This window comes from Nicotiana tabacum, chromosome 18 (genome assembly GCF_000715075.1).
Source record: "Nicotiana tabacum cultivar K326 chromosome 18, ASM71507v2, whole genome shotgun sequence".
NCBI classification, from domain to species: Eukaryota; Viridiplantae; Streptophyta; class Magnoliopsida; order Solanales; family Solanaceae; genus Nicotiana; species Nicotiana tabacum.
In genome coordinates, this window is record NC_134097.1 from 66,395,548 (window position 1) to 66,467,636 (window position 72,089).

Genomic DNA, 72,089 nt, shown 5'->3' on the forward strand with positions numbered 1-72,089 from the left:
TTGAGAGAAGAACACAAGTTTTGGAGCTAGGTTCTTGCACACACACTTTGGTCTTGAAGGTTTGAAGCTTTTGGTTGAGAATTTCTTACTCATTTATGCTCAGTTCTTCATTTCCTTGCTTTGTATTATATATGTAAGTGTGTAGTATTTATTCCAACACTTGAATCTTGTTTATGGAAATATTCATGTTTAAAGTGTGGATGAAATATCTTGTTGTGCTTATGTATTGAATGACTTTTTTTTTTATCTTTTATAAAGTGAGTTATTGTTTATTTAATCATTCTTGTTCATTAATGTTTCCAAAGGGATTAGCTAACCCTAGGACTCGCCCATTAACTTCGAATTAATTTTGGGAAAGATTAATTAACAAGAACTTAAGGCTTTAACACTCATTTTATAGATTCTACCTATGGATAGGATTGAACTACTTGTAGCCATATTCGGGTGTGCTTAATATCTTAATTGTCTTAGGGATAATTCAATTAGGAAGTCTTGTTAATCTTTGGAAGAAGCTAATATAGAATTATTACCCGAGGGAAATTAACATGAACTCACTCATATTTGTTAAATCGTGAAATACATAGAATCGTTACTTGAGTGTAATTCCCCGTGTATCCATACATGTAGCCATTGATCATTGTACTTGTTTTCTAGGTTAGTTTACATTTCCGCTTTTAGGTATAAATATTCTATCAAAACTATTCTAAGTGTTTGGCATTGCATAACAAGTGATAATTTTCTTACATTTCTAATCGGCTACATGTTGTTATCAGTCGGATTCGACCCCAACTCATAGTTGGGTAAATTATATTGCATGCGACCGTGTCCATTTACTTTTTAGTAGTGGATTTGGACGTCATCAACAGTGAAAGCAGTCGCTAATGCTTGCATTAGATTGGGCTTTCTACATCACGCCACTTGGGATGGGGGCCTTTCCCGGATTATACGTGAATCCATGATGCTTTATGCACTAGACTGCCCTTTAGTTCCCGTCGAACAATTTTTTTGTTTCTTTTTTATTGGTGGCTGGCTTGGTTAAAAACTCCTCGACTTTGCCACGAAGCAAGATTTCCCAATTACGATTGGTGCGGAAGTGTAATGACCCAATCCTCCCTCCATGAGATGTCGCGACGGCACCTAGTCTCTACGACTAGGTAAGCCTAACATTTGCGGAATTACAAAAATGAAAGCAAAACTTTAACAACTAACTGCAATAGATAATTAAATAACTGATAAAAATGCCACTCAGCATGTACAATAATGAACACTCAAGTATACACAGTATTCCCAAAACCCGGAACATCATAAGTCATAAGCTACAAAAGAAAAACTAGTATCTTTATACACCAGAGTCTAAGAAAAAGTATAGAAAGGTATATGACATAGGAGGGGATAGAAGGGGACTCCGAGGTATGCGGACGCGGTAGATATACCTTGAAGTCTCCAAATAGTCACTGCTTACTGATGATGTGACTAATAAGAAGTACTTGGATCTACACATAAATATGTGCAGAAGAGTAGCATGAGTACACCACAACGGTACCCAGGAAATGCCAAGCCTAACCTCGGTCGAGTAGTGACGAGGTCAGGTCAGGGCTCTACTGGTATATATATAATAAATAATGCAGGAAAATATTGCAGTGGATTAACAGACTAGAATTTAACAAAGAGGAAACCACAAAAATAACAGTACGGTACATAGGAATAAAACAACAGGAGATCTTCCAAGATACTATCTCGTAGTCTCAAAGTAAATATGCAGGGGGGAGGGGGGATTTCCCGAGATACCATCTCATAGTCCCAAAGTAAATACGCAGTTCAAAAAAAATTGAAATAACAATTGCAGTAAGAAATCCTACAGTTTAGACTAAGCACACGTCAAGGAAAAGGCAGGATATCCCCTAAGCATGATGCACATAGTTCAGATAAGCATTTAAGACATGTAGATATGCGATACTAGGCGAAACAGGATAACTACACATGCTGGTATATCTCAAGTAAGATGAAACATGTTATTACTCAGCAAAGATTAGATTATACAACAAATAGCCCATGTACGCACACGTCACCTCATGTACACGGTGCTCACATATCACAACAGTACCAAATCCCAAGGAGATTTCCCCCATAAGGTTAGTCAAGCCACTTACCTCGAACCAAGCTCAACCAATCAGTAATAATGCCTTTTCCACGATTTTCCGACTCTGAATGGCCCAAATCTAACCAAAAGAAATTACATACCATAAATATAACTACAAGAAACTAATCTAATTAATGAAATCAAGGCTTAAGCAAGAAATTAGAAAATCATCCCAAAAGTCGACTCGGGCCCACATATCGGAATCGGGGTAAAACTCACGAGTTCACTCGTACCAAAATTATCCAAATTCGATATCAAAATCCGAATCAAAACTCGAAAACTTAGTTGAAGAACTTCTCCATTTTTTCCCAAATGTTTCAACCCAAGTCCGAAATTAAAGGATGGAATCAACTATAGATTAATGGAATAAAATCATAAACGAGTCAAGAATCATTATCCAATGTCTTTATCTGAAAATCTCCCAAAATGTCATCAAAATCCGAGCTCCCTATCTCATGTTATTTTAAAATGGATTAACCCTCGATTTTGAAATGTTATATTTTGCCTAGCCATTCCTTCTTCACGAACGCAGAAGCACCCTCGCCTTCGTGAAGCACAAACTTACTTCATCCCTGAATGCTTCATCGCGAATGCGATGGCCTTATCGCTAATGCGAAGGTTACTTAGATCGATCTTACGTGAGCTTAGGACCAGCATCGTGAACGTGTAGGCTAAATGTCTTGTGAGACTCAGTTGACCAACTTCCTCACGCGAACACGGGAACCTCATCCGAACGCTTAGATCAATTTCCTCAGAGCTTCGCGAACGCGAGACCTCCATCGCGAGCGCGAAGCACAAAATCACTCATGCCTCCAGGTCTTCTTTGCGAACGCGGATCTTCCCTCACGAACGCGAAGAAGGAAACCAGAACTCCAAACACCAGAAAATCTGCAATTTTTCACAAGTCCAAAATGAGTCGTTAACCATCTGAAATCAACCCGAGGCACTCGGGACCTCAATCAAACATACCTATATGTCCTAAAACACCATACGAACATAGTCGATCCCTCAAAACACATCAAAGAACAACAAAAATATGAATCGCCCTCCAATCCAAACTTAATGTAGTTTGGCACTTCAAACTTCTACAACCGATGTCAAAACCTATCAGACCACGTCCGATTCACCTCAAATTTTGCACAGAAGTCATATTCGACATTACGAATCTACTCCAACTTCCAAAATTGAAAACCGACCCCGATATAAAAACGTCCACTTTCGGTCAAACTTCCCAAAAATTCAACTTTTTCCATTTCAAGCCTAATTCAGCTACAGACCTCCAAAACACAATTCGGATGTGCTCCTAAGTTCGAAATTGCCCAACGGAGCTAACTGAACTAATGAAACTCCATTCCGGAGTCGTCTTCACATAGTTCCAACTACGGTCCTAGAACTTAAGCTTTAGTTTTAGGGACTAAGTGTCCCAAAACACTCCGAAACCAAAAACAGGACATCCTGGCAAGTCATATAAGTAGAAGAAGATATGGGGAAAGAGTAAATAGGGGATCGGGGCTAATACACTTAAAATGACCGGCCATGTCATTACATCATCCCCCCCTTAAAATAATCGTTCATCCTTGAACGAGCATAGAAACATACCTGAAGTGGTGAAAAGATGAGTATAAAGGTTATGCATATCATGCTCGGTCTCCCAAGTTGCCTACTCGACCGGCTGACCCCTTCACTTAACCTTCACTGAAGCAATGTAGTTTAACCTCACCTTTCAAACCTGCATGTCCAAAATAACCACCAGCTCCTCAACATAAGATAAATCCTTGTCCAACTAGAATGAGCTAAAATCCAACACATGAGACGGATCACAGTGATACTTCCGGAGCATAAAAACATGGAATACTCTATGAACTCCTGCTAGACTGGAAGGCAAGGCAAGCTCGTAAGCAACCTCATGGGCCAATAAACCTTGGGCTTAGCTTGACCTTCTTTCCGAACATCATGAAACCCTTCATGGGCGAAACCTAGAGCAAGTCCCGATCACCAACCATGAATGCAACATGGTGAACCTTTTGATTCACATAACTCTTCTATTTTGACTGCGTTGTAGGAAGCCGATCCTGAATCACTTTGGCCTTCTCCAAAGCATCCCGAACCAATTCTGTATCCAAAAGCCTAGCCTCGCCCTGCTTGAACCAACCCACTGGAGACCGACATCCCTACCATACAAATCCTCATACGGTGCAATCTGAATGCTTGGTTGATAACTATTATTGTAGGCAAACTCCGCAAGTGGCAAAAACTGATCCTATGAACCTCCAAACTCTATCACACATGCACAGAGCATATCCTCTAGTATTTGAATAATGCGCTAAGACTGTCTGTCTATCTAAGGGTGAAATGATGTGCTCAACTCAACCCGAGTACCTAACCCATGTTGTATGGCCCTCCAGAACCGTGATGTAAATTGCGTATCCCGGTCAGAGATAATAGATACCGGCATACCATGAAGCCTGACAATCTCGCAGATATACACTCGAGCTAGCTGCTTGGATGAATGAGTAGTCATCAGAAGAATGGAATTAGCTGACTTGGTCAACCTATCCATAATCACCCAAATTGCATTAAACTTCTGCTGAGTACGCGGAAGCCCAACACAAAAACCATAGTGATTCGTTCACATTTCCACTCCGGAATCTCTAACATCTGAAGCAACTCACGTGGTCGTTGATGCTCATACTTCACATGTTGACAATTTAGACACCGAGCTATATATTCCACTATGTCCTTCTTCATTCTCCTCCACCAATAGTGCTGCCTTCTGTCCTGATACATCTTTGCAGCACCCGGATAAATGGTGTACCGCAAACTTTGAGCCTCCTGAAGAATAAACTCACACAATCTGTCTACATTGGGAACACATAGCCTAACCTGCATCCTCAATGAACCATTATCACCAATAGTGACCTCCTTAGCATCATCGTGCTGAACTGTGTCGTTAAGGACAAGCAGATAGGGAACATCATACTGACGCTCCCTAATACAATCATAAAGAGAAGACTGGGAGACTTGACAAGCCAAAACTTGACTCGACTCAAAAATACCTAATCTACCAAATTGGTTAGCCATGGCTTGAATATCCAATGTCAATGGCCTCTCTGCTGCAGGTAAATATGCTAAGCTCCCCAAACTCTTCGCCCTGCAACTCAAGGCTTCAGCCATATTATTGGCCTTCTTGGGATGGTATAGAATAGTGATATCATAATCCTTAAGCAGCTCTAACCACCTCCGCTGATGCACGTTAAGATCCTTCTTCTTGAATAGATGCTACAACTTCGGTTATCAGTGTAGATCTCACAAGGAACACCGTACAAATAGTGCCGCCAAATCTTCAAGTCATGAACAATAGCTACTAACTCAAGGTCGTGGACATGATAGTTCTTTTCATACACCTTCAGATATCTAGACACGTAGGCAATCACCCTACGGTCCTGCATCAACACCCCACCGAGACCAATCTGCGACGCATCACAATAAATAGTATAAGACCCCAAACATGTATGCAATACCAATACTGGGGCTGTAGTCAAAGCTGTCTTGAGCTTTTGAAAGCTCTCCTCACACTCCTCTATCCACCTGAATAGAGCACCCTTTTGGGTCAGCCTGTTCATTGGTACTACAATAGATGAGAAAACCTCTACAAATCGATGGTAATACCCCGCCAAACCAAGGAAAATCCAGATCTCTATAGCTGAGCACAGTCTAGACCAACTCTACACGCTTCCACCTTCTTAGGATCCACCTTGATCCTCTCACCCGACGCTACGTGACCCAATAATACCACTGCATCTAGCCAGAACTCACACTTGAGAACTTTGCATATAATTTCTTTTCTCTCAAGGTCTGAAGCATAGTCCTCAGGGCTGCTCATGATCCACCCAAATCCAGGAGTACGCCAAAATGTCGTCAATAAAAACAATGATGAAAGAGTCAAGATGGGGTCGGAATACGATGTACATCTAATGTATAAATATTGTTGGGCGTTAGTCAGACCAAATGACGTCACAAAAGAGCTCATAGTGACCATATTGGGATATCTGGTTCCTGAATCTTCAACTTATGATAGCCTGAATGCAAGTCAATCTTGGAGAACACTCTGGCACCCTGCAACTAATAAAATTGGTCATCAATATGAGGCAATGGATACCTGTTCTTCACCGTAACTTTGTTCAATGGGCGATAATCAATGCACATACGCATAGAACCTTTTCTTCACAAACAAGACCGGAGCACCCCAAGGTAACACACTGGGCCGAATGAAGCCCATTTCAAGTAATTCCTGTTACTGTTCCTTCAACTCAGGAAGAGCCATATGATATGGAGGAATAGAGATGGGCTGAGTGCCCGAAAACTAATCAATACCAAAATTGATATCTCGGTCAGCTGACATGCCCAGAAGATCAAGTAGAAATACATCGGGGTAATCCCTTACTACTAGAACTTACTAAACAGTAGGGGTATCGATACGAACATCTCTCACATAGGCCAGATACGCGCCACACCTCTTCTCAACCATTTGTTGAGCTTTAAGAAATGCAATAACTCTGCTGGGAGTAAAATTTAAGGTACGTCTTTACTCTAACCGTCTTAAGCCTGGCATGGCCACCGTCATGGTCTTGGAATGATAGTAAAGAATAGCATAATGGGGTGATTACCAGTCCATACCTAAGATAATATGAAAATCTACCATACTGAGCAATAATAAATCGGCTTTGGTAGCAAAACCACTAAGAACAACAAAACCAAACTGATACACACAGTCAACAGCAATAGAATCTCCCACAGGTATAGACATGTAAATAGAATAAATCATAGAATCATAGGATACGCCCAAATATGGAGCAATATAATATGACGCATAGGAATAAGTGGATCCTAGATCAAATAAAATGACACATCTCTATGATAGACCGGAACAATACCTGTAATGACAGAGTCAGGAGCAATTACCTCTATATGAGCAGGAAGAGCATAATATCTGGCATGGCCTCCCCCTATAGGGTGACCTCTACCTCCCCGACCTCCACCTCGAGCTTGCTGAGCAGGTGGAGTGGTAGATGGTGCTGTAATCTTTAAGTGAGGACCTGGTGGAGCATAAGGTGCCTAGGAATTCTGTGGAGGTGTACCCCTCCTAACTCTAGGGCAATCACTTACTACATGACAAGTGTCACCACACTCAAAACAAGCTCTCGGAGGCATGGCTGTTGTGTCTGGCTTGGGCCAGATCTGCTGGACTGAAAGCACCATATGTAAAAGGTACACTAGATACTGGAAGTGCATAATAAGGCTCTTAGGGCCTAGGAGTAGCCGTAATACTACTGGCGACTAGAAATGCTGAATGAACATGGTGACTCACATAGCCCCTACCATGTAGAATTGCAGCTAGGGCAGGAGTATTAGTATAAGAGCCAGACTCACGAGACCTCTAGGGCTCCCTCTCCTCTCTCTTTTCCGAGCAAGCATGCCCTTCACTCTCCTAGCAATACTCACAACTTGCTGGTATGCAATATCTATCTCCAACTCTCGGGCCATGCTTAGTTTGATACTGGGGTTGAGCCCCTCAATAAATCAACAGACCCTCTCTTGAATTGTAGCAACCAAGGCTGGTGCATGCTTAGCGAAATCACTGAACCGAACTGCATACTCTGACACAGTCATAAAACCCTGTGCAACTGCTCAAACTTTGTGCATAAAGCATCCTTTAGGCTTTAGGGAACATACTCTCCTAAAAACATATCCGAAAATTGAGTCCATATAAGTGAAGCTGCCTAAGCCGGACTATCCAACTCATAAGCTCTCCGCCACTAATATGCTTCTCCTCTAAGCTAGAACATATTGAAAGTAACCCCACTCGACTCTACTATGTCAATAGTATGAAAGATACGATGGCACTCTTTAAGAAAACCCTGAGCATCCTTTGATGCCAAGCCACTGAAACTAGGAGGGATGTACTTCTTTTACATATCGAGCCTATGTTGCTCCTCCTTGAAAACTACTTCCCTACCCTCGGGCTGAACTAGAACTACCGGTTGTACTAGTATAACCTCTAAGATTTGATAAACCTGAACCCGCTATTCTGAGTTGTGGGAAGCGGGAGTCCATGCTTCTCCCCCGGCCTGAGATGTGGCAGGAGCAAGGGGAATTACACCTGCCTGAGCTAGAGTACAAAATATGGTCAAGAACTCTGCAAGGGTCTCCTGATGAGCTGGTGCAGTAATAGGCATCTCAGGTGCCTGCGCTCCGACTGGAGCTACTGGTGGGTGTGTCGTGTCTAGTAGAGTCTTGTTTATAGGGTGTGTCGTGCACCACACTTATAAGCAGGAGGCTACAGGCATTTAGGATTGTCACTCTTTCCTCTTACTCTATATCGTGTGATAGAGCTCACTTATAAGCATTCAAATTCCGAAATTCTATTTTATTTGTAATAAGATGATACCTACATCCGGAAAGAAGGTTGGAAAGAGAGATAGCTGTGGAAGATCTAAGTCAGAGGAATTCGAATTTTGTATAATGCCAACGATAAGTAAATGTGAGGTCTTTAGCAGATCATGGGTGTATTGAAAGGTGTAAGTTTCCTGGTAAGAAGCCTTAAGGTAAGAATGTCTATCCACCTTTATGGTGAAAGACAATGAGAGATTAAGAAGATAAATACAAGTTTCAATAAGCAAAAGAAGCAAGATGAAGAAGGGTACGAGGCGCCCGATTAATAAAAGTTAACAGTGTTTATAATTCAGGCAGAGGAACATAAGCTTTTTGAGTTATATTCAACAGTAACAAAAGGTATGTACAATTTGTCACACCCATTTCAATTATGCCCTGTGGTGGGCTAACAGTTATAGTTAAGAGAAGGACGAGATATCAAGATCCGGCTGGGGTTAGGGTAACCTAAATTGGTAAATCGACTACCTGTATTGGTTGATATTTTTGAAGGATATTGCAAATGTGCTAATAGATCTCCTTGTGAAACACCCAGATGGCACACTCTAAAATAATACAACAAGATATGAGTACTATAAAGGTAGGAACTGGAAACCTTAAAGAGGTAAATATTACCTTAGTACGGCTCTCGTCCCTAGTGGAGGGAGAATGTTAGGAAGCCCGAAAAACCAGTAGATGGAACAAAGGAAGCTAAAAAGTGAAAGAATATCTTGTTGAAGCTGTCAAAATAAAAGGATAGGCAAAAATATTAGTAGGAAAATAAGAATAGAGAGGTAAGAAAGCATTCTGAGTAAGATGTGATGCATGAATGCTAAACGGTAGATCAAAAGATGACAATATTACAGGATCTACAGTCAAGTGAAGAAAGAAGTGAGAGGTGATAGGCCTTGAGACAACAAGAGAATATAGTCCATAAAGTCATATTCTCACTTTAAGAAATAAGTTCACAACTCTAACGCGATTACCAAAAGGAAAAGTTAGACCCTAGAATAATAGAAGCCAGTATGGATTGGTGAACAAGATAAACTAAACATGAATTAGGGACTGAGTGATTTGATAATAGTCAGCATCATGAAAATTTTAGATTTCATTTCGGCGATAGTAGAATGGACAACACAAGAAGATTCAAGAGAAATTCAGAGAATGTTCATTCAAGAAGACGCTTCCCAAAAGCAAGAAATATGAGCAAAGTTAAGCTCAAGGGACTGTATGTTTTAGCTACACTAAGTGTCACCATCGTAAGTAAGGAATTTCGTTATCCTCATTATAGAAGTATTACCGCAAGGTGAGTAACAGTCATCGATAGTATGAAAGGACACCGAAGATGAAGAGAAAAAACATCTATAGGTAGGTTGTCGTAGCTCCAACTCTCAGTACTCCCCTAAAGGGGGGAATATGGAGTGATGTAGCATTAAGTCAAAATTAAGTGGCTCTAGTAACTATGGAATGGTAAAGGAAGAATGTGATATAAATGAGAAAGGGATGAGATTGCACTTATCCCAAATCCTATGGATATGCAGCAATTCTAGAATATTATGCAAACACAACGTCAAGGAAAGGAAGTAAGCGTCCCTGCCGAGATGTTGTTGATAGATAAAGAGCCAGTGCGACATCTAAGTTAAGATAAAGGAAATAACCCAAGAATGATTACAAGAAACATTGATTTAAGAATGGGCCAATGAGTAATTCGTAATTGGTTCGGGAAGAGCTTAGTTACGGCTAAACAGGAGGTTAAAGACGAGTCAGTAGATCGTGCAAGATAAATGTAGTAGACCCCAACATGGAGAATTCAGCCTCGTTTTCATGTCATTATAATACTTGAGATATATTCAAATAGGAGTTGGGGTAGTTAAAGGTACCGTATGAGTGTTACGGAGATAAAAGAAAGTGCCACTGGGAAAGCAGTCAAATATCAGCTCAGAATCAACCTTACAAGTGCAAAGGTGAGGAGGTAAGTAACTATAGATAATTGTAGGCGAGGAAGGACATCAACAATTTTATTGGGTATACGATGTAATAAGCTCACAGCTTTACAAGAGTCAGAGGGTCCTCCCTAAGTACTAAAATGAAAGACTAGCTGAGGAAATGAGAAATAAGGTTCAACCTAAGCACAATGACCTAAGAGAAAATGGTCTTATAGCAACAGTTTCATAACAATATTGTACATCCTCCATAAGAAAAAGGAACCTACCATGGCTAGTGAACGGGAAGTAAAATCAAAAGCAATATTCGAAGAACATGTTAGCTGTACAAAAATTCTGGCATGTGTGAGAGCTAAGATAAGTTATGTATGCACACAACAATGAGGAATAAAGACTAGGAAAGGTAATGGTTTACGTTTAAAGAAAACTGAGAAGGAATGAAAGAATCATTCGATCAATGATCCAGAGTTGGTTACGTTATGAACGCACTTGAGAGTTTGGAAACATATATGTTAACAATCATACAGTCGTAGAAGATTCAAGTATAAGTTAAAAGAAAGAATTGAGCCATGTTATAAATGAAGGAATGAATTATTAGAAGATTGTATCATGGATATTTTATAGCGTCCATGGAGGGCTAAAGTAATAACTAATACCATGAGCTACATATTGGAAGATAACTTAAGCCAACATAAAGGCCGATCAGAAGAAGGAGGAAACTAAAGAGTTACATCAACAAAGTAAATTAGGAATCTGATTATTGGATCCAGAAGTTATAGGAATCATGATTGAGAACATAGTAGAATCACTCTTAATATTGGAGGTGCAAGAGAGATAGTACAACAACTATGTTCTATAAGGGCTCTATGATAAATCTAGTTAGAAGGGTACCACTCTCATAAGAAGCTAGTATGAAACTCCCACAGGATTGTGTATGCACCAGAGGTGCTAATAGAGCTTCAAGTTATGGACATGAATTACACCTAGGTGGAAGGAAGGTCATGAGAGAGATAGAAGATACGATGCAAGATTTTAAGGTAAGTAAGGTAAAGGTGAACAATGTACGAGATACTCAAAGGCAGAAGATCGTCAATAGTCCATACATCGGATAAAAGGTCCAGAAGCACGAGGATTCATTATCTAAGAATAATAGAGGCATCGTCAGTAGCATACCTTCCAGCCTATGGTGAAGGTATCGAAAATCTTGACTAAGAGAGTAAAGAAGAGTTAGAGACGATGTGATGTTTCACTTGATGATCTAAAATAACTGAAGGAAATTTAAGCAAGTTGAAGGAAGATTACGAGTAGTATAAATAGATATGTATAGGTCGCAAGCTAAAGTATGGTAAAGCAACAAGGTTTTAGGAACACAGGAACACGAATAAGAAAGGGCAATGAGGAGGTGACGAGAATGGATTAGTCCTCAGGATTAGGCCCATAAAAACAAGGGAGCTAATGGCTTCTCTATGTTATAATAAGCTCAGTATAGCCTGAATGGACTCAAAGGAGTTACTCTTAATAAGTAGCATCTAGAAGAAATGGAATGCTGCCCTAAAAGTAGAATAAGGGTATAATTTTAATAGATAAAGGATGATGTTTGGGCCTTCGATTGAGTAATAATCTGACGAAGAAAAGAAATGGGTCTCATGAATTGGACAGGATTAAAATACCCACGCAAGGTGAATCACATTGGGATGCGATGAGATATGGTTATGAAATTATGGTATCACCCCAAGTGTATCAATCTAATCATTTCAGATGTTCCCTGATAAAACGTAAATCCTAGCGGCAATATTACATAAAAGGTTAAGTTATCAAGGGTGGGTTATGGATAAAAATTGAGGCAAATCATCAATGGATAGATAAAATTTATAAAATATGAGAGGATATTAGGTCGTCATTCTTAAGATGAACAGTAATATAGAAGCATTAGAGGACATAGATTTATACATATGGGATAAGCAATGAAAATAAACTAGAATTTGGTAGCAGGCCTCGATAACGAGAAATTGAGGTAAGAGTTATGGTATAGTACGACCTACGTAGATGTAGTAAAATCAAATGAATGGATAACTGGGTCTATAAAACAAGATGTAGCAATAAATGTATGTTCAAAAAAGTACCGAGGGAAGAACTTCAAACATATCTATAGACACCCAGAGGGACAGTTTGTCATAATTCTATATATGTTGAAAGTGAAGCCTAGAGATTGGTTAAAAGCTAGAGGAAAAAGTAGACAAGAGTCGCATAGGCTCACATACAAGGAAAAAGTCATACAAGCTGCATGACAAAAGGTAGCAACAATTGCGAGATTGTAAGAATTTCTACCACGAGTCGTGGTGTGAAAAAGGAGCCTAATGGGGGAATGCCCTGGCCTTTGGGCTTATTTGCAGAACAGTTGCCTAGATGGCAAGAGGAGTACTAAAGTATTCGCAAGAGCTATGGGATATGAGAATGATAAGCATATCAGTCAACATTTGAGGACGAATGTTCCAAAGGGGGAATGATGTTACACCCTGCAATATTACGATGATGTTACATCCTGCAATATTATATTACGACTATGTTTCACCTTACAGTATTACATTACGGTGATGTTATGCTTCGCAGTATTAAGTTACGACGATATTGCACCCTGTTGTATTGTACGTTGAATTTGTCGTAAGGTAATTGACATCAATCCAAGTAAAAGATTATTTGGAGATTATAAGGATTATGATATTTCACAAGTGATGAGTAAATTCGTAAAGATGAGAGGGGAAGCAACTCAAAAAAAATGAATTTTCGTCCAAGTTTTGCATTTTGGGATAATATACGGGTCAAGCGTTAATATCCGATATTTATAGATTGATGTCATTCAAGATACCACGTGACCATAATAGTAAGGTATCCATGGTGTGTTAAAAGTGACTAGTATTTTTAGTAATTTGAAATAATTCCTAATTATGTGGATAATTGGGTTATTATGAATTTTTAGTGGGAGATTAATTAAGTAATCAAGCTCATTGAGTAATTTAATCATAAAATAGATAAGACAACTGCCCTTAACGTGGTAGCCCAATATTGTCTTGATCAATCCAAGAAATGACTCATAAGTCATGTAAAAAGGTGGCATTTTAAGAAGAGTTTAATGGCTTAGTCATCTCCCAAGTGGGGCCCACACCCACTAGGATAAAAGAGCCCTCTAAATCACATAAGGGAGGTGCTTATATGGTAAGAGAGATTTGGCAAGGTTATTGAATTTCAACAGCAGCGTAGTGTTTTAAAACATTACATACGAAGACCATTTTATACTTTATAGTGTGAGATTTTGCAATATAAGGAGTACGGTGCAATCCTTTTCAAGAATATCATACGGATTTTCCCCTACTTCGATCCGCCGTTACGTATTTTATCACAAAAGAAATGTGTTAGAAGGATTATCAAGAGAATCGGCTCAGGTATGTTAAGGCTATCCCTTCTTTCTTTTGGCATGATCTATACGATACGAACGAAACGTGCAAATGCACAAATTCCATAAATGACTCTATTTATAGAAGTATTAGAGATATATATGTTCTTGAATTTTCATGTGTCATTATATAGTTCATAGGCCTCAGAAAAATACGAAAGTTGAAAAGAGTTTATTTTATGATATTATTACTCAAAGTCAAAATGGTCTTATGACAATTCGAACGATTTTATTAACGTACTTCTCATACATTGTATTCATGTACATTGACTCGTGACCAGATGGAGTTATATACGTGTATATATGTATGTATATATATGTATATGGGATATGAGAAAGGTTATGTCGTTATATACGCACCACCACCTGATCAACTGGTATACGTTGATGATTTTGCCCACAGTGGTTGATATGATATGATGGGATGCCTTCAGAGGCTGATGATGTTATGAAACATGTACCTATGCATGACATGACATTCATATGCATATGCAGGGTACTATAATTATTTCAAGATTTAAAAAATTATTTAGGCTTACAGGTGGTGTCATTTACTCTATATTTCCTCTATGTCTGTTATGTACTTATTTATGTTCCTTACATACTCAGTACATTATTCGTATTGACATCCCTTTTTGCCTGGGGACGCTGCGTTTCATGCCCGCAGGTCCCGTCAGACAGGTCAAGAGCCCTCCAAGTAGGCTATCAGCTCAGCGGAAGATGTTGGTGCGCTCCATTTGCTTTGGAGTTGCTTGTCTGGTTAGTATGAGTTAGATGTGTATTATTTGGTATGGCGGGACTCCATCCCGACCTTTATGATATTACGTATTCTTAGAGGCTTGTAGATATATATCATGTATACAAATACTTGTATGGCCTTGTCGGCCTATGTTTTGAGTATATAAAGGATCATGTCGGTCTTATAGGCACGCACGTCATATGTATAAGTTTGGATTACATGTTTGATCGTCCAATGACGAGTATTTCTCCATGTTTTATTGTACTTATCTCATGACAGCCTCTTTGGCTCATTTACTTATGATAGTATGATACGAAAGATACATTACGTAGTTACTCGGTTGAGTAAGGTACCGGGTGCCCATAGCGGCCCATCAGTTTGGGTCGTGACGAAAAAACACCCACCCCAAGTTACCCTTTGCGATCATGGGAGTAGCTTCACGATCGCGAAGAACAAAATACTAGACATCAACAATAGTGAAAACCCAACAATCCTTCTAAGTCTGAAATGGTCTGCAGCCTATCCAAAGCTCACCCGAGACCCTCGGCTCCAAACCAACCATGCAAACAAGTGTAATAATATCATAAGAACTCGCTCGTGTGATTAAAATACCAAAATAACACCAAGAACCACGAATTGGATATCAAAATATAAAAAAGTTTAAAAGAAACTTAAGAACATTCAAATTTGCAATCATACGTCCGAATCACGTCAAATCAACTCCGTTTTGTACCAAATTTTGTAGATAAGTCATTTATAGTGAAATGAACCTATTCCAAATTCCGGAAACAAAATTCAAATATGGTAGAAACAAAGTTAACCTATGGTCAACCATAAGAATTATTTAAACCTTCAACTTACTAGTTTTCAGTAAATCACGTTAAATCAAGTTAGGGACTTCCGAATTAAATTTCGGGCATACGCCCAAGTCCAAACTCACGATACAGAGCCACTGAGACCATCAAAACACTTATCTGGGTCCATTTACATAAAATATTGACCATAGTCAACTCAAATCATTTTAAGGCTAAATCCACATTTTCTTCAACATTTCTCATACAAATTTTTCAAAAAAGACATGGACTGCACATGAAAATCGAGGAATGCTAAACAGAGTTAATCTAGATCCCGGAACACAGAAATGAAGGCTAAAACTCAAAATGACCTATCAGGTCATCACATTCTCCACCTACAAAATAAACGTTCGTCCTCGAATGGACATATAAAGGTACTTGGACTTGTGAAAAGGTGTGGGTATCCACTCTGCATGTCGGACTCGGACTCGTACGTGGCTTCCTCAATCGACTAACCTCTCCACTGTACTATAACTGAAGGATAACTCTTAAACCTCAACTTTCGGACCTACCGGGCTAGAATGGCCACTGACTCCTCCTCATAAGTCAAAACATTGTCCCATATAATGACTCATAGGGAGCCATCTAATACTCGATTTGCAATTGTTGTTGTAGGTAAACTCCGCAAGCGGCAAGAACTGATCCCAAGAACCACCTGAAATCTATAACACAGGCGCGAAGTATAACCTCCAATATCTGTAAGGTGCACTCGGATTGACCATCGATCTAGAGGTGGAGTGATGTACTCTACTCAACCCGTGTGCCTTACTCTCACTGTACGGCCATCAAAAAGTGCAATGTGAATTGAGTAGACCGATAAAAAATAATAAACACCGTCACACCGTAAAGACAAACGATATTGCGAATATAAAACTCAGACAACCGCTCTGGAGAATAGGTAAGTACTACTAGAATGAAATGTGCCAACTTAGTCCACAATTCCCCATACTGTGTCGAAATTCTTCGAAGTCCGTGCGAGCCCAACAACAAAATCCATGATAATATGCTCCCATTTCCACTCCGGAATCTCAAGCTTCTGAAGTAAACCTCCCAGGCCTCTGATGTTCGTACTTTACTTGTTGACAATTCAAGTATCGAGCCATATAAACAACTATATGCTTCTTTATTCTTATCCACCAATAATGATGCCTTATGTCTAGATACATCTTGGCAGCACCCAGATGAATAGAATATTGCGAACTGTGGGCATCATCAAGAATCAAATCACAAAGCCCATCCACATTAGGGACACAAATCGGACCCTACATCCGCAACACTCCATCATCTCCGATAGTAACTTTCTTGGAACCATCATGTCCTTAAGGACAAGAAAATGGGGGTCGTCATATTGACGCTCTCTGATGCACTCATGCAAGGAAGATCGAGAGACCGTGCAAGCTAGAACAAGACTCGGCTACGAAACATCTTAACTCACGAACTGATTGGCCAAGGCCTGAACATCTAATGATTGATGTCTCTCACCAACCAGAATATACGCAAGGGTACCCATACTCATAGCCTTTCTACTCAAGGCATCGATCACCATATTGGCCTTCCTAGGATGATACAAAATGGTGATATCATAGTCTTTCAACAGCTCCAACCACCCCCTTTACCTCAAGTTTATATCTTTTTGCTTAAAAAAATACCGTAGACATTGATGATCTGTGAACACCTCACACGACACGCCATAGAGGTAATGCCTCCAAGTCTTCAGAGCATGAACAATGATGATAAATTCTAGGTCATGTACAGGGTAATTTGTCTCGTGAACCTTCAACTGTCACGGTGCATAAGTAATCACCTTGTCATCCTACATCAATACTGCACCAAGCCTAATACGCGATGCATCACAATACACCATGTAGGATCCTGCACCTTTGAGCAACACCAACATTGGTGTCGTGGTCAAAGTAGTATTGAGATTTTGAAAGCTTAACTCACACTCATCAAACCACCTAAATGGAGTACCCTTCTAGGGCAATCTAGTTAATGTGGCTGCTATGGATGAAAACCACTACATGAACCTGCAATAATAACCTACCAAACACAGAAAACGCCGAATCTCTGTAGCCGAAGTAGGTCTAGGATAGTTGCGAACCGCCTCAATCTTCTTAGGATCCCTTTTAACTCCCTCGACCGATACAACATGCCTCAAAAAGGCAACTGAATATAATCAAAAGTCACACTTCGAAAATATTGCATATAACTAACTATCTCTCAAGGTCTGAAGTACAATCCAAAGATGCTGATCATGCTCATCTCGACTATGGGAGTAGATCAAGATATCATCAATGAATATGATCATAAAACAATCCAAATATGGCTTAAATACCTAGTTCATCAAATCCATAAATGTTGCTAGGGGATTTTTCAATCCAAATGACATCACTAGGAAATCATAATGCCCATATCGAGTCTGAAAAGCTGTCTCAGGGACATCTAAAGCCCTAATCTTCAACTGATAGTAGCCAGACCTCAAATCGATCTTCAAAAACACTTTGGCACCTTGAAACTAATCAAATAAGTCATCATTCCTCGGTAATGGGTACTTTTTCTTTATGTGGTTTTCTTCAACTGTCGATAGTCTATACACATCCTTATCGAACTATCCTTCTTCTTCATGAACAACACAGGCAAACCTAAAGGAGAGACACTAGGTCTAACAAATCACTAATCAAGCAAATCTTGCAACTACTCCTTCAATTACTTCAACTCAGGTAGGGCATATGGTATGGTAGAATAAAAATGGACTAAGTACTTGGAGCAAAGTGAATACAGAAGTCAATATCTCTGTCAAATGGCATCCTCAGTAGATCTATAGGAAACACCTCTGGAAACTCACGCACAACTGGTACCGAATACATGCAAGGAACCTCCGAACTAAAATTGTGAATATAGGCCAAATAAGCTAACCATCCCGTTTCGACCATAAATCGAGCCCTCGCATAAGAAATAACCCTACTAGTAGAGTGCTAGAAGTCCATCTCCACTCTAATCGATGTAACCCCAGAATGGATAAGGTCATCGTCTTTGTGTGACAGTCTAATATAGCATGATACGGTGACAGCCAATCCATGCCCAAAATAACATCAAAGTCCACCATATCAAGAAGTAGGAAATCTACACTAGTTTCAAGACTCCCGATAGTAATCAAACACAAGCAATAGACACGATCTACAATAATTGAATCTCCCACAGGCATGGACACATACATAGTAGCACTCAAAGCAACCCCGAGGCACAACCAGATATGAAGCAAAAAAGGATGACACATAGGAATAAGTAGAGCCAGGATCAAATAGAACTAAAGCATCTCCAAGGCAAACTAGAATATAACTGTGATGATGGCATCAGATGACTCAGCCTCATGTCTAGCCGGGAATGCAAAAAAATGGGGCGGGGCCCCACCATTTTGACCTCTGCCCCTCAGACAGCCTCTAGCTGGCTGGCCTCCACCTCTAATAGCCCGACCTCCACCTTCTAGCAGCCTGACCCCCGCCACTAGCAAGCTAAGTAGGCGGTGAAGCAACCACTTCTAGAATTATGGCATGATAACCCTACGAGTGCATGTCGCCCTATGATATGAGGCACAATCTAGAAAGGTGCCTTGGATCTCCACAATTATAACAAGCCCTCGGCTATTGTTACTGCTAACCCTGGAACTAGCCCTGTCGGCTAGCTGCTCAGGATGAGATACATAAGGACCATGATTACCCAAAGCATCGTGGGATGCCTGAGGCGTTAACTAGGACGGCCTGGGAGGATGGACTCTACCAAAATACCCCTGTTTCCAGATGAGACACCACTGAAACCACCAAAATAACGAGGCATCTTACCAGATACCGGCTCCCTCTCTGGACCATGAACCATCTCAATCCGTCTAGCAATCTATATGGTCCTCTAAAAATAAGTGTCATCTCCGGTCTCCTTGGCGATCTGTAGCCTGATAGTGAAAGTGAGCCCATCAAGGAATCTCCTCACTCTCTCCCTCTCAGTAGGGAGCAAGATAATAGCGTGGCGAGCTAGGTCCATAAATCAAGTCTCATACGGGGTAACAACCATTCCACCCTGCTGAAGGTGATCAAACTGCCTGCGCTATTACTCTCTCAAAGTGAAAGGAATGAACTTCTTTAGAAATAGCTATGAAAAGTGATCCCAGGTAAATGAATCTTAACCATCTGGTCTAGTCAACGCATAATCTCTCCACCATCTCGTGACAGAACTAGTCATCTAGAACACTGCAAAGTCGACCCCATTGGTCTTAACAATAACCATGTTGTGCAACACCTCATTGCAACTATCCAAGTAATCTTGTGGGTATTCAGAAATTGCACCACTGAAAGGAATGGGAAAGATCTTGGTAAATATCAAGCCTCAAAAGACATAGTGGGCCTATACCCGGCCTGTGCCAAAATAACCGGCTGAACTATCCCAACTGGCTAGGCTGCTGGAGTCTAATATAGGGGAGTCACCTGCTCTAGGGTGTGAGTATAAGGAGTTTGTGCTCCCCCCAGCTCTAGAGACAGTTGGTGCTAACAGAAATGTAGAGGTATGGGCCACACTCTCCAAAAGGCCTGCCAAGTAGACTAGAGCGTCCCGAAGCACTAGAATGGCTATGAATCCCTCTGGGACCTGAGATGGTCTGACGGGTGCGGTCTAAACTGGGACCTCTTTATCATTAACAATCTAAGGCTCCACTACGGGTGTTGTTGCTTGAGCTCTAGGCTGATCTTTGCCTCTGCCTTGGCCTTTTGCTCGACCTCGGCCACAGGGGGCTTCAGCTCCTATCCGACTGCCGATGATGTACATGTTCCCGCCATCTGTGAGAGAACAAGAATAGAATTGTTCGATCATCAATGATAGAAAATCGCATGATAGAGAAGGAAAGAAGTGAAATTTTTCTTAAAACTCCATACCCACTGGAAGATAAGTAAAGACGTCTCTGTAAAAATCCTCTAGACTCTACTAAGCTTTCTTATGACTTATGAGACCTAGGCAACCTAGTGTTATGATACTAACTTTTCACGACCCAAAATCCCAACCTCGAGGTCGTGATGGAACCTAACATACACTTGTTGGGAAAGTCGATGTTTTGATAATTTGTCACGACCTGGAATTCCCACCTTCAAGATCGTGACAGCGCCTAACATTTCACTTGGTAGGCAATTAAACATTAGATCAATTTATCCATCTTCAACAGTTCAAATTAAATGATAAGAAAGAAGCTAAAATAAATGCAATAATCTAAAATAAAGTGTGGAAACCATATCAAATGAAATATCTAATAAAATCCTGGACCTAGTGTCATAAGTGCACGAGCTACTAGAATAGTACAAATAAAGGTCTGAATAAAACATAGAGGTATCTGAGAGAAAATACACAACTAATAAAAAGAAGTGGACTTTAGGGGTTGCATAAGCCGAGCATCTGTACCACAAGTCTCCACATTGATAGCCAATCCGAGCACACTAATGACTGCACTGGGACCGACTCCAAAATTTGCACATGAAGTATAGAGTGTAGTATCTGTACAACCGACCCTATGTACTCTGTAAGTGTCGAGCTAACCTCGACGAAATAGTAACAAGGCTAAGGCGGGTCACTTACACTATAACATATATGCAGTATAAAATAAAGAGAGGAAAGGAAAATACAAAATGAAATAAAGTAGTTAACTAAAGAAATAGCTCAACCCTCAAAGAAAAACTAGTGAAGGTCAGAATTACCAATTTTAGAGTCTCGTATGAAAATACTGAAAAACAACACAACACAATAAGGAAATAGAAGCACATAGATTGTTGCGGCGCGCAACCCAATCCCACCCTACAATGCAACCCTCCCTTATTCCACCGTAATAGTATTAACAATAGTAAACAAATTTATAAATGTTGCGGCACGCAACTCGATCCCACCATATAATCAGAATTAATATCATAATTCACCCTTATTTCGCCGTAACAATCTACCATTATTTCAGTTATTGCGGTGCGCAGCCCGATCTCACCATAACAGTTTTCACCCTTATTTCACCTTATTAATCCACCCTTATTTCACATGTTTTGGCATGCAACCCAATCCCACCATGTCAGTATCAAATCATCAATGAGTACAATCAAATCAATAACTTGAATCACAAGAACCTATTTGATTAATGAATATAAAGTTGAATCAGAAATGAAACCACATACCAAATTGAGAATTCATCATATAGAAATATTATACGGTACGACAAGTCCAGTAAATGATAATTAAAGGGTGCAAGTAAGTCAATTAAGGTATATAGCAGTGAGTCATGAAAGCATGGGATGGTCTAACATTTTTAACATGAAATAACAATGATTAACAAGTAGAAAATAAAGGCATGGGATGCATTTAAAGCACATGATAGTTAAATCATGGAAATAAGTAATTAAGGAAATATGGAAAATCAGGGAAACAAGCAATTCGGTGGTGTATAAGCCGTCACCTCTCATATACGTCGCAACACATGAATTTCACATAGCACATAATCTGATGGTTTCTAATTCCCTCAAATCAAGGTTAAACCCAACACTTACCTCACTCCGCAGTCAATTCATAGCTCTACCGGGGCCTTTCCTCTAGAATCTGTCTCTAAACCACTCGTATCTAACCACAATTGACTAAATAATATCGAATACTGCTAAAGGAATAAATTACAATGGATATAGAATTTCCACACTTTTCCCAAAAAGTCAAAAAATATTAAACCTGGTAACGCTTGGTCAAACCCTGAAATTCAGACCAAAACCCATTTACCCATTTACCTCGAGCCTGATTATGTAATTAGTTTTAGAATCCGACCTCAAATTGAGGTCTAAATCCCTCATTTGCAAAAAAAAAACAATTCTTCCTGAATCCCTAGTTTTCTACCATGGAAGAACAAAGATTAGGGCTAGAAATTTGTAACGACCCGGCCAGTCGTTTCATGAGTTACCGCTCCGTTTCCCCCATTTCTGCTCTCTTAAGTGTTTTTTATCTACATTTCATTGTATCGCATTAGTTGGTTCGGGTTTGGGATAGTTTTGGACAGTTATGAGACACTTAGTCTCTTAAGTTGGCTAGTTAGTTGAAAAAGTCAACAAAAGTTGACTTATGAGTAAACGATCTCGGAATTTAGTTTTTATGATTGGGATAGCTTCGTGAGGTGATTTGGGACTTAGGAGCATGTTCGGAATGTTATTTGGAGATTCATAGTAGATTTAGGCTTGGATTGGCGAAATTGGAATTTTGGTGCTTTCTAGTTGGTAGTGGAAATTTTGATATCGGGATCAGAATGGAATTCTGGAAATTGTAGTAGGTCCGTTGTGTCATTTGGGATATGTGTGCAAAATTTCAGGTCATTCAGACGACGGTTGATAGACTTTTTGATCGAAAGTAGAATTTGGAAGTTTTTGGAATTCTTAGTCTTGAATTCAATGATGATTTGATCTTTTGATGTTATTTTGAGATTTCCGAGGGTTGGAACAAGTTTGAATGATGTTATGGGATGTGTTGGCATATTTGATTGAGGTCCCGAGGGCCTCAGGTGAGTTTCAGGTGGTTAACCGGATCAAATTATTATTTTGAAAGTTGTAGATTTTCCTTAAGTTCTGTTGCAGATGTTTCTTCTTCGCGATCGAGTAGAGTAGTTATAGAGGCAGGCCAGGTTGTTCTTCGCATTCGTGTATCTAGGACTGAGATCGCGAGAGTTGTTCAGGTAAAGCATCGGGAATGCATGGGTTACGTCGCATTCGCGTAAGGTTAGGAGGACCAAGGTTGAACCAGGCGTTTTTCATCGCGAACGCGATCGCTGGTCCGCGATCGCGTAGTAGTAGGGGAGCTGTGTATCGGGGTCATGCGGAGAGAGTCACATTTGCGTAGGGTTAATTCTAAGTTAGCAAAGTTTGTGCTTTGTGATCGCGATGGTCTTCTCGCGATCGCGATTAAGGAAATTTACCTGGGCAGAATGTTTAAATAGCCATCTTCGCGAATTTTAGGCCACTTCTCACCATTGTTTGTTGGATTTGGAGATTTGTGAGACGAATTGAAGAGGTAATCGAAGGGAAACACTTGGAGGTAAGATTTTTGGACTCAATACTCGATTCTATTGTGATTTCTACCTAATTAGACATGAAAATTATGGGACTTAAAGCATAAAATTGGGGAGTTAGGGCTTGGAATTTGGAGACTTTGATTTGAGGATTTGAGGGGCCGTTTTTGGTCTGATTTTGATGTATTTGATATGTATGAACTCGTGAGAGTGTAAGGATTCTAGTTTTGTGATTTTTATCAGAATCCGAGATGTGGGACCGGGGGTCGGTGACAAACTTCGGGATTTTTGATGTAATTTGTTTATTTTCGCATGGGTTTTGTTCCCTTAGCATGTATTGATGGTTATATACTGATTTTGGTTAGATTCTGGGCCTTTGCAAGCCGAATCGAGAGGCAAGGGCATCGCGAGATAGAGTTTGGCTTGGCTTGAGGTATGTAACACTTCCAAACTTGGTTTTGATGGTTCGAAACCCCAAATTATATGTTCTATGATTAGTATTGAGGTGACGCAAATGCCAAGTGACGGGCGTGTGTGCATGCACCATGATGGATGCGGTCTGGATCATTTCGGGGCACTACTTAGTGACTCTTTCTAGCTGATATCTGTGTTGTAACTATGTGATTAAGTTAATGAGTTGCAAATCATGCTAATTATCATATTAAGGCTTCACGTTAATACTCTTGAGACCCAAGAGGTCATTTATTGTTGTCATGTCATTTGCTTCATCTATATTCTATACACAGTCACATTCATGCATATTATATCATGCCCCAGTCTCGATTATTGCTATTTGACATATCATATCATTGTCCGGGCTATGACATTTTGAGCCTCTGTGTGTGAGACTGGAGAGTAATGACTGAGTGAGGCCGAGAGCCTGATGTTGAGTGACAGTATGGGATCGGGCTATACACCATTGCGAGATATTTAACATGCCTTTGTTGGCCTTTTATAGCACTTGGACTAAGAGAAGCCCCTTCGGAGTCTTTACATCCCTAGTGAGCGCAGTTGATGATATTGAGGGACGGATCTACCCTGGACATGGATCTTGTCCGAAGTATTAATACCTGGAGATGGATCTTCTCCAATAGGATGGATTGGCCTATTTCCTCAGTACTGGGTGACTTATAGTCAGTGATGTTTACATTTTGGGATGGATCTTCCCTGGGCCAGATGGCCATATACAGTAACAAGTGGTTGAGCACTTGTGAGTGGACATATGCGTAACATTGATCATGCTATATGTGCATTTGTACTTGGAGGTTCCTAAGCTTTATACTCTGTACTATTCATACTGTATTTAGTTACTACTGAGAATGTACTTGAAATGCAAGCATGTCTACTTTCTGTATAATTAAATGTTACTACCTGTTGAGGTTTGGTTCATCACTACCGTCAATCCATAGTTTGGACTTGTTACTTACTGAGTGGGTGTACTCACGCTTACCCATGCACCCCTATGTGCAAAAATGTATCTCAGGGCACGATAGAAGTTGCTGATCATACCAGTTGGAGACTTTCTGTGGAGATCGCAAGGTATCCGCCTGGCGACTGTAGTTCTGCCTTCTCCTTCCTTATCTTCCTTATATTACTTTTGTTGGATTTTATGTCTCAAACTATGTAGTCTTGGTTATTTCAAACAGTTTTAGTATTTTTCTCATGACTTAGTGACACCCGAGATCGTGCTTGTATTTCTTTCTACTGGATTCGATTTCTACTTTTATCTTATTGGAATTCTGTTAAAAATATGATTTTTCTTAAGTCTTTAACTGAAAAATGGAGTATTTAGAGGTAAGTTGGATGGCCTAGTTTCACAATAAACACCATCACGGCAGGGTCAGTTTTTGGGTCGTGACATGTTGGTATCAGAGCCTAGGTTACATAGGTCTCACAGGTCATGAGCAGGTTTAGTAGAGTCTCGAGGATCGGTATGGAGATGTTTTTACTTATCCTCGGGAGGCTGCAGAATCTTTAGGAAAAATTTCACATTCTTGAATTCTTGTTGTGCGTATCTGTTAACTCTAGTAACTAAACTTCTGCAATTTTATTTTCTCATAGATGGTGAGGACACGTGCTACTGGTCAGGATGGACGACCACCAGTACCATAAGTTGGGGCCGCTAGAGGCCGATGATGCCGTCGAGGCTGTGGTAGGGGTAGCGGTGTAGCTCGTACAGCAGCTAGGGCAGCACCTGCAAATCCACCCGCCGCCCCAGTTCATGATCAGGCTCCAACGAGGGATGTTCCAGCAGCACCAGCTGTGCTTATTATTATTCTAGGTCTCTAGTAGACCTTGGCTAAGATTTTGACTGTGTGCACCAGTCTTGCTCAGGCGGTTAATGTTTCTACCACAGTAGCTACTTCTCAGGCTGGGGGAGGCACTCAAACTCCTGCCGCCCATACACCCGAGCAGGTTGTTCAAGGACTCCAGACACTAGAGGCACCACCAGCCCAGCCGGCTACATCTGCTCAGGATTTTGTGGTTCCAATTGTTCCTAATGACGAGCAGCATCGATTGGAGAGGTTTGGTTGACTTCAGCCTCCGACTTTTAGTGGAGCAGAGGGCGAGGATGCCCAGAGTTTGTTGGATATGTGTTAGAGGATGTTGCGTACAGCGGGTATTCTAAAGACTAGTAGGGTCTCATTTACTACTTTTCAGTTTTCTGGAGCTGCCTTTACTTGGTAGGAGGCTTATGGGAGGAGTAGGCCTGTTGGTACACCGCCCCTTACTTGGCATCAGTTATCCATTCTCTTTCTAGAGAAGTATGCACCGCATTCCCGCAGAGAGGAGCTACGCAGGCAGTTCAAGCAGTTGTGTCAGGGGGATATGACTATATCACAATATGAGATGAGGTTCTTTGAGTTGGCCCGTCATGCTATCTAGATTGTTCCCATGGATAGGGAGAGGATCAGGAGGTTTGTTGATGGCCTCAACTATCAGCTACGAATTTTTCTGACCAGAGAAAGAGTATTTGGCGCTCCTTTTGAGGAGGTGGTTTGACATTGCTAGAGAGATAGAGTCATTTCACCGTCAAAAGCGGGATGAGAGGGAGTCCAAGAGCTTTTGGGGATATGATCGCTTTAGTGGTGTTCCTTTGGGAGGTCAGTCTCAACACGGTAGAGGCCATCCATTTAGACACGCTCAGCCAGCCCGTTCAGGTCACCATGGTGGGTCATCTGGCCATGGTTCTCACAATTCACACCAGGGTCACTCATCTCTCAGTGACCTTCTAGCTTAGACTTCGACTCAGGCACTATCGGTTTAGGGCTCATCTATTTCTGGTTCTTCTAGTGGGCATCCTAGTACGCGAGGCTCCCTTCAGTCCGCACCGCCATTTGTTGGGAGAGGTTGCTTCGAGTGTAGAGGTTTGGGTCATATTAAGAGGTTTTTCCCCCTCCTTACGGGAGGTTCATCCCAGTAGAGGAGTCAGCCCTCAGCTTCAGCACTAGTTACTTCCCCACCCGCTTAGTCAACTCGGGGTGGAGGTCAGTTAGCTAGGGGTCGCCCTAGAGGGGGAGGTCGATCAGGTGGTGGTTAGGCCTGTTTCTATGCCCTTCAAGCCAAACCAGATACTATTGCTTCAAATGCTGTGATTACAGGTATTATCTCAGTCTGCCACAGAGATGCCTCTGTATTATTTTATCACGGTTCCACTTTTTCATATGTGTCATCATATTTTGCCCATTATTTGGATACGCCCCACGAGTCTCTTGTTTCATCTGTTCATGTATCTACTCTGGTGGGTAATAATATTGTTGTGGACCATGTATATCAGTCGTGTGTAGTGACTATTGGGGGTTTGGATACCCGAGTGGATCTCTTGTTGCTTCGTATGGTTGATTTTGACGTGATATTGGGCATGGATTGGTTATCACCATGCCGTGCTATTTTGGACTGTCATGATAAGATAGTAACATTGGCTATGTCGGGGTTGCCATGGATTGAGTGGCGAGGTTCGACGGATTATGTACCTAGTAGAGTGATTTCATTTATTAAGGTGCAACGGATGGTTGGGAAGGGTTGTCTTTCTTATCTGGCCTTCGTGAGGGATGTTTGTGTAGAGACTCCTACCATTGCTTCAGTCTCGGTAGTGAGGGACTTTCTGGATGTGTTTCCTGCAAACCATCCAGGCATGCCAATGGATAGGGATATTTATTTTGGTATTGATTTGGTGCCAGGCACTGAACACATTTCTATTCCACCATATTGTATGGCACTAGCGGAGTTGAAAGAGTTGAAAGAGCAGCTTCAGGAACACGTCGATAGGGGGTTCATTCATCCTAGTGTGTCACCGTGGGGTACGCCTGTTCTATTTATGAAGAAGAAGGATGGCATTATGAGGATTCATATTGATTACAGTCAGTTGAACAAGGTCACAATCAATAACAAGTATCCTTTGGCTCGTATTGATGATTTATTTGACCAGCATCAGGGAGTGAGGGTGTTCTCCAAGATTGATCTCCGTTCAGGGTATCACCAGTTGAATATTAGGGACTCGGGCATTCTTAAGACAACTTTGAGGACCTGATATGGTAATTTTGAGTTCCTTTTGATGTCTTTTGGGTTGACCAATGCCCCAGCAGCGTTCATGCATTTGATGAATAACGTGTTTTGGCCTTATTTCGACTAGTTTGCCATTGTGTTCAATGATGATATTCTGGTGTACTCGCGTAGTTAGGAGGAGCATGCGGAGCATTTAAGAGTTGTGTTGCAGAGATTGAGGGAGGATAAGCTTTATGCAAAGTTCTCCAAGTGTGAGTTTTTTAGTGGCTTTCTTGGGGCACGTGGTGTCTAGTGAGGGTATTCAGGTTGATCCGAAGAAGATAGAGGCGGTTCAGAGTTGGCCCAAACCGTCCTCAACCACAGAGATTCGCAGCTTTCTTGGTTTGGCGATACATTACCACCAGTTTGTTCAGGGATTTTTATCTATAGCATCACCCTTACCCAAGTTGACTCAAAAGGGTGCTCCATTCATGTGGTCAGATAAGTGTGAGGTGAGCTTTCAGAAGCTCAAGACTGCCTTGAGCACAGCTCCAGTGTTAGTTTTTCCATTAGCTTCAAGTTCATATATAATGTATTGTGATTCTTCGAGAGTGGGTATTGGGTTTCTTTTGATGGAGGAGGGTAGAGTGATTGCGTACGATTCTCGTCAGTTGAAGCCCCATGAGAAGAACTACCCTGTTCATGATTTGGAGTTGGTTGTCATTGTTCACGCGTTGAAGATTTGGAGGCATTATCTTTATGGTGTGTCTTGTGAGGTATTTACTGATCATTGTAGCCTCCAGTATTTCTTCAGAAGGATCTCAATTTGAGGCATTGGAGATGGTTGGATCTGCTAAAGGATTATGATATTACTATCTTTTACCATCCGGGGAAGGCCATTATAGTGGTCGATGCTTTTAAGTAGGAAGGCGGTGAGTATGGGGAGTTTGGCGTATATTCCTGTTGGGGTGAGAACCGTTACAGTTGATGTTCAGGCCTTGGCTGATTGGTTAATGAGGTTGGATATTTCGGAGCCCAGTCAGGTATTGGCTTTTGTGATTTCTCGGTCTTCCTTATTTGATCGCATCAGAGAGCACCAGTATGATGATCCTTATTTGCTTTTCCTTAAGGATAGAGTTCAGTATGAAGATGCCAGAAATGTGACTATTGGTGATGATGGGGTGTTGAGGATGTAGGGCCGGGTATGTGTGCCCAATAAGGATGGGCTTCGGGAGTTGATTCTAGAGGATGCCCATAGCTCAAGGTATTCTATCCACCCAGGTGCCGCGAAGATGTATCAGGATCTGAGACAATATTATTGGTCTAGGAGAATGAAGAAGTGTCGGATTTGTAGCTCGGTGTCTCAATTGTTAGTAGGTGAAATATGAGCATGAGAGACCGGGTGGCTTGCTTCAGCAGATGGATATTCTAGAGTGGAAGTGGCAGCGGATCACCATAAACTTTGTAGTTGGGCTCCCATGGACTTTGAAGAAGTTTGATGCTATTTGGGTGATTGTGGATTGACTGACCAAGTTCGCGCACTTCATTCCTGTGTATACTACCTATTCTTCAGAGTGGTTGGTGATCGTAGCGAACTCAACCTTATACAACGGTAGGAGGAGCGGGCGCTAATACTTTTACCCGAATAGTGGTATCGGGGTCAATTTCCAGAGGGAACTTGGAATGGAGTTGCGTATTTGTTTAGACTAGGAATGCGTGTTTGCTCTTAATTGTACTTCTACCATTTTTTGGGTTTTTGTTTAATCACTACTATTATCAACTACAAGTTTAAGCTAATTTATGCTAAAAGGGTATGTTCTAAGTTGTGATTAATATAGAGAAAGGCACTAGGGTCGTGGCATCACCTAGGTGGTTAACTAACGGGTAGAGGTTACTAATAATAGATTGACATATTTGGGATCAATATTATAACCGTGCACATTTGTACTCACTCTCGCACCTCTCGGTAGAGAGAGCGATTTTACCCAATTGACTCTCTCGAGATCAATTGGGTAGGCCAATTAGACCAAGCAACTAGGGTTCAAGTAGGATGATTACTCTCTCGAGGTTTAACCCGTTAATTGGGACTACCATTTCTCATGGATCCACCCCAATCCCTTGTTGGGTCAATTCTGGGGTCATAGACTCTCTTTCTCAAGAAAGGTCAAGACCCGCTAAGCTAGAATCAATGTTTGCAACCATCAATCCTTAATTAAACCATAAAATTAACCCAAATAACAAACGCCCAATATCAATCGATCAGTAAGAAGCAACACCCATTAATTACCCGCACTAGGGTTGAGCCACAACCCTAGCTAATGGGTTTAGATAGACATAATTAAAGCAGAAAATGAAGAAATAGAAGATGAAACAACCATATTAATTAATTGCTAATGCTAAACTACAATAATCTATGATGAAACTAAGCTAAAAATGCCCAAGATAGGCCAAAACATAAGTCTCACGAGTGCTACAACTATCAGTTGTACAAAACTTGACCTAAAAATGGTAAAATGTTCTATTCATAGTGGGCTGAAAAAAACTGGACAAAATTGCCCCTGCGGGTTTAGTGCGGACTGCACAAAGATGGCACGCGGCCGCACTGGATTGCTTGACCTCTGAATCTTGCTCTCTGAAGATGGTGATGCGGACCGCACAAAGTTGGGGTGCGGGGCGGACCGCACAAAGTTGTTGTGCGGCCGCATGAAAGGTTTTACAGTTTCTCTGAACTTCACTGATGCGGGCCGCATGACCATAGAGTGCAGCCGCATGAAGTTGGACGCGGCCGCGTGGTTTGCTTCTGGAATATAATACTCTCTGAACTTATTGGACGCGACCGCATAGCAAAATTGTGCGGCCGCATGAGTGAGACGCCGACCGCATGAATTGGGACGCGGCCGCATGGGGCATGGCTTGTAAGTTCACAATCTTTGAACTTCTATGGTGCGGCAGCATGACATGATGGTGCGGTCCGCACCAAGTTCTGAATGTCTTCACTCTACTGATCTTTGGCACTTGAGCAGGTTTCACTCCAATTTGAGCCGATCTTTGACGATTTGTCACTTTATAGCTCAAACCTGCAATCAAGCACAATCTATAAGCTTTTTGGGACTATTTTGTAGCAATTTACACTCAAAGCGCAGGCAAGTATGGGTATAAAACATGTTAAAATCCTACTTATCAACTCCCCCAAACATAAACCTTTGCTTGTCCTCAAGCGAACAAAACAAAACCCACCCCTCAAAGGCAACATCCAAGCAATTTCAGCTTATCCTAAAGTAACCTCAATAAGCATCAATTAGGACTAACAATTGCCCTCAATGCGAATGCATCATTAAAACATTTAAACTTTGAAAGCTTGTGGATCAAGTGTGACACAAGAGCTTCAAGAGTTGACACATTTCATCAAAGAAATTTTCTCAATTACCTTGGCCATTGTGGAAACCAAACTCAAACACCTTCAACTCTCCCTAAGCGAACCTCACCTTTTTGAGTATTATCACACAAACCGAGGTTGATGAATTTCCACTCATCTCTCTCAAGGAAGAGGTCACAAGTCCGGCTCTAAGTACCATATGCTTTCCCCTTATGTAAGTATCCACTAATGTAGGTTCCCTTCAACTCAAAATCATGTAGGGCTTTTATGGAGTCATTGTGAAGGCTTTTGGGTAAGGGTAGGACATAGTTTTGTTCAAGTGGGTTCAATCTTCCCTTAAGCACTTCTTTTGATTCATTTTGGCACACTTTCTTGACTCATTTGAGTATTCACTTCTTTTTCAAGGGGTTAGAGAGACACATTGTCACCCTTTTGATTCATTTTGTCACACATTTCTCCTTTTTTACTTTTTCCACACCCTTTTTCACTTTTGTTTTCTTTGAATCCCGTTTTTTGACCTTATTCAATTGGGTCTTTCATTTTGTCTTATCTTTTCTTTTTCTTTTTGCTTTTGTACATTTTTACCACATTGTTTTCTTTCTTGTCTCCCCCCCCAAACTTAGACATTTGCCATCTACTCAAGGGAAGATTTGGGTGCCACGAGAGGGTATCGTTAAGAACGGGTATAGGCTTGTAGCTTCGGTTCTTGAAAGAAGAAGGTTCAAGGCTCAAAAGGGTTAACTAGGGATCATTTCATTGGTAGGTCATGGAATTTTTCAATCTTAGTATTTTGGATCAAAGAGAGCCTATATTCACTTCTCAAGCCAAATTTCACCTAAGATTTCGCCTCAACAAACATTCGGGGCAAGTTCTAGACCATCGGCTCGGGACCTGGACTCGCAAATCGAATTCTCACTACACACACTCAAGGATTGCTAAAGATGTCAAGTCGAGGGCCCACAACGACCTTAGTTACGATTCAAGCGCACAATGGTTCAATATGACCACTTGATGACTGTTTGCTCAACACAAGAGTCTCAAGGCCTTAACTTTCACCATCCTAAGAACAACATTATGTCTTTGACCATGGGATCAAAGGCAAATGTGTTAGGACCAAGTGAAGTTTTGCCTGAGGTATCCTTGACTGCAAAACTTGAAAATCAAAAAATGAAAAATCAAAAACGGACTCAAACCCTTAAGAAGGTTGTCACGCCATCTATCATTGGGAAGAGCCACCCGGTTCGCACAACACTCTACCCTTGGAAAGAACCGTGGCATTAAGAAAACCAAGGGCTTATTGCAAATGCCAAAACAAAACAAAAAGGCTACGAGCTTACTATGAAGCTACAAAAAACAAAATTAAACGAATAAAAAAAAACGAATGAATATGTACAATAGGGGAGTAAAATATACAACGGGGGGAATGAATATGTACATAAAGTAGAAAAGTAACTAGAATGAAAAGTTATATACAGGCCAACTATCAACTAGCAACATAAGCTAAGAATCAAATAAATATGTACAACCATCCCAAATGTATCAACCATTAAAATACAAAATTGTAGGGCGCACCCCCACGAATAAAAGCTGGCATTGTCCCCAATGTCAACTACCAAAATAAGCATATAAATAGAGAAAGGATATAGAGTGGCTCCTCAAGCCTGATCCGTCGTCATGGGCTGATTAGTGGTCCCCTAGTCCTCTGTACTGGCGGGAACCTCCGATTGGTTTCCGGCCTGCTGCTGCTAGGACAGGGGCCGGGTCATGGACCGGTTGAACATCTGGTGGAGCACTGGAAGTATCCTTCTGAACCTGTGCTACCTCTATCACAACACCCTCAGTGCTAGGATGCTTCCTCTTCTTCCTTGGGTGCCTAGGCTCCTCCTCCTGCTGTGGATCCGGTACAACTACTGATGGTGGAGGTGATGACTCATCAAAGAACAAGTCTAAAGGCAGCTGGTCTGCCTTTAGCTTTCCAACCTCAGCTCGGAGCTCCTTCACCTCATCCTTGGATGCCCGGGATTTTCTCATCTTTTTATGTTCTCGGGCAAGCTCCTTTAGAGCTTTGCCCTGTGCATCAACTGCCTTTGTCAAGGCAGCCTGAGTAGCCAAAATCTTCTCCTGGATGGCCAGGAGTGTCTTCAATGTCTCCTCAATGGACTGAGGAATCTCAACTGTGGCTGGAACAGACTGGGCCGCAACTGTGATAGCCAAAGTGGACAACTTGGATGTCGAGACTGACATCCAGTTGTTCAAACTGGCCAATGTCTTTGCTAATTGCTGGGCCATGAGGGGGTTGGTTTTGAAGGTGGGAACCACTGGGCCAGTCGAAGAACTGGGACCCGCAGAGGAGGATGGGATGTTCGGAACAGTAGTGGCAGCGGGAGTGGGTGGCTCAACAGAGGCTTCTACCGCAACTGGCTCCTCAGACTGGCCAGTCGGGGCAGAGGTGGATGTTTTTCCCTTCTTATCCCCCTTTCGGGTTGTCCGGCCCCTAAATATTAAACCATGAGAACGGGGACACCGGCCGGACTTCAACATCGAAGGGGTATTTTTTTACCTTTGCATCTTCAAAGTACATTTTGAGGGTGTTCGGGTAGGGGTAGTTTCTGTCCGTATCAATGCCAATGGATGTGATCACACTGTACATAACATTCCCCCCATTAATGGCCAAACCTGCCATGATGGACGCAATGAGAACCGCTCGGGCGATTGGAATGGTTTGATCATGGGACGAAGGGTCCAACCTGTTGCATACAAAAGTTAACCATCCTCTCGCCTCAAAATTAAGGTCCCTTCTCAGTATTTTTTCCCCCACCTGAATCCATTCTGGAATGGTAACCGGTTGAGCTAAGAACTATGCCACCCAAAGACGAGCTTCCTCTTTCAACGCTAATTTCTCTCTATACAAAGCGTCATCCTCCTCATTGAAACCCAAATATTCGTTCAACACCTCTACCGAAAACACCATCGTCTTATCCCGCACTTTGGTTGCAATTGACCCTTCTTTGGTGTGGGCTACATTGCAGTAGAATTCCTTCACCATAAGTTCATTTGCATCGATCAGCTCATCTTTAAAGAAATCCCGCCCCATTCTAGTAAGAAATTGATCATAGACTCTGGGAAGGTAGGGTAAAAAATCTCGGGTGACTATTCTTCTTTCTGGAATCAGCTTCTTCTTTGGCCACACTTCCCGAAATTTATGATAGGCTACCTCGCTGACAAATCTGGCCTGCCATATAGCTGGGTTTCTACTTCTTTCAATTCCCCCATCTCTAGGTACCCCACTGTCCGGGACCTCCTCATCATTCTTGTTTTTGTTTTCTGCACTTTCCCCGGATTCTGAAGTTGTGGGGGAGGTGGAGTATTTTGTATTGCCTGCTTCTGAGCCCTCAGACGACTCAGGTTGTATAACAATTGGAGCTTTAGCAAGGCCTGCGGGGGATTTCTACGAACCCGTTGAGAAATTCTGGGAGGGGAGGTACTCACTCCCCGACTGCTCTTCATTACTCACCAGCTGCTTTCTTATTTTTAGCTTTGATTGGGGAGTGAGTTTCTTCAATTTAGCTTTACTTCCCCAGGAGGGGTCATCTCCTCGTCTGGGCTGTTTAGCTCCACGACCTCATTGTTTAACCATTTTCTGCACACAAATATTTCTAACATTGTTAGTTCAGGCAGTTGCAGAGTTTAAGTACAGAACAGAAACACAGATAGAGAATAGTTGACAGTAGTGCAGACCGCGAAAACTAGGCATGCGGACCGCACTGACCAACTTTGGAATTCAACACCTCTCTGATTAGGGATCATGCGGACAACATGAACAGGCTGCGCGGCCGCATTGTCCATAATATTGAAAACTGGTGCTCTCTGAACCTCACCCATGCGGACCGCACAAACATGGCATGCGGCCGCATGGAGCATGGCGCGGACCGCACAAACCCGGCATGCGGCCGCGTTGAGAGAATCAACCTTTGGGCTCAAGGTTTACGCAGAACGCGTAACAGACTGATGCGAACGCGTGGGGTATGGCGCAGACCGCACAAACAGGGTGCGCGGCCGCGCTGAGCTGAAAATACAGGGGCAACTAGGGCTTTAATTACTGGGCTCAAATCTTTCATGTTTTAGCATCCTACTTTGTCCCTACTCATTTATAACATGCCCATCATTTCAAAGAGCAACAAGAACACTATAGAACTATCCTAATCATGAAAAAATGAAAATCAAAAAGAAAAATTGTAGAAGTTATGACTAGGGGAACATGTATAAAGTTTAAATTAATGCTAAGTAAAGAGTAATGTGAGAGATATGTTACCAGGAAAGTGAAGAAATTCCGTTGATATTAACACTAAGAGGGATCTCTGAAGGTGAACAGTAACTTTTAGGGCTCAGGAGTGAATTTTGGCGAAAAGTTCTACTGAAGACCCTAATGGTCTATTTATAGGAAACAAGGGGGGGCCCATCACTTACCGTCCAGTGCGGCCGCGTGAACACGACCGCGGGCCGCACTGGGGTTTAACCTTTTTTACCTGAAGATGCAGCGAAAGCACGTGGACCGCATGAAATGGGATGCGGCCGCATGAGTACTACGCGGGCCACACAAAGTGGGACGCGACTGCGTGAACACAGTATAGAGACTTGGAAATAATTTCTTTGGCCGGTACGGACCACGCAAAGTGGAATTGCGGCCACTTCGGTCACTGTTCAGAGACTGTTGTTTTACACAGTTGTTTTTGCACTGGTTCAATTGCAATTCCTGCAACATCTCACAAACCATTACCTCAAAAATCCTAATCTACCACAGAAATCAAAAAGAAAGAAAAAGACATGTGTTGCCTCCCAAGAAGCACCTGATTTAACATCGCGGCACGACGCATGTTACCATCAAAGTCACTTCAAATGAATGAGTGCCACCACGGTACTGTCATCAAACTTTCCCAAGTAATGCTTGACACGATGCCCATTGAGTCGGAAAACTTTACCATTTTTGTTTTTGATATCAATAGCACCAAATGGGGTTACACCGACAACTTCAAATGGACCACTCCACTTAGACTTAAGCTTTCCCGGAAATAACCTTAACCGGGAGTTGAAAAGAAGAACCATGTCACCAACTTTGAATTCCTTCCCCCGGGCATACTTATCGTGAAGATACTTCATCTTGTCCTTGTACAAGGACGAGCTGGAGTAGGCATGAAATTTAAACTCGTCTAGCTAATCGAGTTGCTCAACCCGGAGATTCGCAGCGACATCCCATTCTAAGTTCAATTTTTTCAAGGCCCACATATCCTTATGCTCCAATTCCACCAGAAGATGACAAGCTTTCCCAAACACCAACCGGTACGACGACATACCAATCGGGGTCTTGTAAGCTGTCCGATAGGCCTAAAGAGCGTCATCTAGTTTCTTCGACCAATCGGTCCTATTGGCATTGACAGTTTTGGGAAGTATATTCTTGATCTCTCGGTTGTAAACCTCAACTTGGTGACTCGTTTGAGGATGATAAGGAGTGGTCACCTTGTGATTTACACCATACTTCGCAAGCAATGAATCAAAAGCCCCGTTGCAAAAATGAGAGCCACTATCATTAACGATAGCACGTGGAGTGCCAAACCTTGTGAAGATACTCTTTTTCAAGAATGCCACCACACTTCGAGCTTCGTTATTGGGCAAAGCAATGGCTTCGACTCCATTACCACACCCGTGATGCCATGAGCTGTCAGAAATAGGATACACCACACCGGCATCAAGCTACTTGATAACTTCCTTTTTGACCACTTCTTGCATAGCTTCGTTGAGTTTCATTTGGTGTTCAAGTGATGGCCTCGCATCCTCCTCCAATATGATCTTATGCATGCAAAAGGCGGGGCTTATGCCCCGTATATCCGCCAATGTCCATCCAACTGCCCTCTTGCGCTTTTGTAGAACCACCAAAGTGGCGTCAACCTGCACGTTAGTCAAATAAGACGAAAGAATAACAGGCAAAGTGAAATTAGTGCCCAAATATTCATACCTGAGGTGAGGAAGAAGTGGTTTCAACTCCAACACTGGCGGCTCCTCAATAGATGGCTTGGTTGGGGGAGTTTTGCGATTCTTAAGATCCAAAGATAACCTCCTAGGCTCATAAGAATACGAGCCCATACCATGCAAAGCATTTACACATTCAACTCTCCAAGCATCATCATCAACATCCATGTTCAAGAGAACGACTTCAAGTGGGTCTTTAACATTCACCATTGCACTTGTGTCATCCACTATCACTGCCGTGACAATGTCAACAAACGCGCACACCTCGGTGCTATTCGGTTGCCTCATAGATTTGCATACATGGAACACCACTTTTTCATCACCAACACGGAAGGTCAAATCTCCCACCTCGACATTTACCAAAGCCTTCCCAGTAGCTAGGAAAGGTCTTCCAAGGATAATTGGAACCTCAAAATCGACCTCACAATCCAAGATAACGAAATCGGCTGGCAATATGAACTTATCAACACGAATAAGGACGTCATCAATAATCCCCAAAGGTCGCTTCACTGATCGGTCCGCCATTTGAAGCCTCATAGAAGTTGGACGAGGTTGTTTGATTCCCAAGGTCTTGAAAACTGAATATGGAATTAAATTGATACTTTCCCCCAAGTCACAAATGGCTTTTTCAAAGTCGGCACTTCCAATGGTACATGGGATAGTGAATGCACCGGAGTCCTAAAGTTTCGGAGCCATAGAATGTACAATTGCGCTCACTTGGTGGGTCATCTTGATTGTCTCACACCCCATTGATATCTTTTTTGTAACCAAATCTTTCATGAACTTTGCGTATCCCGGCATTTGCTCGAGTGCCACCACCAAAGGCACGTTGATAGTCAAACTCTTCATCATCTCAATGAATGTCTTAAATTGGTTGTCACCCTTTTTCTTGGCCATCCGTTGAGGATAGGGTGGAGGAGGTTGAGGTAAGGGTGCTCGAGCTTTGGGCACCACCGGCTCGGGCATATCAATCATGTGTTCCATAGACGGGTTCACGGCCTCTTGTGTTTCTTCCTCAACCTCATGAACATCAATCCGCACATCATCTCTCACACTTGGTTCAACTACATATTCAACCACCAAAGGTATTTCATTATCTCGTAACTCATCTTCATCCACCGTAACTTGGTTTCCTCTTGAGGCATGCACATCACCGCCTCTTCCACTTCGCGTTGTCACTGCCATCACATGATTATTGTGCCCACCCTTGGGGTTTACTACCGTATCACTTGGTAGAGCACCCTTTGGGCGAGTATTTAAAGACTGAGAAATTTGGCCTAATTGCACTTCCAAGTTCCGGATAGATGTGTTATGTGAAGCTAATTGGGCCTCGTAATCTTGGTTCTTTTTCATCATTTGCTCGAACATGCTTTCAATTCTCCCCATCTCGCTTCCAGATAAACTCAGACCTTGAGAAGGAAAGGGGGGTGGATTGTTCGGTTGTTGGTACATGGGGGGCCTTTGAAAACCTTGCCCCCGGTTGCCTTGGTTCCCGCCATTGTTCCACCCTCCTTGATTGATGTTGTTGCCCCAATTATTGTTATTACCATGCCAATTTACTTGGTGCCTTGATTACCCCAATTGTTGTTTTGGTTGTTGTTATTCCAATTACCTCCGCTTTGTTGTTGATTGCCCCAATTACCTTGAGGACGCCATTGTTGGTTTGAAGAGTTACCTCTATTCCCTTAATAGTTGTTGACATATTGGACCTCTTCGCTTTGATCATCATAGCACTCATTTGAATAACCACCACCATAGTTGTTGTTGTCATATTGTTCATAATTAGCTTGAGGTTGTTGTCCTCTTTGCCTCCTTTTCAACATAGAAACACCTTCCATTGTGTTGACTTGGCGCAGGTTTTGGACTTGTTGCAATTGCGCCTTTGCCAATTGATTCATAGTTGTTGTATGCTCGGCGATAGCTTGGCCATGATCGTGAAACTCTTTGTGCAAATGGATGATCGTGGGGTCACCTTGGGGCACGTTTGCTTGGCTTTTCCATGCCGAAGAGGTGTCAGACATTTCATCAAGTACATCAGATGCCTCTTGATAAGAAAGTTTCATAAAGTTCCCTCCGGCCAATTGGTTCATGATGCATTGATTTGTGGTGTTGATGCCCGATAAAAGGTTTGTTGAATCATAGCCTCGGTCATATCATTATTAGGGCACTCTTTCACCATTGTTCTATATCTTTCCCATATCTCATGCAAAGGTTCTGTTGGCTCTTGCTTGAAAGCTAGAATTTCATCTCGAAGAGCTGCCATATGACTTAGAGAGAAGACCTTGGCAATAAATTTGTCCGCCAATTCATCCCATGTTGTAATAGAATGATTGGGGAGCCTTTCTAACCAATTCAATGCTTTACCCCAAAGAGAAAAAGGGGAAAAGCCTCAATCTCAACGCATCCTCGGACACGTTTGTCTACTTGCTACCCAACATGTATCCACGAAACCCTTCAAGTACTTGTAGGCATTTTGATCGGAGGCTTCCGTGAAATAACCTCTTTGCTCGAGCAAGGTCAGCATAACATTTGTGATTTGAAAGTTCCCCGCCCGGATTCGGGGAGGAACAATAGCACTGGCATATCCTTGATTTAGTAAAACTCTGGGAGTCACTCTCAGCGGTGCCGGAGGAGGGTCTGGAATGTTGTTGTTCTCATTTGCATTTATATTGACATGTCGGCCTCTCTGTGGAAGTTGAGGTAATACTTCATCTTGTTCTAGATCCTCTACCTCCTCCCCCTCTATCACATTACCGAGAGGGTCATTTGCATTAAGAGCCATTGTACCTGATTGATCAACACAAACAAAATTAGTAAACAAGAAGGAAAGAGAAGCAAAACACAATTCTAGCTACACAAATAGTCAACACCGTAAGCTCCCCGGCAACGGCGCCAAAAAGTTGATCGCGGCGAACTCAACCTTACACAACGGTAGGAGGAGCGGGCACTAATACTTTTACCCGAATAGTGGTATCGGGGTCAATTTCCACAGGGAGCTTGGAATGGAGTTGCGTATTTGTTTAGACTAGGAATGCGTGTTTGCTCCTAATTGTACTTCTACCATTTTTTGGGTTTTTGTTTAATCACTACTATTATCAACTACAAGTTTAAGCTAATTTATGCTAAAAGGGTATGTTCTAAGTTGTGATTAATATAGAGAAAGGCACTAGGGTCGTGGCATCACCTAGGTGGTTAATTAACGAGTAGAGGTTACTAATAATAGATTGACATATTTGGGATCAATGTTATAACCGTGCACATTTGTACTCACTCTCACACCTCTCGGTAGAGAGAGTGATTTTGCCCAATTGACTCTCTCGAGATCAATTGGGTAGGCCAATTAGACCAAGCAACTAGGGTTCAAGTAGGATGATTACTCTCTCGAGGTTTAACTCGTTAATTGGGACTACCATTTCTCATGGATCCACCCCAATCCCTTGTTGGGTCAATTCTGGGGTCATAGACTCTCTTTCTCAAGAAAGGTCAAGACCCGGTAAGTTAGAATCAATGTTTGCAACCATCAATCCTTAATTAAACCATAAAATTAACCCAAATAACAAACGCCCAATATCAATCGATCAGTAAGAAGCAACACCCATTAATTACCCACACTAGGGTTGAGCCACAACCCTAGCTAATGGGTTTAGCTAGACATAATTAAAGTAGAAAATGAAGAAATAGAAGATGAAACAACCATATTAATTAATTGCTAATGCTAAACTACAATAATCTATGATGAAACAAAGCTAAAAATGCCCAAGATAGGCCAAAACATAAGTCTCACGAGTGCAGCAGCTGTCAGTTGTACAAAACTTGACCTAAAAATGGTAAAATGTTCTATTTATAGTGGGCTGGAAAAACTGGACAAAAATGCTCCTGCGGGGTTAGTGCGGACCGCACAAATATGGCACGCGGCCGCACTGGGTTGCTTGACCTCTGAATCTTGCTCTCTGAAAATGGTGATGCAGACCGCACAAAGTTGGGGTACGGCCGCATGAAAATTGGCGCGGACCACACAAAGTTGTTGTGCGGCCGCATGAAAGGTTTTGCAGCTTCTTTGAACTTCACTGATGCAGGTCGCGTGACCATAGAGTGCGGCCGCATGGGGGGGAGCGCGAGCCGCATGAAGTTGGACGCGGCTGTGTGGTTTGCTTCTAGAATATCATACTCTCTGAACTTATTGGACGCGACCGCATAGAAAAATTGTGCGGCCGCATGAGTGAGATGCGGGTCGCATGAATTGGGACACGGCCGCATAGGTCATGGCTTGTAAGTTCACAGTCTCTGAACTTTTATGGTGCGGCCGCATGACATGATGGTGCGGTCCGCACCAAGTTCTGAATGTCATCACTCTACTGATCTTTGGCACTTGAGCAGGTTTCACTCCAATTTGAGCCGATCTTTGACAATTTGTCACTTTATAGCTCAAACCTGCAATCAAGCGCAATTTGTAATCTTTCTGGGACTATTTTGTAGCAATTTACACTCAAAGCGCTGGCAAGCATGGGTATAAAACATGTTAAAATCCTACTTATCAGTTGGCAGAGATCTATATCCGTGAGATTGTTCATTTGCATGGTGTCCCAGTTTCCATCATTTCAGATAGGGGCACTCAGTTTACTTCATAGTTTTAGAGAGTCGCGCAGAAAAAGTTGGGTACTCAGATATTGGAAGATATGTTGCGTGCATATGTCATTGATTTTAGAGGGTCATGGGATCAGTTTCTACCGCTCGCAGAGTTTTCTTATAACAACAGTTATCAGTCGAGTATTCAGATAGCTCCATATCAGTTGGTGCAGGATGCTTTATACAAGGTGAAGGTGATTCAGGAGTGGCTTCGTACAGCGCAGTCGAGACAAAAGAGTTATGCTGACAGGAAGGTTCGTGATGTGTCTTACATGGTTGGGGAGAAGGTTCAATTGAAGGTTTAACCCATGAAGGGTGTTATGAGATTTGGGAAGTAGGGTAAATTGAATCCTCGGTTCATTGGGCCTTTTAAGGTGCTTCGGAGGATTGGGGAGGTGGCTTATGATCTTGCCTTGCCACCCAGTTTATCGAGTGTGCATCTGGTATTTCATGTTTCTATGCTCCCGAAGTATATTGGCGATCCATCACATGTTTTGGATTTCTGCATAGTTCAGTTGGATGGTGATTTGACTTATAACGTAGAGCCAGTGGCTATTTTGGAGCGTCAGGCTCAAATGTTTAGATCAAAGGATATAGCTTCAGTGAAATTGCAGTGGAGAGGTCGGCCTGTGGAGGAGGCTACTGGGGAGATCGAGAGGGAGATGCGGAGCAGATGTCCTCACCTATTTAAGGCTTTAGGTATGTTTCTTGACTCGTTCGAGGACGAACGTTTGTTTAAGAGGGGGTGGATGTAATGACCTGGCCAGTCGTTTCATGAGTCACCGCTCCGTTTCCACTATTTTTGTTCTCTTTTGTGTTATTCAGCTACATTTCATTGTATCGCATTGGTTGGTTTAGGTTTGGGATAGTTTTCGAGTGTTATGAGACACGTAGTCTCTTAAGTTGGCCATTTAGTTGAAAAGTCAACCAAAAATTGACTTCTGAGTAAACAATCTCGGAATTTGGTTTTTATGATTCGGATAGCTTCGTGAGGGAATTTGGGACTTAGGAGCGTGTTCAGAATGTAATTTGGAGGTCTGTGGTAGATTTAGGCTTGAATTGGCGCTTTCCAGTTTGTAGTGGAAATTTTGATATCAGGGTCGGAATGGAATTCCGGAAATTGGAGCAGGTCCGTTGTGTCATTTGGGACATGTGTGCAAAATTTCAGGTCATTCGGATGAGGTTTGATAGACTTTTTGATCGAAAGCGGAATTTGGAATTTTTGGAATTCTTATGCTTGAATCTGATGATAATTTGATGTTTTGATGTTGTTTTGATCGTTTCGAGGGTTGGAACAAGTTTGAATGATGTTATGGGATGTTCTGCCATATTTGGTTGAGGTACCGAGGGCCTCGGATGAGTTTCGGGTTGTCGGAACAAATTCTTGTTTTGAAAGTTGCAGATTTTCCGTTAGTTCTGTTCAGATGTTTCTTCTTTGCGATCGTGTGAGGAGGCTCGTGATAGTATAGAGTAGTTGTAGAGGCAAGCCAGGTTGTTCTTTGTATTCACATATCTAGGACTACTATCGTGAGAGTTGTTCAGGTAAAGCATCGCGAATGCGTGGGTTAAGTCGCATTCGCGTAAGGTTAGGAGGACCAAGGTTGGACCAAGCGTTTGTTCATCGTGAATGCGATCGCTGGTCTGCGATCGCGTAGGAGTAGGGAAGCTGTCTATCGGGTTCGCGTGGAGAGAGTCGCGTTCGCGTAGGGTTAATTATGAGTCAGCAAAGTTTGTGCTTCGTGATCGCGATTAAGGTAATTTACCTGGGCAGAATGTTTAAATAGCCATCTTCGTGAATGTTAGGCCACTTGTCACCATTATTTGCCAAATTTGGAGCTTTTTGAGAGGGACTGAAGAGGGAATCGAAGGGAAACACTTGGAGGGAAGATTTTTGGACTCAATACTCGATTCTATTGTGATTTCTACCTAATTAGACATGAAATATATGGGATTTCCTAAAATTGGGGAGTTAGGGCTTGGAATTTGGAGACTTTGATTTGAGGATTTGAGGGGGTCATTTGTGGTCGGATTTTGATGTATTTGATATGTATGAACTCGTGAGAGTGTAAGGATTCTAGTTTGGTGATTTTTATCAGAATCCGAGATGTGGGCCCGGGGGTCGGGTTTGACCAATTTCAGGATTTTTGATGTAATTTGATTATTTTTGCATGGGTTTTGTTCCCTTAGCATATATTGATGGTGATATACCAATTTTCGTTAGATTCAGGGCATTTGGAGGCCGAATCAAGAGGCAAGGGCATCGCAAGATAGAGTTTGGCTTGGCGTGAGGTAAGTAACGCTTCCAAACTTGGTTCTGAGGGATCGAAACCCCGAACTATATGTTCTATGATTAGTATTGAGGTGACGCAAATGCCAAGTTATCACACCTCTTTTTTCTTACACCCATAGGGGTATAAGGGAGTTTTTTCCAATTTAAGTGACAATCGAAAAGGGATTAATTATTTAAAAATCAGAGTCGCCACTTGGGATAATTTATGGTGTCCCAAGTCACCAGTTTTAAATTGCGAATCGAGGAAAGATTGACTCGGTTTTATAGTCCGCGAACACAGAAATTCGGGTAAGGAATTTTGTTAGCCCGGGAGAATGTGTTAGGCATTCCCAGGTTCCGTGGTTCTAGCACGGTCGCTCAACTATTAATATTGGCTCAATTATCTGATTTTAAAACACTTTTCAACCTATGTGCATTTTTAACTTTATTGCTGCCTTTATTTGTTTAAAGAATTAATTCAAGGTTATTTAAAACACATCGTAAGCCATGCTATATGAAATGCACCCGTGATTCATGACGCGTTCTATTTAACCTTTTTAGAGATTAGAATCGAGTTACATGAAATGTATACCTGGGTTTGCAACATGTTTATTTTTATTATTATTATTCCAAATTATGGCAGGGTCACATAAAATGCACACCCGAGCCCCTTTAATCTAATTTGACATAGTTCAGTTGAAGAATAGCAACCCAATATCTATACTGTGACAAAGTCATGTTCAGCTATAACCAATTCGAGTAAACATACGAGGAGATAAATAAGTGAGCAAATTTAAAACTATGAAGAGCAATTACACAAACAACGAGATCATAACACCGAACAAACAATTAACATTAAGCTTGAATAATATGAGTAGAGGAAGGAAGAATTGGACCTCAGTTAATATTGTTAAACACAAAATCTCAATAGCATGAATGATCTTAGACTGGATTCTTGCACGGCATTCAAATCGGAACTAACGAAACGACAACCTCGACTGGGCAACAATTGAACTCCAACATTGAGATCCAACAACAAACCAATCTCGAATTTTAACTCAAACGACAGCTCTACATCCCCAACGCCTCATAACTCAAACGAAACTCATTTTGAAACCAAAAATCGAGGAGAAGAAGAATAGAAATCTTTTTTTTTTTGTTTTGTTTTAGTTTTCTGATTTTTCAAAGATTCTAAGAACCCTAGATACCTTTTTATTTCTGTCTTGTTTGTGCTTTTGTACGTGACTATGTGTATATGTGTTTCGGCGAGCTGTTGTGAGTAGGAAGAGAAGCAGAAGCAGCGACATGGGTTTATTCTCGCTGGATTTCGGCAGTAACAAGATGGTACCAACTACTGTTGTCTCCGGCGAGTTCTAGGTGGTGTGAGAGGTGTGTCGTTTGTGTGGTTGGCGTGAGGTTCAGGGGTGGACGTTGGTTCTGTTGCTGGCGGAGAAGGGGTTGTTTGGTGTGAGGTGAAAGAGGGTTAGTCCGTCGTTGGTTGGTGTTGAAGAAGGTGGAGATGGGGTCATTTTGGTTAGGCCTTGAGGGTCAAGAAGGTTTCTCGGTTTCTGGGATGGAGATGCAGCGGCGGCGACTTAGTGGTTGGAGAAGGGAGTTCGGCGTGAGGGGTCACCGGTTTCATGGGTGGTCGGCGGGTTTGAGTGTAGAAGTTCTAGGGTTTTGCTTGTTCTCAAGGGTTTTTTGGTTGTCCTCTATGAAGAATTTTAGGTGATAGCTACTTAGGGTCTAGGTTAGAATTTTAGGTGGCGAAATGGGGTGGGTCAGAGGGTTATTTGGGTCATGTCCGATTTTTTCTTGGGCTGGCTAAGGAGATGGTATACTTTAAGTGAAGAAGGGGCATTGAAAGATTTGGGCTCACTCATTACATGGCCCAATTTTGAATTTAAGACCAAGTTTTTTCAATTTCTTTCTCTTTTTGTTTTCTTTTCTTTCTTTAATCAATTTTAAAAAAATCTAATTACATTCCTAAATTATTTCAAATTGAGAAATTAAGCTAATTATCTAACTATAAAATTTATAAAAATTAGTTGATCCTAAATTAAAAGAGAAAAATTAATAATACAAAATTTAAAATTTAAGAATTTAAAAGTGAGCCATTTTTTTATTTTCATTTTTAATAAAGCAACTAATTAATTAATTAATCCTAAAATGTGAACACAAAATCTAAAATCAATGCATGGTGTTTTTGGTATTTTTTCATGATTTTAATAGAAATAAACATGCACAGAAATGCGAACAATTAACAAAAATCTTACAAAAATCCTATAAAATTGCAAACCATTGGGGAAAATCTATTTCTTTAATTTGTAGGAGTATTCCACCTAGGGAAAAAATCACGTGCTCACAGCTGCCCCTCTTTGCTCGGAAACACAAAGAGTTCTCGGGCAAAGATAAAGTTAGTGGATATGAGTGATTTTTGCTCGTTTGGATACTTCGTGTGAAGCATTTTTTGAAAGATTTGACCGAAACTTGCTTCCGTGGTTGCATATATATGCTTGTCTATAAAGGAATCAGGTCAGTGTAGTTCAGAAAGTTTTGGTAGTTGGGACTACCAGGAAGCTGTGATTTCAATGTTGTTGTTGCTGCTACTGCTTGTTGAACTCCTTATTACACCAAAACAAAATAAAATAAGCTAGACTAAACTATGATCTATGAATTAAAAGAGTCCTATCTATATCTTCAAACTTGATCTCGCAGTTTCTGCTGCCCTGCTGACTTGTACATTTCAGGTGAACTTCCCTTGTTGCTGACTTGAATTGCATTCTGAAGTGACTTTCCTTATTGTACAGGTAGGCGCCTGACTGCCAATACTCGAGCTGTCTTCTTTCACAATTTGGACTGCTTTCCTTGTACTCTAGGTGAGTACCTGATTGTCAAAACTTTAGTTGTATTCTCTTGCTCTCCAGGTGGGTGCCTGATTTCCAACACTTTAACTGTACTACCCTGCTCTCCAGATAGGCCCTTGATTTCCAACACTTTAACTGTACTCCCCTGATCTCCAGATAAGCGCTTGATTGCCAAAACGGTAATTGTATTCCCTTACTCTCCAGGTGGGCGCCTGATTGCCAAAACTCTAACTGTATTCCCCTGCTCTCCAGGTGGGCACCTGATTGCCAAAACTTTAACTGTATTCCCTTGCTCTCCAGTGGGCGCCTGATTGCCAAAATGTTGACTATATTCCCTTGCTCTCCAGGTGGGCACCTGATTGCCAAAACTCTAACTATATTCCCTTGCTTTCCAAGTGGGTACCTGATTTTGAAAACTTTAACTGCATTCCCTTACTCTACAGGTGGGCGCCTGATTGCCAAAACTCTAACTGCATTCCCTTACTCTCTATGTGGGCGCCTGATTGCCGAAACTTTAACTGTATTCCCTTGCCCTCCAGGTGGGCGCCTGATTGTCGAAACGTTAACTGTATTCCCTTGCTCTCCAGGTGGGCGTCTGATTCCCAAAACTCTAATTGTATTCCCTTGCTTTCCAGGAGGGCGCCTGATTGCCAAAACTCTAACTGTATCCCTTGCTCTCTATGTGGGCGCCTGATTGCCAAAACCTTAACTATTTTTTCCTTGAGACTTGAACAAGTTTTCCTTGTTCTCTAGGTTAACGCCTGATTACCAACATTTGACTTGTATTCCTTTCCTCTGAAACTTTAATTGTTTTCCCTTGTTTGCCAAGTGGGCGCCTGATTGCAGAACCTCGGACTACTTCCTCTTGTGACTGCTTTTCTTTTGACCTGTCTTCCCTTGTTTCTCTAGGTGGGTGCCTGATTGCTTGAACCTGAACTGCTTTCTATTCTTGAAACTCGTGTTATTTTCCCTTGCTCTCCAGATGGGCTCCTGATTACAACAGAATAGACAAAACAAAGAAAATTTTCTGCCTTGGTTTGATGGCTAGGCACATCTGTGAGTGTTAATTGAATCATGTTACCCAATATCCTTGAGAATTTAAAATCTAGATCCTATTATCCAGGAGGGTCCTGAAAATTAAAATCAAATATCATCTTAAAGATGACAACTTTAAAGCTAAATTATGTTTCCTAAAGGTAGGACTTATGCCAAATCTCATCATCTAATGGAGGTTTTAAAACTAAGTCCCATTATTCAGGAGGGTCCTGAAAATTTCAAATTGAATCTCATCCTAAGAATGAAAACTTTAAAGCCAACTTATATTTCCTCAAGGTAGATCTTATGCTAGATCTTGTTACTCATGAATGTTTTGAATTTTAACTAGGTCCCGTTGTCCAAGATAGTCCTGAGAACTTCAAATTAAATCTCATTATCCTGTCGGGTCCTGAGAATTTACGGTCGCACCTGTCCGGTACATGCTTTCCTCATGGAGTGTTCCTCCGGAACAAACGAGATTTCCTGTCCCTATTTCAATCAAAGAAAACTTTATCAGTTTGAAAAATGTGGTGGTTAGTTTGTAGCATTCTTGCTGAAGGTGGCCTTTTCATTGTCGTGCTTTGCTCTAACTGGTTGCTTTGAACTGGCCAAGAATTGCTTGACTTTCTGACTGGATCTCAACTGTAGGACCCTGGATGACCCGAGTGCTTTTCACCTAAACCGTCGTTTTACATTTCTGACCCTTCTACCTGCCTCTGTATCTCCCACAAGATTACTAAACCATTCGACCCATGAAACTTTCACTGACACCTCATTTCCAACTTTACATCACGCTATCTTTGGTATATTTTGGCCGCACTTTGCTTTGTGCAAATTGGAAGTTGGTAGTAAGCTTTGAAATCCTTTCTTACTTGCTTAAAGAAGGCTAACATTGGAAAATACCTAGAGAGATAAACCCGAAATAAATGAAATGCAATGACTTCGAGAGTAAAGAAATAAAGAAGAGAAACTGAAATAGGATGACTGTTTGAGGGAGAAAATGAAAAGGAACTTATCTGAGTGAGGCAGCTGGCGCCAATGATCATGACATGCATTTTGGATTAATCAGTTCTGCCCGTTCAACCAATCAACTTTCAGTTGTCATACTTTGTGCCCCAGGATCTCCATAACCCAATTTCTTTGCCAAATCACTGACCTTGTTCGGCCTGCAGTGCCCTGAAGGGTTTTCACCAACAAACCTCTCTCACCTGTTCATCTCTCAATTCATTGTCACCTTACGGTGCCCGTGAGGGTTTTCACCAATAAGACTCTCTCATTTTAATTTCTCTCATATTTCCATCGCCTTACGGTGTCCGTGAGGGTTTTCACCAATAAGACTCTCTTATTTTTCATTTTTCCTGCTTTAAGGTGCCCGTGAGGGTTTTCACCAATAAGACTCTCTCATTTTTCATTTTCCTACTTAGACTGGAGTGTTGCCCCTGATATGAATTACACCTCTACTTGCTCGACTTGGCATCTCTCGAAGACTGATCAGAAGGTCTTTCTTTGGACCGTAATGTCGGCTTTTGGATAGAGTTAGAAATAAAGGGTATCACAAAGGCTCAACACAACTTGAATGAGTTCAAAATTACAACTCTTGGTATCAAATTTCTCACAACAAACACAACTTTCTGCCCCAATTTCTTTGCTCGGGGACTTTTGAATTTTTATTTTGATGGGACCAAACCGTGAGGCAACCTACGTATCCTTAAAAGAAATCAGGTCAAACGTAGTTCATGTCATAGGAATTGCTTTGTGGTTGTTATTTCTCTCTTTTCTTTTCTTTCTCTTTTTTCTTTTTTTTCTTTTCTTTTTCATTCTTTTGTTTCTTTTTTTTCTTTTTCTCTCTTTTTCTTTCTTTTCATTCTTTTCCATTCTTTTCTCTTCTCTTTCCTTCTTTACTTCTTTACTTACCTTTTGCGTTCGTGTTTCTGAATTTCGCTACTGATTCCAAAAGAGAGGTATGAAAGGAAATAAATAAAGCTCAAAGGGGTAACAAAGGATAAAGTGTTTAGATAGCAGAACAAAAAGCCTTGATCATTCCAATCTTCAAAACTTGCCAAGTACAAACAAACACAATTTAAACCAAAGAAATCATACATAATATCTTTTGACTGCATCAGAATTGATAGGCATGTCTACACATTTTCCTTCTATATCTATTAAATACAAAGCACCATTGGACAACACTCTCGTTACGATGAACGGCCCTTGCCAATTTGGGGCGAACTTGCCTTTCGCCTCAGCCTGATGTGGAAGGATGCATTTCAATACATGCTTACCCACTTCTAATTTCTGTGGACGCACCTACTTGTTATATACTCTTGCCATTCTCTTTTGATACAACTGGACATGTCACACTGCTACCAGTCTTTTTTCATCAATCAAAATCAATTGCCCCAGACGGGTTTTGACCCACTCATCATCATCAATTTTGGTTTCAGCAACAATCTAAAGGGATGGGATTTCAAAATCTGTGGGTATCACTTCTTTTGTGACATATACCAACAAATAAGGAGTTGCACCTACTGAAGTGCGAATAGTAGTGCGATAACCCAACAACGTAAAGGGCAACTTTTCATGCCATTGCCTGGAACCTTGCACCATTTTCCGAAGTATCTTCTTTATGTTTTTGTTGGCTGCCACGACTGCTCTATTCGCCTTGGGGCGGTATGGGGTGGAATTGCAATGCGTAATCTTAAACTGTTGACATACCTCTTTCATCAGATGACTGTTAAGATTGGCACCATTATCTGTGATAATCACCTTTGGGATTCCGAACCCACTTACTGAAATAATCAATGGCCACTATAATGAACCTGTGCCCATTGGATATTGCCGACTCAATTGGTCCGATGACATCCATACCCCAAGCAACAAAGGGCCATGGTGCGGAAATTGTGTGTAACTCAGATGGCGGAGAATGAATCAAATCTCCGTGCACTTGGCACTCATGACACTTGCACACAAAACTGTTACAATCTCGCTCCATGGAAAGACAATAATAACCTGCTCGGAGAATTTTCTTTGCCAGAACATACCCACTTATATGCGGCCCGAAAACCTCGGAATATACTTCAGTCATGATAGTCGTGGCTTGTCTAGCATCTATGCATCTTAACAATCCAAGATCTAGAGTTCTCTTGTACAAAACTCCTCTACTGAAGAAAAATCCACTTGCTATAGGTCGAATTGCTCTCTTCTGATCCCTCGTGGCGTGCACCGGATATACCCTTGACCTGATGTACTCCCTGATATCATGGAACCAAGGTTAATCGTCAATTTCTTCTTCCATCATGTTACAGTAAGCATGCTGATCGCGGACCTGAATATGCAAAGGGTCAACATAAGCTTTATCTGGATGATGTATCATCGACGCCAGAGTAGCCAAATCGTCAGCAACCTCATTATGGATCCTAGGGATATGCCTGAACTCCACTAATCTGAACCGCTGATAGAGATCCTGTAGATATTGTCTATATAGTATGAGTTTCAAGTCTCGGGTCTCTCATTCTCCCTGGATCTGGTGCACTAACAAATCTGAATCTCCCAAAACCAGCACTTCTTGGACTCCCATGTGCACAGCTAACCTCAAACCTAAAATGCACGCTTCGTACTCGGCCATGTTATTGGTACAATAGAAACAAAGCTGAGTTGTGACCGGGTAGTGGTACCCTGTTTTAGAGATGAGTACAGCGACTATTCCAAGGCCTTTCATATTAGCAGCCCCATCAAAGAAGAGTTTCCAACCGGGCTTTTCATTATTCTCGACCTTGTCGATATGCATTACCTCTTCATCAGGAAAGTAAGTCCTCAAAGGTTCATATTCTTCATCCGCCGGGTTCTCCGCCATATGATCGGCCAATGCTTGGGCCTTCATCGTGGTCTGAGTCACATAGATAATGTCGAACTCTGTGAGCAAAGTCTGCCACTTTGCAAGTCTCCCTGTGGGTATAGGCTTCGGAAAGATGTACTTTAAAGGGTCCAAGCGAGAAATTAGGTAAGTAGTGTAGGATGACAAATAATGCCTCAATTTCTTACCCAAGTCAGGGCACAACATGTCCTCTCAAAGGGAGTATACTTAACCTCATAAGATACGAACTTCTTGCTAAGATAATAGATGGCTTGCTCTTTCCTGCCAGTGATATCATGCTAACCCAATACACATCCAAATGAATTATCCAAGACTATCAAATAAAGAATTAAAGGTATCCCAGGTTCTGGCGGGACCAACACAGGTGGGTTCGATAAATACTTTTTGATCTTGTCAAATGCTTCCTAGTACTCATCAGTCCACATGACCACAACATCCTTATTTAGTAACTTAAAGATAGGTTCACAAGTTGTCGTCAGTTGAGCAATAAACCTACTGATGTAGTTCAGTCTTCCTAGCAGACTCATCACCTCGGTCTTGTTCTTTGGCGGTGGTAACTATTGGATGGATTTGATCTTTGACGAATCCAATTCAATGCCCCACCGACTGACTATGAACCCCAACAGTTTCCCAGATAGAACACCAGATTCACACTTTGCAGGGTTGAGCTTATGATTGTACCTACGGAGCCTTTGGAAAAAATTCATCAAATCTCTAACGTGGTCAGACTGCTTCTTGGACTTTATGATCACATCGTCCACGTAAACCTCGATCTCCTTGTGTATCATGTCATGGAATATGGTTGTCATTTCCCTCATGTAAGTTGCCCCAGCATTTTTCAAACCGAATGGCATGACCCGGTAGACATATGTTCCCCATGCTATGATGAATGCCATCTTTTTTGCATCTTCCTCAACCATTAAAATCTGATGATACCTCGCATAGCAATCAACAAAAGACCCAATCTCGTGCTTGGCACAGTTGTCAATCAAAATGTGGATGTTTGGCAGTGGGAAATTGTCCTTTGGACTTGCTTTATTGAGGTCATGGTAATCAACACACACTCTGGTCTTACCATCTTTCTTTCGCACAGGCACAATATTGTCTAACCACGTGGGATACCGCGTGACTCAAATGACCTTTGCATCAAGCTGGTTTGTGACTTCTTCTTTAATCTTCACGCTCATATCCATTTTAAACTTTCTTAACTTCTTCTTGACGGGAGGGAATGTTGGATCAATTAGCAATTTATGTACCACCAAATCGGTACTCAAGCCGGGCATATCATCATACGACCATGCAAAAATATCCTTATACTCAAACAATGCTTTAATTATCTCTTCCCTGATTTGCGGTTCTAGATGGACACTTATCTTAGTTTTTCTAACATTATCTGGATCCCCTAAATTGATTGCTTCTGTATCATTCAGGTTAGGCTTGGGTTTTTCCTCAAAATGGCTTAGTTCTTTACTAATATCCTCAAAGGCCCCATCCTCATCATATTCTGATTCATCATCACACTCTATTTCTTCGATTATTATTTTAGAATTAGATTGAATTTTAAGACTGGGCTGAAGATTCCTCATGCATGTCATGTCATTGAAATCAGCATAAAAAGAACTGTATAGAGAAGAAAAGAAAAACAAAAAATAAAACTATCAGGAATGATGGAACATGGAAATTGGATTTCATTGAAAATAAAGGATAACATGGTTTGTACATCAACAAGCGAAAAATAAAAGTCTGGGTCACAATCCTGGAATGACCCAGATAGAAAGGAAAATAAAACAAACTACCAAGACTCCTTCCAGGTAGGGAGAGGAGTAGCCTTCCAATTGTTAAACTTCACATTCGGCCCGACGAACTGCACGTCCGCTTTGCTAGAACCTTCTCTAACTTCTATCATGTTCACATCATCAAACAACCTCTGAAACTATCAATTAACTCCTCATCAATGTCAACCACATAACTTGGAACTGTTGTCACCGGGCGTTTCCTGGCACCGGGCTTGAAAAAAGACCTGGAGAGACGCGAAATAGGCTTTGGAAGTGCCCACGCCTTCTGTTTCAACCTTTTAGCCCTCCTCACATCTACCGCTGTAGGTTTGAATCCAAGACCGAAAGTACCTAAACTTTCTGGGAGGGACACTGGTTGTATGATACCCTGTAGAGATGCGCCCAGACCTTTACCTGGCACAAAGCCATTTTTCAGCATTTCAAAGGCCACCATGACTGATGCAGAGGTTATCTTTGGAGTTGGAATACATTTCCCTTCTGGAACCTTCTCGACCGACACTGTTTCAAAAACTTGATAGACCCAAGTCCCTTTGTCATCTTCAGCCTCAATGAGCGAAATGGTGGCATCGTTGTGAGCACACAAATTCTCCTCACCATACACGACGATCTCCTGTCTATTCCATTCGAACTTGACCATCTGGTGCAGAGTGGACGGGACTACTTTGGAGGTATGAATCCAAGGTCAACCCAACAGCAAATTGTAAGAGACGGCTACATCCAGCGCCTAGACCTCCATGGTGAATTCCACTGGTCCTATTGTTAATTCAAGCACTATATCACCAATCGAGTCTTTCCCTCCACAGTCAAAACCTCGAACGCATATGCTATTCTTGTGAATCCTCTCATCATCAACTTTCAACTTGTTCAGAGTAGAGAGAGGGCAGATATTTGCATTGGAACCATTGTCAACCAACACCTTGGTGACCATAGAATCTCACATTTTACCGTAAGATAGAGAGCTTTGTTGTGTTCAGTACCTTCCACAGGCAACTCGTCATCAGAGAAGGTGACCCTGTTTACCTCAAATATTTTGTTGGTGATCTTCTCCAGATGGTTCACTGAAATTTTGTCGGGGACATGGGCTTTGTTCAAAATTTTCATTAGGTCCCGACGATGCTCGTCTGAGTGGATCAACAATGATAGCAAGGAAATCTGAGCGGGCTTCCTTCTCAGCTGCTCCACGATAGAATAATCTTGTACCTTCATTTTTCTCAAAAACTCCTCCGCCTCTTCTTCAGTGACCGCTTTCTTCACTAGAACTGGGTTATCTCTGGATGTTTTAGCTTTTCTTAACTCTTCCGGGGCAAAGCATCTCCCCGAACGAGTTAATCCCTGGGCCTCATTGACTTCTTCTTTCACTTCATTTCCCTTATAGGTCACTATCACCCGTTCATAGTTCCTTGGGATAGCATTGTTGTTGATTACTGGCAACTGGGTTACAGGCTTGATGATGATAGGATCCGTACAGGCACCCTTGACAATTATGATAGGCTTATTTTCCAACCCTGGCACGACCACTTTTTACTTTTCTTTCTTTGCTACAGCATCACTTGGGGATCCTTTCTTAACTACCATAGATGGTTCACCATTTGCCATGCTTAACTTGTTCACTGATCCTTTAATAGTTGGTTTTTTTACTAGCTTGACCTCACTGGACCGAATCAGCATGACTGATTGTGAAGGCTTCTTGGGTTCCTCCCCCCCCCCCCTTTATGTACTATCTCGATCATGTTCGTTTCTTGATGGGTTGGCAATGGGTTCTGATTGATGTTGAGTGCCTCTAGGGTTTGGACTTCAATCCCATTTGTGTTGATGATCTTCTGGATGGCATTTTTCAAGTGCCAGCACTACTGCATATCATGCCCCGGAGTACCAGAAAAATATTCACAGCTCACGGAGTAATCAAGATTCTTTGGAGGAGGTTTTGGCAATTTCGACTCAATTGGCCTCAACATATCCATTTGCCTCAATCTGTGGAATAAACTAGTATAAGACTCCCCCAATCGGGTGAAGGTTTTCTTCCACTGTAACCTCTCATTTTTGAATGCTAGATTAGGCTAGAAACCTAGGTCGGCAGGGTTTCGGTAGGCTCGTGGGGGTGGGTGAGCATTTTGTGGTGTTGGGTAGGTGTTTTGTGGGGCTAGGGCACGCCATTGTGCGTAGGCAGGAGGTTGAGAATATGTCTGGGTGTGGTGGATAGAAATATATGGGTCTAGTGATGGGAAGTAGTGTTGGGGTAGGTTATATGGGGTTTGGGTGTAGGTTCGGTGAGGGGATCGAGGCTGGGTATAATCGTGTGACGGGCCCCTGGGTCCAAACCATGATCCTGAATCATCTGTTGCAATGTCTTCTTTATTTTTCTTTCCAATCACTCCCCCAGTACCATTCTGAATGGCTTGGGTAGTTTCCTTGATAGCCGAGTAACTCATGATTTTGCTTGATTTAAGCCCTTCTTCCACCATGCCACCCATCTTCACTACCTCGTTGAAAGACTTGCCTATGGCCGATATCAAATGGCCAAAATAGGTAGGTTCCAGAGCCTGTAGAAAGTACTCTACCATTTTGCTCTCCTCTATCGGGGGGTTAACTCTTGCCGCTTGTTCTCTCCAGCGAAAACCATATTCTCTGAAACTTTCACTAGGATTCTTCTCAATCTTAGTCAAAGACAAATGATCTGGAACAATATCGATGTTATATTAAAAATGACGAGCGAATGCTTGGGCCAAATCATCCCAAGTATACCATCTGCTATGATCCTGACGAATGTACCACTCCAATGCCGAGCCACTCAAACTCAGGCTAAAGTATGCTATTAATAGCTCATCTTTCCCGCCAGCTCCCCTTATTTTATTGCAAAAACCTCTCAAGTGGGCCACCAGGTCTCCATGCACATCATATAGATCAAATTTAGGCATCTTGAATCCCACAGGCAACTGAACATCGGGAAATAGACACAAATCTTTGTAGGCTATGCTCACCTGGCCTCCCAATCCCTGCATGTTTCTGAACGATTGTTCCAGGCTTCTTACCTTCCGGAACATTTCCTCCTGCTCTAGGTTTTTAGGTGGTTTCACAGTCTCAACTGGGAGGTCGAAACGAGGAGTGTGGGAGTAATACTCTGGGGCCTTGAAAGTAGGCTCCGGTGTATAGTATTGGTTATCTTGAGTCTAGAATAAAGGCTCACTGGAGAATCAATGAAGTGTAGCGGATGGGGGTGCCACGAAAATAGGGGTGGCTGGTGGAGGGGGTATGGGATTGGTTTGGCTGGTTGTACTTGTGGGGTTTGATAAGTGGTGTCTTGGTAGTGGTGGTAAATGGGGAAGCCTTGAGATGAATCAACAGTGGGAGGTTCTTGGGATTGAGCCAGTGGCGGGACGAAAGCAGGGTTGGCGGGGTATGATGGCGGTGGATGCCCTTTCACCCATGCCTGGTACATTTCTATCATCTGGTGTTTCAACTTATATAACTCCTCTTTCAGATTAATATCAGACTCTTCCTCCTCTCTTGATGGATCAAAAAACTTGCATCCAGTTCTTGGTTAGCCATGATCAACTTGTCTTTTGACCTGGTGTTATACGGGTGAGTTGCTAGAATTCCAAATAAACTAACCACATGTCTGGAATTGGTAATAACAAGGAAACTCGTTAGCGATTAGAGCTTAACAGATAGGAAACCGCATATTGGGGATGCAATGCACCTAAACTGTTAACCATTTTTAGTATGCATTTGAACGACCACTTGCGTCATCCCGGCTTTCACTAATTTTCATTTTGCAACTTCTCTCTTTTTTTTCATTCCTACCTTTCTTTGCTTGATTCTTGTCTTTATTCTTTTATTCACTCATTTTAACTCTCTTGTTTTGCCATTATTTTCTTTCCCACAATTTTCTTGTTTTCTCTCTTTTTTTTCTTCTTTTCTTTTTCTTATTTCACGGTTATGATCGAATCCTATGGGGATTGCCTGCGTATCATGACGCCGCATGAATCAGACCAAGCGTAGTTCTGGGAATAAATGTAAAATAAAATAAATAAATAAATAAATAAAACATTTTTGGGGTTTTCAAATTTTCATAAAATAAAAAGCATCTTGATTACAATGACTTCTCCAACAGATTTTAATCATAAAAACTAACAGGCTCGAAAAGGGAGACTAACAGGCTCTAACAGAAAAATGAAAATACAGACTCGAAAATGGACTAACAGACTCTGGATGAAAGATGAAAATACAGACTTGAATGAAAATCATGAATATATAAGTACCTCAACTGCTCCAAGGGCCCGCGGAACATTAGTCGGTCTCGCCGCAGGCCTATGCACCATATATTGTTGAAGGTGGAATAGGTCATCCATGATCTGTCGGACAAAAATCATAACAAAAGCGAAGAACATGGACCTGGTCATGTCTTCACACTCGTTGCATTTCATCACAATGTAGTCCGCAATGCTCCTAACCCTTTCTCTTATAATACCATTCTTTCGTAGTAACCGTCCAATCTGCTGAGACCTGGCCCCCAAAACTAGTTCAGCTGTATGATTTTGCTATTGAAGCTTGTTTACTGTGAAAATGGTAACAATAATTAAATTTGTAAATGAGATTCTAAAAATACGTGATCTATTCTTGAGCTATTAGATAGAGCAATTGATGCTAATAATATGGAGTATGAAGATTAAATGCAAGCAAAAACTAGTTAATAATCAAATCGAAGGATCGGCTGCCGGAATATGGGTCCGGTCAATAAGGGATCTCGGGGTCGACGTCAGGGTCGAGCTCGAGCTATCGGGGATAGTCGAGGATGGGATAACAGTTGAAGATATAATGAAACAAGGCTCTTTATGGCCAATACCAAGTTATATGATGAAGATCAAGCAAGAAAGAGATGGGTATTAAGATAACTTCAAGCTAATATTAAGTAAAGAACTAAGAATAGACAGGAAGACAACACAGCTAAATGTCTTTGAACCAGTGAGGGCAAGCGAGTTAGAGATGAGAAAGAGAGGGAAGATATTATTGCACTTTAGTAGAATGGTTGGAGCTCTCCCTTTATAGGGTTTTAGCGAATCCCTTTTTATATAAAGGGGGAAGTCCAATCTTAGTACAAAATATGTTGTGTGATACAAGAAATAGGATGGGACAACCGGTTAGCTCTGTGATGTGTGCATGGGCTACCGTCGAGCCACTTGAATAGACCTGATTGACCCTGAGTGCATTCCTCGAGAGATCCCTGCATTCGCTGGGGCTTAGGCCGACATTATCCTTAGTGAGGTACCGCCCGATCTCGAGAGAAGTGACTGGATCGAGATACCGGGCTTCCGAGATCACCCTTTGAGGTATTCAGTCGATGAGAAATCGGTCTCCCAGATTTCACCATGTACAGATTGTCTCCGCGTTTCTTAGAGGGAAGTGATAAGAAATGATTTTGACACTCCATTTCTTGATCCCCCAAAACAACATCGTGTTGATAATGCATCCCCCCTTTTTACAGGTGTCGAGGCATTTTGCCTTCCCGCTTCTCTAGGATTAACCGAAATGTCACAATTCTTTGATCTTTTATTGATATCGGTTCATCTTCTATGAACGCATTAATTGTGTCTGCTGTTACGCTTTTCGAGGGCAGTGATAATGTCATCGGTTACATTATTCTCCCTATAAATGGGGCTTTTGTGGTTGGCCTTTTTATCCAAATTTCCTTTGATATCCATCTTTTCTTCCTTTACCTCTATCTTGAATTTCTTCCATCTTGTCATGTTTGGAGCTTGTGGTCTCAAGATATTGCGCCATGTGTACCATGGACCAACCCTCGATCCTCTTTCTATCGGGCAAAGTTTTGCCACTATGATGTTGTTATCGTCGTTGTTGTTATTGTTGCTGTCATTGGCCCGAGGTGATGAGGTAGTGTATCGATTTCCTCTGGCTTAGGGAGTACTTTGGATTATGCATCGCCTCTCAAGAGGAGTCTCGGATTACACACCGCTCCTCTCACTCCTCCCTCAGCTTGGCGTTTTACACCCCTTTTGGATTCCAGGGGGGGTATGTCGGTAGTCTCTGCCAGCTGTTGCCTTCCGGGCTGAGGCAACGTCTCAAGAAGTAGCTTCAAAACGGCAGTGCTGGCGGAGCTCGTATTAGCCAATTATTTCACCCATCCACTTCTCGTGTTCTTCCGGCTTCTCCTTCATCATTTTGCTCTTCTCTCCTGCCTTTCTTTTTGAAGATGCCATTCCGGGAGGATTGGGATGTGGTCCCCGATGGGATCAGACTTGGAAGATATTGTCTTTGTGTTCATATGCCTGAGAGGATGATAACGGAGACGCAGCATGAATAGGATAGATCCTTAGGCTCCCGTTGTATGCGTATTGCTTGTACTTTTTCACTTTTTCGTAAGGATCTTCTGTGGGATTTTGTAATCATATGTAATGTAACCATATGTAAGGACCCCTCGAGGGTCGTTGTAGGAAAACACTTGTATAAATACAAAGATATTTTCTTGATTTATTCCTTCGACACTTGCTGTATTTCTTTATATTTTTGGCATCTTCGAGTGTATGATCATGTTTCGTTGCTAGTGATGTTTGGCTTTGAGTATTTTCCCTGGCCTTTGGTTGATGAAACGGCTTTGCGTGGGGTCTTTTGTGATTTCTCGAACCGGACCCGAATTAGGCCAATAACCTTGGGCAGTGGGGACCCTTTCCCTACGTGAAAGTGTGGATAACATCTTCGGGCCTCATAATGGCCTTTAAGAAGGGATTTCCTAAGGACTCGCAGTCTAGAGACGCCGGACTTCCTGGAAGCAAACTATGAATGGAAGTTTGGCCGTGTTTCGGGCCGCCCTGGTCATTACCAGAAATCTGTTTTGCACGGGTGTTTGTTAGGGATGCCCATTTCTTCGTAAACTAGCCTTCTTTGGCGGAGGCCTCTTGAGGCTGAACGCCAATTTGGTGAAGGCATTGTTGGTTTGCTGGGGCGCTGTCTTGCTATGGAAGAGGTCTTCGGGGTTGAGCATTACCTCGAGACCGGAGGCGATGCTGATGGTTGGTGCCTTTGATTGGTGTTGACTTATTCAGGCCCTTTTCGTGTGTGGTTGCGAGGTGGCTTCCACTTCCCAGGGGTCCTCGGGATTCGCTGATTTTGTAATGCTGGTGGGTCATGCCCTTAGGCTGCTTATTTGGGACACGACAATGATCGGGCATGGCGACAGATGAGATGTGTGCTTCATAATCATGAAGGATCTTTTATCGGGGCGAGACAGACTTGTGCTTTTGAGGAGAGTATATCATTTGAGCCTGGTGTTTCTGAAGTCCTTACTTTCGGAGCAGCGGTTCCTTTGGCCAACAAGGGTTGAGCCATTAGGAAGATGCTCGGTCGTCAGGCAGGTTTTCCAGCTTCACTTCATGGTAGGTTTCAGCACGATCCCTCCGTATCTCGTGTCTTTCAGGTGGGTGGCTCGGAGGCTCAGTGATAGGGGCATTTATGTCGTGCCCTTAGGCATATGTAGTTTAGCCATTTTGGGTCCAGTCTGCGAGTTGCATTGCGATTCAAGCTTCAACTGACCCTCAAGTTCTTTCCTGTTTGCACGAGCGGATGGCGATGACCTTTTGTGATTTGGGTCAAAGTAACCTTACTGGTGGGTGGCCCGGAGGCTCACTGATAGGGGCATTTATGTCGTGCCCTTAGGCATATTGTAGTTTAGCCATTTTTGGTCCAGTTTCTGAGTCGCATTGCGACTTGAGCTTTAATTGACCCTTAAATACCTTCGATTTTCAGACCGACAATAATGCCTCCTACGCTGTTTCGGCCGTTTACACTATTCAATAAGTGGCCCAGAGGCTTGCATAACTAACTATTTTGGATCGGGTCTCCGAATCGGGTTACAATTCGAGCTCATTTTAATCCTCAAGTTTTTAATTTTTTGGCTGGCGACAATGGCGCTTACGCTATTTGGTCGTAGAGACCATTTAATATGTGGCTCGGAGGCTTGCTTTAGTTAACTATTTTGAATCCGATCTCCGAATCGGGTTACGATTCGAGCTCATTTTAATCCTCAAGTTGTCAGTTTTTTGGCTAGCAATAATGGCTCTTACACTGTTTAGTCGTAGAGACCTTTTAATATGTGGCCCAGAGGCTTGCTTAGTTGGCAACAATGGCTCTTACACTATTTTGCTAGTGAGCTTTTTGTAGGCTTTGTTTTCTGCTCGTTAAGGACTTTTGAAATAGTTTTGCTTGACCCGTCGTCAGTTCTAGAAGAACCTCGATTTCAAGTCGTTATCGGTGATGTTCGAGCACCTCGGAAGGTTCATAGCTCGTAGGTTGAGTAGGTCAAAGCCTTTGCAATTTGGAGTTGACATGGTCGAAGCTTGTTTTTGCCTGTTGAGGGAAGCCTGTTTTAACCGGTTCTTTCCGAAGTATATTAGAAGTAGTGGCCTACAATTTTTTGTAGCGACGGTCGGGCGTCCCTAAGTCGAGTTAGTTTGGTTGTATCAGCCGTTTTGACCGTAGTCATATGTGTTTGGTCGTAGCCATTTTTGATCCCGAGTGACAGTTTAGGAGTCTACACCGAGGTTATGCTTTTTCGGGATTGTTACAAATGCAACGTATAGCCCAAACTTCAGGATTTTCATGCCTCTTGAGGTCTTACAGTTTGTCATGCCTGTTGAGGTCTTACAACTTTTGTAATGTAGAATAGATCTGGTTATGCCGAGTCTGCCCGCTAGGGGTCTTACAGTTTCAGTTTTTCCAGCGCATGGCGATTGGCGATGATTGACAGTCTCCGAGTCATCGAATTTGTTTAAGCTTGATGACCGCTTTTCGTGAGCTCAAACCTGTCTTGTAGAGGCTTTATGAGCCGGAGTTCCGACCCTGGGGTGGTGTGAGTGCTGAATTATTGATGCTAAGTCTCTGAGCGCTTCGGGATGCATCTGGCGAAGGGGTCCCTGCCGGGAACACACTATGATTTCCCTGCTCAGAGAATGGGGTGCTGGGAGATATCTTTCGATCAACTTTCGTAATATATCTTGTTGTGTTGAGTTGACCTATATCGGGTCGAAGCAGATCGCTTGGAAGTTTGTCCTGGCTGAAATTTTTTTATGATTTCAGAGCCTCGATCCGGAGGCCGTTCGGGCATTTGAACTGTTGGCACCCGTTTCTGAGTTATTCGGGGAGTTTTCGGTAAAAGGATTTGTTACCATACTATGAGAAGGAGTTCCCTTTCCCCTTTTTTCTTTGACAAAAAGTATTTTTTGATTTCTCGATACAATAGCATATGTTTTTTGCAGACGGGGCCTGATTATATTGGTCGTTTGGTCTGATACATCGTTTTCCTATAGGAAACCTCATTTAGCGTTTTTCAAAACTCCTTCAAGCGGGAGGCTTTCCGGGGGAATGCCCCTCGCCTATTCAAAAGTCGGCTGCTGGTAGTCTTGAATATTTTTTGCGGAGTTCCCCCTTAAGTGGCTTGTAGACGTTGCCCCATTAAAAACCTTGCCGGTGAAAACCCTTCTTCTGGGATAAAAACTTGGTCGAAGGAAAATAGTGCAACAGGTGCGCCTTTGGGGCCTCGAGGTCTTGCTATAGCACTATCTTCCCGGAAGCTCTGATCGGATGCTTGCACGAAGGTTAATTCCGAATTTGAAATAATAAAAAAAAGAATGGTTGTACCTTGAAACGGTATATGTTGGAGATGCTTTGGAATTGGTCTATTATAACTGCCTGGGGGCAGAGATGAGGCGTGGATCTTTACTCTGTTTTGTCAAGTTCGACTGGGGGCGAGACCTGGTTTGCTCGTTGTTTCATTCGGGGGTGGAGGCATGAACGTTGGTATCACGTCGTGTATAGCAAACATTTCCCTTGCCGCATGTTGTTCCCCGTAGATGGTTTTTATCCCGTCCTTTGTCGGGAATTTTATCACCTGGTGGAAGGTGGATTGTACTGCTCTCATGTAGTGTATCCAAGGCCATCCAAATAAGGCGTTATACCTCATATCTCTCTCAATGACATGGAATTTGGTGTCTTGGGTTGTGCCGGCTATGGTAACCGAAAGGACAATTTCTCCTCTCGTTGTTTCGCTTGCCATGTTGAATCTATTAAGGACCTGAGTGGCGGGCACGATTCGTTCGAGCAGCCCGAGTTGTTCTATCACCCTCGACCTGATTATATTGGCTGAGCTACCTGGATCCATGAGTACACGTTTTATCTGAAAAGAATTTAAAAGAAAGGAGATTACCAGGGTGTCGTTGTGGGGTTGAGACAAGGCTTCGGTGTCCTCTTCGCTGAACGTGAGGGTGTCTTCGGGGATATATCCCCGAGTCCATTTTTCTCTAGTGATGGATATTTTGTCCTTCTCATTCCGGGTTCCTGCGGGGCATCGGGGCCCCCCAAGATCATGTGGATGACGTGTTGTGGCTCGTTTGCCTTGTTTTTTTTGGTTGCTTCCCTTTCTCGGAATTGATTTTTTGCCCGATCACTGAGGAATTCCTGGAGGTGCCCTTTGTTGAGCAGTCAAGCCACTTCTTCCCGTAGCTGATGGTAATCCTCAGTCCTGTGACCGTGCGTGTTGTGGAACTCGCATACTAAGTTGTATTTTCTCTGTGAAGGGTCTGACTGTATCGATTTGGGCCACTTGTCGTCTCTGATCTTGCTGATAGAAAACACAATGTCTGAAACGTCGACGAAGAAGTTGTATTCCGATAAGCGGGGTGCATTTGTTGGCGCTATGTTTCGATCAAACCTAGTAATGTTGGTGAGCCCTCGAGGTTCATGTCGTCGATCTATCATTCGATTGTTGCGAGGTAGGTTGCGCCTTGGGGCATTCCTTCTGTCTTCGAGGTACGATTGGTACCTTTCTTTATTTGGTTTTGACTCTTTTACCAGGAGTCTGTTTGGGTACACTGATCCCGAAGGGGCTCCTAGTTAGTCATCCTCAGCCCTAATCTTTGACTGGTACCGGTTGTGCACATTCGACCAAGTCACGGCCAGATATTCGATCAGGTTCTGTTTCAGTTGTTCCGAGGCCACTCCATCCGTTTCGTTTGGAAACGAGACATGAATTCTCACAGCATTTCGGTCTCCCTTTGCTTAATTTTGAACACGTCGGACTTTCTCGTTGCTACCTTGATGGCTCCCGCGTGCGCTTTTACGATGGACTCTGCTAACATAGTGAATGAATCTATAGAGTCGGGAGACAAGTTGTGATACCACATCATGGCCCCCTTCAAAAGCGTTTCTTCGAATTTTTTCAGCAATATGGACTCGATCTCGTCATTCTTTATATCATTACTTTTTGCTGCAGGTATAGGCAGTAACGTGTTTGTTGGGGTCGGTGGTACCATTTACTTAGGGAGTACCGGCATTCTGAATTTTTTAGAAATGGGCTTCTGGGCCGGTTTCTCGGGGAATGGCCTTTGTATAAACTTCTTTGAATCCAAACCTTTTAGGAATGGGGGTGCTCCTGGGATTTGATCCACCCTAGAGTTGTAGGTCTTGACCTTTTTATCGTTGGCTGCAATCATTTTCTCACCTGATTCGATCCTTTTGGTGAGGTCCTTGAGCATCTTCACTATGGCAAGGTCATCCACTAACCCGTTATTGCTTGATCTTTTGGGTACCTGCTCGGCGGGGGGAGCTGTCTCTGGTGCCGCTGTGCCTGCAAAATTTCAAAAATAACATGAAGACTAACTTCATGTTCTTCCCGGGCCGGGGTTTTTTGAGCTTCCTATCAGCCGTTGTGTCGTACACTCCTGTTGGTATGTGAAGCTTCATCGACATTCTATGCATCTTGTGAGTACGTGTCCGCTAAAATTGGTCCAGGTGCGTTATCGGGATTTTATAGTGGTGCTCCGATAACCGGGACAGCCACACCATTTTCCTCGTGATTTTTGAGGTTGTCGTTCTCGATTCCGTTTACCGAACCAGACATTTTGACCTGAAATCAAAGCATCTTGGACAAGAAAAGGTGTGAAGGATAATGTGAATTTGTGCAATGAAAGTAGCAAGAAAATAATCACTATTATTTTTAGCCCCACGGTGGGCGCCAAACTGTTTACCATAAAAATGGTAACAACAATTAAATTTGTAAATGGGATTTTAAAAATACATGATCTCTTCCCGATCTAGTAGTTACAACAGTTGATGCTAATAAAATGGAGTATGAATATTAAATGCAAGCTAAAATGAGTTAATAATCAAACCGAAGGGCCGGCTACCTGGATATGGGGTCCGATCGATAAGGGACCTCGGGGTCGATGTTAGGGTCGAGATGGAGCTATCGGGGAAAGTTAGGGATGGGATAACAGTTGAAGATATAATTAAAAAAGGCTCTTTATGGCCAATACCAAGTTTTATGATGAAGATCAAGTAAGAAAGCGACGGGTATAAAATAACTTCGAGCTAATATTAAGTGATGAACTAAGAACAGACAGGAAGATAACACAGCTAAATGACTTCGAGCCAGTGAGGGAAAGCGAGTTAGAGAGGAGAAAGAGATAGAAGATATTATTGCACTTTAGTAAAATGGTTGGAGCTCTCCCTTTACAGGGTGTTAGAGACTCCCTTTTTATATAAAGGGGGAAGTCCAATCTTAGTACAAAATACGTTGTGCGATACAAGAAAGAGGATGGGACAGCCGGTTAGCTCTGTGATGTGTGCGTGGGCTGATGTCGAGCTGCTTGAATAGACCTGATCGACCTTGGGTGCTTTCCTCGAGAGATCCCTGCATTTGCTGAGGTCTTAGGCCGACATTATCCTTGGCGGGGTACCGCCCGATCTTGAAAGAAGTGACTGGCTCGAGATCCCGGGCTTCCGGGATCACCCTTCGAGGTATTCAGTCGAGGAGAAATCGGTCTCCCAGATTTCACCGTGTACAAAGCTGTTGCAGGTCTTCTTCTAACTACAACATTAGGGCGTAGCAGTGTTCTCTTTCTGCTTTGAAGCTCTTTGTTCGTTTGGCCATCTCGTTCTCAAGGGTAGTTAGTTTTTTCTTCAAATTGGTAGCTTCTCCCTCATATTTCCTTTTTAATTACCAGACAAACTCTGCTCGTCCCTCTGCGTTCTTTGTTAACAGCACACGGGCTCTCGCCAGATTACCCTCGGATTTTTCCAAATCATCCTCACACTCAGCTATTTTTCTTCTAAGACCATTTATGAGTCTTTCATCTTTTCAGCTCCTTTCCTGATTCTTAGCATCTATTTTCATTTTTTGGATCTGTGCTTGGAGCGCCTTGTTTTCTTGGGCCAATTTCTTCTTCTCCCCTTTGTTAGTGGCAGCTTGCACACTTTTGTCAAATTTAAGATTCCGAATATGTCCCTCCAATTTGCTTATTGTGGCTCTGTAGCTTGCCTCTTTTGCCAACCAATCCCATTGCTCTTGCGCTCCATCAGGGAATTGTTGGACATGGGACCTTTTGGCGGGTCGTTCGAGCTCTTTATGGACGCGAGACCTTTTACCACACCAAGTTGTGCTACTAGGCTCAAACTTGCCTCTGGACAGATCCCGTACCTGAGTTTTTGGCTCTAAGATCCTACATTGATGCCAAATCTGACGCACCCTTTCTTACGGGAAAGAAACTTTTGGTCCTAGTTTGATGACCCGTCGTCTTAAATCCTCATCATGCGGGATTGTCTGGTATCTGCCTAGCTGGCGTACAACTCTATGTGGGGTATAAGGCTGAATGCTCCGGAGACCCATCAATAGAAGAAAACATACTTTGGCCGACATATAAATGCCTTCATTGACTGTGAGCCACCCGAATGTCCACTCAATTTTGTCTGTGGTCAGGGAGCTCAAATGTGCAAACCATGCTTCCGTACCATCCGGAAACTCATGGCCTTCCACCCATTGTTCATGTTTTTCAATACATATAGGACCGGTCATGCCACAGTTCATGTACCCCGGATGGTGGCAAAAGTGTTCCTCCATCCAGAATTGTAGAAGCATATTGCATCTTTCAAAAAACTTTCCTCCTTCTCAGCAAACAGTTAGAGCTCGGTAAATCTCCGCTAAGATCATCGATACAATGGTGCCATTTGCCTTTTCAGTCATGAAGTCGGCTATTCCCACAAGCCCAATTCTATGTTTCCATCCTTGGGCAAATCAAAACCCCCAGGAATGCCACTATAAAAGCTAGTCCCCGCCGAGCTTCCCACTTAACTTTGTTCCCCGAATGAGTAAGACCGGTATCTGGAAGTTCAAAACCTCAGGGATTCCCGTAACGTCGGTATAGCAAGTAGAATGTGCAGAATCCTTTATCCAAATTTCCGTCTTAAACTTCCCGATTGATGCTTAGAAGGTCCAGAAACTTATGAGGAGTCACTGTTCTAAGTGCCACCGGGTATTAATTTCTGAGATTCCCACTAAAACCAGTGTAGTCCGCTATTTTCTCCAGTGTAGGGGTTAGTACAAAATCAGCAAAATGGAACACATTATGAACTGGGTCCCAGAAGGCTATCAAAGCCTCAATTATATCCGTCCTTGGCTTAATCTCCAGAAGACCAACAAGACCGCCTAAAGCTTTTGTCACAGTTTCTCTACTAACTTCCCCCAAATCATTCCACCACATATGGAGTTCTAACGGGATTTCCTCGAGGACCGTGAAAGCTTCATTTTCAATCGTGCTCATTCTGCACATTTATTTAAAGTGATTGATTAAAATACCATGATTTACTTTGACTCAAGAGAAAAATACCAGATTTCGAAAATTGCAATTTAAAACAAAACACTTTTACGAATACAGCCCTTCATTACCTCAAGAAAGAACATTTTATGGTTGTGTTTGCTAATCAACCAAAATTTAAAAAAGGACCTTAGGTGGCTATTCTTGCAAAAGCAGCCTTTCGGCACCCTTTTTGGGGGCATTTTGGCTATTTCGGGCAAGAACGGCATTAAACAGCGACACTTCATATTTTTAGGTTATTTTTGTAAAAAGTAGAGTTGGACCCGATGAGGGTTGCCTACGTATCCCACATCCGGTGAGAATCAAATTTGCGTGGTTTGGTCAATTTGACGCAAAAACAACAAGAAAACTTAAACATTTTGAAATAGCTTTTTTCTCTCTTTTTTCTGAAAATTTCAGCAGAGTTTTGGGGTATTTTGGACACCAGGTTTTTCACAGGCGGGTAATCTCCTCTCTCTCACCTCAATTTGGTTTTTTCTCAATTTTTCCTCCTCTATTCTAAAAGTCGGTCAACATGCAATCCGAGTCAAATAAATGTGCAAGTAGGAAATAAAATGCATCAGGATGGTCTTTTGATTTTGGGTACACCTGTCCTAGACGGACCCAACCCCTGTGTTGAGTCCCCAAAGTCAAATGCACGTGATGCAAACAAGCGTTCCTACTAGGGATCCGGCATGAGGCTATGTTATACTAGGTTTGAAAACCTGGGTTTATTTGTTCTAGACCTGGCTTACCCGAGTGGACAGCTCGAGCCGGGGGGAGCGTACCGGGAATACAGAAGCTTTACTGGCTTTGCAACTTGTCTGAACCTCGTTCTAAAATTGGGATATGAATCTAACAGAAGAGAAGCTACACGAATTGCACCCTTTTCAAATGATTTAGAAGACTCAGAGAGAGGAGGGATTCGTAACAATTTATATACAGTTCAACAATATCAAAGCGGTAAAAAGCAATATTTAGCACAATAGGCCCAAACATGTGAATAAATTCAGATAAGAAATAAAGTCAAATATAACAATTATTCTAAGCTCAAATTCTTGAACTCTGAACTTGAGATTCTGAGTTTTTGTCCCCAACAGAGTCGCTAGAGCTGTCACACCCCCTTTTTACTACACCCGTAGGGGTATAAGGGAGTTTTTTCTAATTTAAGTGACAATCGAAACATGATTAATTATTTAAAAATCAGAGCCGCCACTTGGGATAATTTATGGTGTCCCAAGTCACTTGTTTTAAATCCTAAATCGAGGAAATATTGACTCTGTTTTATAGTCCGCAAACACACAAATCCGTATAAGAAATTCTGTTAATCCGGGAGAGGGTGTTAGGCATTTCCGGGTTCTGTGGTTATAGCACGGTCGCTCAACTATTAATATTGGCTCAATTATCTGATTTTAAAATACTTTTACACCTATATATATTTTTAACTTTATCACCGCCTTTATTTGTTTAAAGAATTAATTCAAGGTTATTTAAAACACATCGTAAGTCACGCTACATGAAATGCACCCGTGATTCACGACGCGTTCTATTTAACCTTGTTAGAGATTAGAATCGGGTCACATGAAATGTACACCTGGGTTTGAAATATGTTTATTTTTATTATTATTATTCAAAATTATGGCAGGGTCACATGAAATGCACACCCCAGCCCCTTTAATCTAATTTGACATAGTTCAGTTGAAGAATAGCAACCCAATATCTATACTGTGACAAAATCATGTTCAGCTATAACCAATTCGAGTAAACATACGAGGAGATAATTAAGTGAGCAAATTCAAAACTATGAAGAGCAACTACACAAACAACGGGATCATAACACCGAACAAACAATTAACATTAAGCTAGAATAAAATGAGTAGAGGAAGGAAGAATTGGGCCTCAGTTAATATTGTTAAACACAAAAACTCAGTAGCATGGATGATCTTAGACCGGATTCTTGCACGGCATTCAAATCAGAACTAACAAAACGGCAACCTTAACAATCGAACTCCAACATTGAGACCTAACAACAAAACCAATCTCGAATTTTAACTCAAACAATAGATCTACATCTACAACGCCTCAGAACTCAAACGAAACTCATTTTATAACAAAAAATCGAGGAGAAGAAGAAGAGAAATCTTCTTTTTTTTTTGTTTTGTTTTAGTTTTCTAATTTTTCAAAGATTCTAAGAACCCTAGATACCTTTTTATTTCTGGCTTGTTTGTGCTTTTGTACGTGACTGTGTGTGTGCATGTTCCGACGAGCTGTTGTGAGTGGGAAGAAGCAGAAGCAGCGACATGGGTTTATTCTCACCGAATTTCGGCAGTAACAAAATGGCACCAGCTGCTGTTGTCTCCGGCGAGTTCCAGGTGGTGTGAGAGGTGTGTCATTTGTGTGGTTGGCGTGAGGTTCAGTGGTGCACGTTGGTTCTGTTGCTGGCAGAGAAGGGGTTATTTGGTGTGAGGTGAAAGAGGGTTAGTCTGTCGTTGGTTGGTGTTGAAAAAGGTGGAGATGGGGTCATTTTTGGTTAGGTCTTGAGGGAGAAAAAGGTTGCTCGGTTTCTAAGATGGAGAAGAAGCGGCGGCGGCTTAGTGGTTGGAGAATGGAGTTCGATGTGAGGGTTCGCCAATTTCAGGGGTGGTCGGCGGGTTTGAGTGTAGAAGTTCTAGGGTTTTGCTTGTTCTCTAGGGTTGTTTGGTTGTCCTCCATAAAGAAGATGAAGAAGCTACGCTGGGTGGGTGTTTTTTATGTGTTATCGGCTGATAGCTCCTTAGGATCTAGGTTAGAATTTTAGGTGGGGAAATGTGGTGGGTCAGAGGGTTATTTGGGTCAAGTCCGGTTTTTTCTTGGGTTGGGTAAGGAGATGGGCTAGTTTAAGTAGAGAAGGGGTATTAAAACATTTGGGCTCACTCATCACATGACCCAATTTCAAATTTAAGATCAAGCTTTTTCAATTCCTTTCTCTTTTTGTTTTCTTTTCTTTCTTTAATAAATTTTAAAAAAATCTAAATTCCATTCCTAAATTAATTCAAATTGCAAAATTAAGCTAATTATCTAACTATAAAATTTAAAAAAATTAGTTGATCCTAAATTGAAAGAAAAAAATTAATAATCCAAAATTTAAAAGCTAAGAATGTAAAAGTGAGCCATTTTTTTTATTTTATTTTTAATAAAGCATCTAATTAATTAATTAATTCTAAAATGTGAACACAAAATCTAAATGCAATGCATGGTATTTTTGGTATTTTTTCATGATTTTAATAAAAGTAAACATGCACATAAATGCGAACAATTAACAAAAGTCCTATAAAATTGCAAACCATTGGGGAAAAATCTATTTCTTTAATTTGTAGGAGTATTTCACCTAGGGTAGAAATCACGTGCTCACATAAGTGACGGGTGTGTGGGCATGCACAGTGAGGGATGCGGCCTGGATCATTCTAGGGCACCGCTTAGTGACTCTTTCAAACTAATACTTGTGTTGTGACT